Source organism: Pelodiscus sinensis, chromosome 2 (genome assembly GCF_052426305.1).
Source record: "Pelodiscus sinensis isolate ZL-2025 chromosome 2, ASM5242630v1, whole genome shotgun sequence".
Classification (NCBI taxonomy): Eukaryota; Metazoa; Chordata; order Testudines; family Trionychidae; genus Pelodiscus; species Pelodiscus sinensis.
The window spans coordinates 3,006,811-3,077,277 of NC_143053.1; the positions used below are offsets into that span (position 1 = coordinate 3,006,811).

At 51.5% G+C, this 70,467-nt stretch overlaps 2 protein-coding genes across 2 annotated transcripts; both read right to left on the reverse strand.

Moving 5' to 3' along the window:
• Positions 1–6,218: 6,218 nt before the first annotated feature.
• LOC112547121 (uncharacterized) lies at positions 6,219–51,735 on the reverse strand. Its single transcript, XM_089776122.1, has 14 exons — positions 51,410–51,735; positions 43,287–43,447; positions 42,526–42,820; positions 38,258–38,418; positions 37,492–37,786; positions 30,918–31,078; positions 30,159–30,456; positions 26,383–26,543; positions 25,756–26,050; positions 18,562–18,722; positions 17,820–18,117; positions 14,654–14,814; positions 13,158–13,237; positions 6,219–6,457 (listed from the first exon to the last, which is right to left on the reverse strand). The coding sequence occupies exons 1-13, from the start codon at positions 51,664–51,666 to the stop codon at positions 13,173–13,175; spliced, it is 2,769 nt and encodes a 922-aa protein (XP_089632248.1). The 5' UTR covers positions 51,667–51,735; the 3' UTR covers positions 6,219–6,457; positions 13,158–13,172.
• Positions 51,736–51,772: 37 nt separating this feature from the next.
• Positions 51,773–57,850, reverse strand: LOC149525219 (fucolectin-6-like). Its single transcript, XM_089776123.1, has 3 exons — positions 57,652–57,850; positions 57,166–57,460; positions 51,773–52,266 (listed from the first exon to the last, which is right to left on the reverse strand). The coding sequence occupies exons 1-3, from the start codon at positions 57,734–57,736 to the stop codon at positions 52,035–52,037; spliced, it is 612 nt and encodes a 203-aa protein (XP_089632249.1). The 5' UTR covers positions 57,737–57,850; the 3' UTR covers positions 51,773–52,034.
• Positions 57,851–70,467: the final 12,617 nt, after the last annotated feature.

Sequence of the window (70,467 nt, forward strand, 5' to 3'; positions counted from 1 at the left end):
AGCCTGGCAGCTACGGGGTGGAGATGAAAGGTCATCGAGGCCCAGCATGGCCCAACAGCCTCTGGATAGGGGCCGGGGGGCAACGGGACAGTGATGTGGGAGCAGAAATCACCAGAGCCGAGGTGAACGTCAAAGTCAAACAGCGTCCTGGGACGCTAACTCGGGCCTGCACCATCCCCGTCCGAGAACACGGCAGGACCTGGCACGTGACCTGCAGCCCACTACCAAGGATTTCTGATGACTCTGTCACATCCTAGATCAGAGAATTGCAAATATAGGACCTGTTTGAAGGGAGGGAAGAAAAATGATCCAGGAAACCGCATCCCCGTTAGTCTGCCCTCAGTTGTATGCCAGGTCTTGGACTACATTTTGAAAGGAAAGTAGTTAAGGAGACAGGTAAATGGCAGTTGGACTCAAACACGGCGCGGCGTCACCATAGGTCGATCATGCCAGGCCAAGCTGAGCTGCCTGGTTGAGAAGATAACGGATTTCTTAGACAAAGGAAAAGCAGTGGCCCTGATCTTTCTGGATTGCCACAAGGAATTTGATACAATTCATGGGAAATTATTAGTTGCATTGGAGAAGATGGGGAAGATTTGTGAATTGAAAAGAGAGACGACCGAGGGCCATGCTGATCGATGAACGGTCAGGCAGGAGGGAGGCTACAAATGGAGTTCGGAGATTGGGCTGGGGATCAGTCTGATTTAATGATCTCGGCACAGATGTGGGGGTTTGCTAGTAAAGTCTGTGAGTGGCACAGAGTCGGGTAGCACTGCCCAGATGAAGGAGGACCAGGGTGTCATATGATGTTGGAAGCTGGAATACGAGCAGGCGGGTGAGTTAATAGTGTGACGTGCAAAGTCAGGGACGTCGGTACTAAGAGCAAGAACGGTTACTGTACGCGTATCAGCTGGAAGTGAGAGGAGAAGGAGCTGGGTGTACCGGTCGATCACAGGAAGACGATGGGCCGCCAGCTGTCCTAGGGTGTATCAGGTGAAGTGTTTCCACACAAGACAGGAAGGTGTTCAGACAAGGCAGCGGTGAGACGTCAGCTGGAACCCTGCACAGTTGTGGTCTCTCCTGGTTCAGAGAGATGAATGCCGCCTGGGACTCAGAGCGGGACTTGTTCAGCCTGACCAAAAGAAGGCTGAGGAGAGCTGGGGGGGGCTCTGTAAATGCATCCGGTGGGTCCATGCCGGGGCGGGAGAGGAGTGACGAAGGTAAGTGCCCACGTGGACACAGGAACAGATGGTAGAACCGGCCATCAACAAGGGTACGTCTAGACTACATGCCTCCGTTGACGGAGGCATGTAGATTAGCCAGATCGGCAGAGGGAAATGAAGCTGCGATTAAAATAATCGCGGCTTCATTTAAATTTAAATGGCTGCCCCGATCTGCCGATCAGCTGTTTGTTGTGAAACCAGGTTTACCTGTGCCGATCAAGAAAGGCTTCTTTGTCAGCGCGGCGCGTCCAGACTGCCCCGATCTGCCGACAAACAGCTGATCGGCAGAGCGGGGCAGCCATTTAAATTTAAATGAAGCCGCGATTATTTTAATCGCGGCTTCATTTCCCTCTGCCGATCTGTCTAATCTACATGCCTCTGCCGACAGAGGCATGTAGTCTAGACACAGCCCCAGTGTAGGCTGGAAATGAGGGGAGGGTTTCTAACCATCAGAGGAGTGAAATTCCAAACTGCCTCGTAGGGTAGCAGTGGGGACAAAAGACCTTCCTGGCTTCAACACTGAGCTGGATACATTCGTGCAGAGTGTCCCCCGCGATGGCGAGCAGCCGATCTGGGAATGCGAACAGCGAATGTTTCCTTTGGCCATTTGCCCACAGCGGACCCCGGCGTGGTGTCTGCTCAGGGAACACGGCTCCAAAGAAGAGCGGGCGGTGGCGGGGCAGGGTCTCATAGACTCATAGACTCATAGACTTTAAGGTCAGAAGGGACCATTATGATCATCTAGTCTGACCCCCTGCACAGTGCAGGCCACAGAATCTCGCCCACCCCTCTTAGAATAATCCTCTCACCTATGTCTCAGATATTGAAGCCTTCAAATACTTTGAAGACCCCAACATGCAGAGAATCCTCCAGCTGTGATCTGTGCCCCATGCTACAGAGGAAGGCGAAAAACCTCCAGGGCCTCTGCCAATCTACCCTGGAGGAAAATTCCTTCCTGACCCCAAATATGGCGATCAGCTAAACCCTGAGCATGTGGGTAAGACTCACCAGCCAGACACCCAGAAAGTTCCCTATAATGAATGGTCAATTAGTTACCAAGATCATGTTATTTCATCCAACCATCCCCTTATCATAGAATCATAGAACTGGAAGAGACCTCAGAAGGTCGTCAAGTCCAGCCCTCCGCTCTAGGCAGGACCAATCCCATCTAAATCAACCCGGCCAGGGCTTTGTCAAGCCGAGACTTAAACACCTCTAGGGATGGAGACTCCACTACTTCCCTAGGTAACCCATTCCAATGCTTCACTACCCTCCTAGTGAAATAGTTTTTCCTAATATCCAATCTGGACCTCTCCCACCACAACTTGAGCCCATTGCTCCTTGTTCTGCCATCTGTCACTACTGAGAACAGCCTCTCTCCATCCTCTTTGGAACCTCCCTTCAGGAAGTTGAAGGCTGCTATCAAGTCCCCCCTTACTCTTCGCTTCTGCAGACTAAACAGACCCAAGTCCCTCAGCCTCTCCTCGTAGGTCATATGCTCCAGACCCCTAATCATTTTGGTTGCCCTCCGCTGGACCCTCTCCAATGCTTCTGCATCCTTTTTGTAGTGGGGGGCCCAGAACTGGACACAGTACTCCAGATGTGGCCTCACCAAAGCCGAATAAAGGGGAATAATGACATCTCTGGATCTGCTGGCAATGCTCCTCTTAATGCACCTAATATGCCATTAGCCTTCTTGGCTACAAGGACACACTGTTGACTGATATCCAGCTTCTCATCCACTGGAACCCCCAGGTCCTTTTCTGCAGAACTACTACTTAACTGGTTGGTCCCCAGCCTGTAACTATGCTTGGGATTCTTCCGTCCCAAGTGCAGGACTCTACACTTGTCTTTGTTGAATCTCATGAGATTTCTAGTGGCCCAATCCTCCAATTTGTCTAAGTCACTCTGGACCCTATCTCTGCCCTTAAGCGTATCTACCTCTCCCCCTAGCTTAGTGTCATCTGCAAACTTGCTGAGGGTGCAATCTATCCCCTCATCCAGGTCATTAATAAAGATATTGAACAAAACTGGTCCTAGAACCGAACCTTGGGGCACTCCACTAGAAACCGACCGCCATCCTGACATCGAGCCATTGATCACTACCCGCTGGGCCTGGCCTTCTAGCCATCTTTCTATCCATCTTACCGTCCATTTATCCAATCCGCATTCCCTTAACTTGCTGGCAAGAATATTGTGGGAGACCGTATCAAAAGCCTTGCTAAAGTCAAGGTATATAACATCCACTGACTTTCCCATGTCCACAGAGCCAGTTACCTCATCATAGAAACTAATCAGATTGGTCAAGCACGACTTGCCCTTTGTGAATCCATGCTGACTATTCCTGATCACTTTCCTCTCATCCAAGTGTCTCAAAATGGATTCCTTTAGGATCCCTTCCATGATTTTTCCAGGAACCGAGGTAAGACTGACCGGCCTATAGTTCCCTGGATCGTCCTTCTTCCCTTTTTTGAAGATGGGCACTACATTTGCCTTTTTCCAATCATCCGGGATTTCGCCCGATCTCCATGACTTTTCAAAGATAATGGCCAAAGGCTCCTCAATGACATTTGCCAACTCCTTCAGTACCCTTGGGTGCATTAAGTCTGGACCCATGGATTTGTGTACATTTAGTTTTTCTAAATAGTTCCTAACCTGTTCTTTACCCACCAAGGGCTGTCCATCTTCTTCCCATCTTGCGTCGCTTAGCACAGAAGTCCAGGAGCCGACCTTGTCCGTGAATACAGAGGCAAAGAAAGCATTGAGTACTTCAGCTTTCCCCACATCCTCTGTCACTAGGTTACCTCCTTCATCCATTAGGGACTGCACACCCTCTCTGATCACCTTCTTCTTGTTGACATGCCTGTAGAAACCTTTCTTGTTATCCTTCACATCCTTAGCCAGTCGCAATTCCATTTGCGCTTTCGCCTTCCTGATAACCCCCCGGCATTCTTGAACTATACATTTAAACTCCTCCCTAGTCATTTGTCCAAGTTTCCACTTTCTGTAAGCTTCCTTTTTGTGCTTAAGTACACCAAGGATTTCCCCTGTAAGCCAGTCCGGTCTCCTACCAGGTGTGCCTCTCTTGCTACGCGTCGGGATGGTTTCTTTCTGTGCCTTCAATAAGGCTTCTTTAAAATACTGCCAGCTGTCCTGGACTCCTTTCCCCTTCATGTTAACATCCCAGGGGATTCTTTCCATCAGATCTCTGAGGGAGTCAAAATCTGCTTTTTTGAAGTCCAAGGTGTGTATTTTACTACTCTCTTTCCTTCCTTTGGTCAGGATCCTGAAATCTACCATCTCATGATCACTGCTTCCCAGGTTGTCACCCACCTCTACGTCCCCTATTAGTTCCTCCCTGTTTGTGAGCAGACGGTCAAGCTGTGCACAGCCCCTGGTTGGATCCTTCAGCACTTGTACCAAGAAGTTATCCCCAACATTCTCCAAAAACTTCCTGGATTGCCTGTGTACTGCCGTATTGGTTTCCCAACAGATGTCAGGGTGATTAAAGTCCCCCATGAGAACCAGGGCCTGCGATCTGGAAGCTTCGCTCAGTTGTCCGAAGAAAGCCTCATCTACCTCATCCACCTGGTTCGGTGGCCTGTAGCAGACACCAACCACAACATCACTGCTGTTTGCTCCTTTAAACCTGACCCATAGACTTTCAACAAGTTTTTCTCCTTTATACTGGAGTTCAGAGCAATCATAGTGCTCTCTTACATACAGTGCAACTCCTCCTCCTTTTCTCCCCTGCCTGTTCTTCCTGAACAATCTATACCCTTCCATGACAGCGCTCCAGTCATGCGAGTCATCCCACCAAGTCTCTGTTATCCCAATTAAATCATATTTCTTGGTCTGGGCCAGGGCCTCCAGTTCTTCCTGCTTGTTGCCCAGGCTTCTCGCATTAGTGTACAAACACTTCAGGTAACCAGTTGATTGCACTATCTTCTCCATTCGAAACAGGGGTCCTCCTTTCTCGCTCCTTGCTCTATGCATTTCTTCCCGGTATCTGACTTTCCCACTCCCCTCAGGGTTTTGGTCACCGTCCCCCGACGAACCTAGTTTAAAGCCCTCCTCACTAGGTTTGCAAGCCTGCCCGCGAAGATGCTCCTTCCTCTCTTCGTTAGGTGGATCCCATCTCTTCCTAACAATCCTTGCGCCCGGAACAGAGTTCCATGGTCGAAGAAACCAAAGCCCTCTCTGCGACACCACCTGCGCAACCACGCATTTACGTCCTCAGTTCGACGATCCCTGCCCAGTCCTTTCCCTTCAACAGGGAGGATGGACGAGAACACCACTTGCGCTCCAAAGTCTTGGAGGGGTCGAGGGTCATCGGCAGAGCAGGGGCAGGATACCAGGGTGGTGACAGCAGACACACATCAGCCTGTTACTGCTGGAACGTGGCCATTCTCCTCCACACATGAAGAGCCACCTCGTGGCCCAGGCTCAGGTCACGCTGCCCGGCCCGTGTTCACTGCGCGCAGGACAGCGGTGAAATTCACGAGCATCTGCAATCCCAGTGCCACTGTGAGGGGGGCACACCAGCCTGGAATCTGGCCCCATCTCAGCAGTCAGCTGTGCTCTTCCAGCCTCAGGGCCAGGCAGCCGCAGAGTTCATGGACGGACTGCCCAAAGCCAGCCCCATCCTGCTGAGGGCCCAGGGCTGGCAGCCACTGCAGGACCACCAGCAAGCTGGGGTTTGGGGGAAGGCTGTTAAGGATCCTTGCATTGAGGGGGGAATAGAGAATGGGAGAGTTGCCCAGGTTGGGAGGAGGGGCAGGGGATGCAGGGATGACTTGTACTCAGGCAGGGAAGCAGGCTGGGGCCGGGGCAGTGGGCGTGGGAAGGGCTGGAAGCAGAAGAGCTGGATTAACTCAAAGCCATCTGGGGTTTGGAGCCGCGGCCTCTCTGGCTCCGTGGGATCAGAACCGTGTTACCCATGGGGGCAGGAAGGGGAGGGGAGACCCGGGAAACAGAGACAATGGACCAGAGAGATGCAGGAAGGGACCAGAGAAGTTTATTAAGGGACACGTGCTCATTCCACGCCCCCCTGCCCCTGCCCCCAGCGCAAGGAGAGGTGCTTCCCCTCCGCATGGACTGTCACTCCCGCTTCTGAGCGCTCACCTCCAGCTGGTGCCACAGGGTGAGGTGCTCCACCCTGCAGGGGCTGGTGATGCTGACGTAACGGCCATTCAGCTAAGGATCCCGGAACGGTGTCAGTGATAGTCCCGCAGCTGCAAAGAGCAGAAGACAAGAGGGAGAGGCTGAGATTAGGGAGCCCAGGCGAGTTGGCAGCAGGACTGACGGCCCTTTAACTCTGAGCCTGCAGAGGGCAAAGCACGGAGTGATAACGGACCCAGACGGCGTGTCCCTATTCCCGTCACCACCCGATGCAGACGAGGAATAAGACGTGCATTTTATCGGGTCATTAACTGCTGGAGCAGATCACTGAGGGCCACAGTGGATTCTCTTTCCTTTGCAGGCTTTAGATCAAGGCTGGACATCCACCTAACGGAGACACTGCAGCTCACATGGAAATTATGGGCTCAGGGTAGAAAAAACCGATTACCTACCTCTCACAATGCCTGTTCTTCGAGATGTGTTACACATGTCTGCGGCAATGTAGGTGTGCAAGTGCTCCAATCCAGGTACTGGGGATTTTCCCCTGGGGGTATCCCTGGGTTCAACTCCTATGCTCCCTGAGAGCGGGGCTGGTGGGGGTTCTGGAATGGACGTGTGTGACACATCTCGAAGAGCAGCACTAACGAGAGGTGGGTAAGAGTTTTTAATTCTTCAAGTGCTTGCATGTGTCCATTCCCGCTTGGGTGACTTGCAAGCAGTGAGATCAGAGTGTGGAATTGCTCCTCCAAAGTGGGTGTCATCTCTGGCCTGCTGCATGACAGCCTAGTGTGTCTAGTATCTAGGTGAAAGTACAAAGGATGGATAGAAACAAGTAACACAAGTGTGAAGGAGCAAAGTTAGAAAGGTGAAGGCACAAAACGAGCTCAGTCTACTTAGAGACATAAAGGGTAACAAGAGAACATTCTACAATATACTAGAAGCAAGAGGAAGACCAAGGACAGGGTAGGCCCATTGCTCACTGAGGAGGGAAAAACAATCATAGAATCATAGAATAATAGGACTGGAAGGGACCTCAAGAGGTCATCGAGTCCAGCCCCCCGCCCTCAAGGCAGGACCAAGCTCCGTCTACACCATCCCTGACAGATGTCTATCCAACCTGTTCTTAAATATCTCCAGAGAGGGAGATTCCACCACCTCCCTTGGCAATTGATTCCAATATTTGACCACCCTGACAGTTAGGAATTTTTTCCTAATGTCCAATCTAAACCTCCCCTGCTGCACTTTAAGCCCATTACTCCTTGTCCTGTCCTCAGAAACCAAGAGGAACAAATTTTCTCCTTCCTCCTTGTGACACCCTTTTAGATATTTGAAAACCGCTATCATGTCCCCCCTTAATCTTCTTTTTTCCAAACTAAACAAGCCCAGTTCATGAAGCCTGGCTTCATAGGTCATGTTCTCTAAACCTTTAATCATTCTTCTCGCTCCTCTCTGTACCCTTTCCAATTTCTCCACATCTTTCTTGAAATGTGGCGCCCAGAACTGGACACAGTACTCCAGCTGAGGCCTAACTAGTGCAGAGTAGAGCGGCAGAATGACTTCACGAGTTTTGCTTACAACACACCTGTTGATACAACCTAGAATCATATTTGCTTTTTTTGCAACAGCATCACACTGTTGACTCATATTCAACTTGTGGTCCACTATGACCCCTAGATCCCTTTCCGCCATGCTCCTTCCTAGACAGTCGCTTCCCATCTTGTATGTATGGAACTGATTGTTCCTTCCTAAGTGGAGCACTTTGCATTTCTCTTGATTAAACCTCATCCTGTTTACCTCTGACCATTTCTCTAACTTGCTAAGGTCATTTTGAATTATGTCCCTATCCTCCAAAGAAGTTGCAACCCCACCCAGTTTGGTGTCATCTGCAAACTTAATAAGCGTACTCTCTATCCCAATATCTACATCATTGATGAAGATATTGAACAGTACGGGTCCCAAAACAGACCCTTGAGGAACTCCACTTGTTATCCCTTTCCAGCAGGATTTAGAACCGTTAACAACAACTCTCTGACTACGGTTATCCAGCCAATTATGCACCCACCTTATCGTGGCCCTATCTAAGTTATATTTGCCTAGTTTATCAATAAGAATATCATGCGAGACCGTATCAAATGCCTTACTAAAGTCTAGGTATATGACATCCACCGCTTCTCCCTTATCCACAAGGCTCGTTATCTTATCAAAGAAAGCTATCAGATAAGTTTGGCATGACTTGTTCTTCACAAACCCATGCTGGCTATTCCCTATCACTTTATTACATTCCAGGTGTTTGCATATGATTTCCTTAATTACCTGCTCCATTATCTTCCCTGGGACAGACGTTAAACTGACCGATCTGTAGTTTCCTGGGTTGTTCTTATTCCCCTTTTTATAGATGGGCACAATATTTGCCCTTTTCCAGTCTTCTGGAATCTCCCCTGTCTGCCATGATTTTTCAAAGATCATAGCTAAAGGCTCAGATACCTCCTCCATCAGCTCCTTGAGTATCCTGTCTTCCTACTGTCTTCCACTTTCAAGTTCTCAACTAGTTCCTCCCTATTTGTTAAAACCAAATCCAGAACAGCTTCTCCTCTGGTAGCTTTTTCAACCTTCTGAAACAGAAAGTTGTCTCCAATGCAGTCCAGAAACTTATTGGATAGCCTGTGCCCCGCTGTGTTAGTTTCCCAACATATGTCTGGATAGTTGAAGTCCCCCATCACCACCCAATGACAGTGTAAGTGTGGAAATGGCTGAGGTGCAGAATGATTTCTTTGTGTCAGTTTTCATGAAAAAGGTTGGCGGTGATTGGATGCCTACAATAGTGTACGCTGGAGAAAAGGAGGTAGATTCAGAAGTTAAAATAGGAAAAGAAGAAGTTAAAATTACTTAGGAAAGTTAGATGTATAGAAATTATTAGGGGCTGTTGAAATGCATCCTAGAATACTCAAGTAGCTGACAGAGGACGTATCTGAGCCTTTAGCTATCATCTTCAAAAAGTCATGGAAGACAGGAGAGACTCCAGAAGACTGGAAAAGGGCAAATCTAGTGCCCAGCTATAAAAAGGGAAATAAGAACAACCCAGGAAACGACAGACCAGCCTGTTTAACTTCTGTGCCAGAAAAGACAACGGAGCAAATAATTAAGGTATTCGTCAGCAAACATCTGGAAGATAACAAGGCAATAAGTAACAATCAGAATGGATTTGTAAAGAACAGATCATGTCCAACCAGCCTGCTAGCTTTCTTTGACATGGTAACAAGCCTTGTGGGTAAGGGGGAAGCAGTAGACATGGTATACCTCGTCTGTAGCAAACCATTTGAGACAACCTGGGAGGGTTCCACTATAAAGTGGGTGCATAGCTGGTTGGAGAACTATTCTGAGTGGCGTTATCAATGGTTCACAGTCATGCTGGAAGGGCATAAGCGGTGGGGTTGTGCAGGGATCAGTTTTGGCACCGATTCTGTTCAATATCTTCATCAACACTTTAGATAACGGCATAGAGAGGACGCTTATACAGTTTGTGGATGAGCCCAAAGCGGGAGGGGTTATAAGTGCTCTGGAGGATCAGATTACTATTCAAAACGGTCTGGACAACCTGGAACAATGGTGTGAGGTAAACAGGATGAAATTAAATAAGGAAACTGCTGAGGAAGGAACAATCAGTTGCACACACAAAAAATGGGAAGTGACTGTCCTGGAAGGAGTCCAGCAGAAAGGGATCTAGGGGTCCTATTGGACGACAAGTTCAATATGAGTCAACAGTGTGACATTGCTGCAAAAAACCATGATTCTGGGATGCATGAACAGGAGTGTCGTGAGCAAGACAGGAGAAGTCATTCTTCCGCTCTGCGCTGATTAGGTCTCAGTTGGAGCATTGTGTCCAGTTCTGGGCACCGCATTTCGAGAAAGATTCGGTGACAATGGAGACGGTCCAGAGAAGAGCAACAAAAATGATTGAAGGTCTAGTGAACATGACTTATGAGGGAAGGCTGAAGGAACTGGGCTTGTTTAGTTCAGAAAAAGAGACAACTGACACGAGACATGAGAGCGGTTTTCAAGTATCTAACAGGGTGTCACAAGAAAGAGGGAGACTTTTTTCCCTCCTTAACCTCTGATGAGAGAAGAAGCAGCAATGGGCTTAAATTGCAGCAAGGGAGGTTTAAGGTTGGACATTAGGAAAGTCTTCCTCGTTGTCAGGGTGGTTAAACACTGGAATAGATTAGCTGGAATAAATTAGCTAGCTTTTTTAAGAGCAGCTTAGATAAAAATCTTAATTGGGCAGGCAATGAATTTTTTGTATGTAAAAAGTACAAAAATAAGAAAACGCTGTAAATTTAAAACAAAAATTTAGTTTTCTCCAAATTTCAGTTGTGTTGACGTACCTCCCAGACTTCTCGGCTGTGTCTAGACTGCATCCCTTTTCCGTAAAAGGGATGCAAATTAGACACATTGCAATTGCAAATGAAGCGGGGATTTAAATCCCCCCCGCTTCATTTGCATAAACATGGCTGCCGCTTTTTTCCGGCTCGGAGCTTTGCCGGAAAAAAACGCCGGTCTAGACGCGGATCTTTCGGAAAATAAAGCCTTTTCCGAAAGATCCCTTATTCCTCTTAAAATAAGGAATAAGGGATCTTTCGGAAAAGGCTTTATTTTCCGAAAGATCCGCGTCTAGACTAGCGCTTTTTTCCGGCAAAGCTCCGAGCCGGAAAAAAGCGGCAGCCATGTTTATGCAAATGAAGCAGGGGGGATTTAAATCCCTGCTTCATTTGCAATTGCGATGTGTCTAATTTGCATCCCTTTTACGGAAAAGGGATGCAGTCTAGACACAGCCCTCTTGTGTACCCCTAAGGGTACTCACACCACTGGTTGAGAAACACTGATCTAGACGGTGGTTGGTCCTGCCATGAGAGCAGGAAGCTGGACTCAAGAATCTCTTGAGTCCCTTGCAGTTCGAGCGTTCTATGAGTCTAGGAGAAGGTGGGCCACGTGACCAAGTGACTGCATCTCCTGGATTGTAATCTGAGCTAAGAAGGCCGCCGAGGAGGCTTGGGCCCTTGTGGAGTGGACAGTACGTTTTGGAGAAGGTTGTGGCATGATCGTATGCAAGAAGTGATCCAGAATGAGATCCTTTGAGCAGGGACAGGAAGCCCTTTCAATCTCTCCTCTATTGCTACTAATCGCTGTGGTGACGTATGGAACGGTTTTGTCCTTTCAAAAGAAAATACCAGAGCCGACCGGCCGGCCGTTAGAATGATAGAACCATAGAGCTGGAAGAGACCTCAGAGGGTCATCAAGTCCAGCCCCCTGCTCTAGGCAGGACCAACACCAACTAAATCAACCCAGCCAGGGCTTTGTCAAGCCCAGACTTAAACACCTCTAGGGATGGAGAGTCCACTACTTCCCTAGGGAACCCATTCCAGTGCTTCACCACCCTCCTAGGGAAATAGTTGTTCCTAATATCCAACCTGGACTTCTCCCACCGCAACTTGAGCCCATTGCTCCTTGTTCTGCCACCTGTCACTACTGAGAACAGCCTCTCTCCATCCTCTTTGGAACCTCCCTTCAGGAAGTTGAAGGCTTCTCTCAAATCCCCCCTCACTCTTCTCTTCTGCAGACTAAACAAACCCAAATCTCTCAGTCTCTCCTCAGAGGTCATGTGCTCCAGTCCCCTAATCATTTTGGTCGCCCTCCGCTGGACCCTCTCCAATGCGTCCACATCCTTTTTGTAGTGGGGGGCCCAGAACTGGACACAATACTCCAGATGTGGCCTCACCAGAGCCGAATAAAGGGGAATAATCACTTCCCTAGATCTGCTGGCAATGCTCCTCCTAATGCACCTAATACGCCATTAGCCTTCTTGGCTACAAGGGCGCCCTGTTGACTCCTATCCAGCTTCTCATCCACTGTAACCCCCAGGTCCTTTTCTGCAGAACTGCTGCTTAGCCAGTCGGTCCCCAGCCTGTACCAATGCTTGGGATTCTTCCATCCCAAGCGCAGGACTCTGCACTTGTCCTTGTTGAACCTTATCAGATTTCTTTTGGCCCAATCCTCTAATCTGTCCAGGTCACTCTGGACCCGATACCTGCCCTCCAGCATATCTACCTCTCCCCTTAGCTTAGTGTTATCTGCGAACTTGCTGGGGGTGCGATCCATCCCTTGATCCAGGTCATTCATAAAGATGTTGAACAAAACCGGCCCTAGAACCGATCCTTGGGGCACTCCGCTAAAAACCGACCACGAACCTGACATGGAGCCATCGATCACAACCCGCTGGACCCGACAGTCTAGCCAGCTTTCTATCCATCTTACAGTCCATTTATCCAACCCATATTCCCTTAACTTGCTGGCAAGAATATTGTGGAAGACTGTATCAAAAGCGTTGCTAAAGTCAAGGTATATCACATCCACTGCCTTCCCCATGTCCACAGAGCCAGTTACCTCATCATAGAAGCTAATCAGGTTGGTCAGGTACGACTTGCCTTTTGTGAATCCATGTTGACTATTCCTGATCACTTTCCCCTCTTCCAAGTGCTTCAAAATGGATTATTTGAGGATCCCTTCCATGATTTTTCCAGGGACTGAGGTAAGCCTGACTGGTCTGTAGTTCCCTGGATCGTCCTTCTCTTTTTTAAGGATGGGCCCTACATTTGCCTTTTTCCAATCATCTGGGACCTCCCCCGATTTCCATGAATTTTCAAAGATAATGGCCAAAGGCTCTGCAATGACATTTGCCAACTCCCTCAGTCCCCTCGGATGCATTAAATCTGGACCCATGGATTTGAGTATGTTTAGCTTTTCCAAATAGTTCCTAACCTCTTGTTTTCCCAGCTAGGGATGTCCACCTCCTTGCCATATTGCGTTGCCTAGTTCAGTAGTCAGGGAGCTGAACGGGTCTGTGAAGACACAAGGAAAGAAAGCATTGAGTACTTCAGCTGTTCCCACATCATCTGTCACTAGGTTACCTCCCTCATCCAGTAAGGGCCCCACCCCTCCCTGATCACCCTCTTCTTGCAAACATGCCTGTAGAAACCTTTCTTGTTCCCCTTCCCATTCCTTGCCAGCTGTAATTCCAATTGCGCTTTTGCCTTCCTGATAAATCCCCTGCATTCTCGAGCAATATATTTATACTCCTCCCTAGTCATCCAAGTTTTCACTCCTTGTAAGCTTCCTTTTTGTGTTTAAGGTCACTAAGCATGTCCCCAGTAAGCCAATCTGGTTGCCTACTATATTTGCTTTTCTTACTGAGCATTGGGATGGTTTCTTTCTGTGCCTTTAATAAGGCTTCTTTAAAATACTGCCAGCTCTCCTGGACTCCTTTCTCCTCCATGTTAGCATCCCAGGGAATCCTTCTCATTAGTTGTTTGAGGGAATCGAAATCTGCTTTTCTGAAGTCCAAGGTGTGTATTTTGCTACGTTCCTTTTTTCCTTTGGACAGGATCCTGAAATCTACCATCTCATGATCACTGCTTCCCAGGTTGTCACCCACCTCCACGTCCCCTATTAGTTCCTCCCTGTTTGTGAGCAGAAGGTCAAGCTGCGCACGGCCCCTGGTCGGATCCTTCAGCACTTGTACCTAGAAGTTATCCCCAACATTCTCCCAGAACTTCCTGGATTGTCTGTGTCCTGCCGTATTGGCTTCCCAACAGATATCAGGGTGATTAAAGTCCCCCACGAGAACCAGGGCCTGCGATCCGGAAGCTTCTCTCAGTTGTCCGAAGAAAGCCTCATCTTCCTCATCCACCTGATCCGGTCTATAGCAGACACTGACCACAACAGCACCCCCGTTGGAAGCAACCACCTCTAAACTTAACCCAGAGACTCTCAACAGACTTTTCTCCCTCTATATACTGGAGCTCTGAGCAGTCCTACTGCTCTCTTACATACAGTGCAATTCCTCCTCCTTTTCTCCCCCGCCTGTTCTTCCTGAACAATTCATACCGTTCCATGACAGCGCTCCAGTCATGCGAGTCATCCCACCAAGTCTCCGTTATTCCAATCAAATCATAGTTCTTTGACCGGGCCAAGGCTTCGAATTCTTCCTGTTTGTTGCCCAGGCTTCTCGCATTAGAGTACAAACACCTCGGATAATCAGTTGTTCGCCCTGCCTTCCCCATATGAATCGGGATCCTCCTTTGTTGTTCACATGGAGCCTCCCTCACCTGCCCCTGCCAGCTGCAGCCCAAGCCCCCATCAGCATGGGAAGGAACGAGGCTCCCAGGGTTTCTACTGTCTCACTAGGTCGAGTTTGGCACACGAGGGACTGGGGTATAATTGGAAAGGGTCCCATTCGTGTTCTGCCAGCTCCCTACCTTCTGGTATTGGGTCACAGCCCTGAGATAGAACCTCGACCTCACACAGGGTCAGATACTCCTTTCTGCCCGGGATGACGATGGTGACGTAGCGGCCCTCCAGCCCGTTGCAGCAGATGATGCTGAGGGATCTGGGTTTGGTGTAGGTGATGGTCCCACAGCTATAGAAAAAAGCAGAAGTCAAGAAAATCAAACATGAGAATCATAGAATACTTAGGACTGGAAGGGACCTCGAGAGATCATCGAGTCCACTCCCCTGCCCTCATGTATTCAAATCTAAAGTGCCTGATGAAATTCACCCTTCAGAACTTAAGCAACTTGCTGAACCAATCTCAGAACTATTAATGCAGAAAGACGGGTGCAGTCCTAGAAGACTAGAGAAGAGCAAACATTGTACCTGTCTTTGAAAAACAGGGAAGAAAGACGTGGCGAATTCTAAGCTAATCAGTGCAATTTTGATACCTCAGAAGACACTGGAACACATTATGGAACAGTGTGAAAGCAGCAGGAGGAGGATGAAGTGATATGCCATAGCTAATGTGGATTTGCGAAGAACAGCTCATGCCATTCCAATCTAATGTTCTTCTTTTACAGATTAACCGGCCTAATGGACAGAGGGAAGTGGTAGATGTGATAGGAATTTATTTAATAAGGCTTTGGAGAGACTCGCATGTGACTCTTTCTTCTCATAAAGAAAATAAGGGAAGATTGTCTAGATTAAATTACTATCAGGTACAAGGCCGGCCCGACTATGTAGGTGATCTAGGCAGTCACGTAGGGCAACAGTTGTCAAGTAGCACTAAATTAGATGGATGTGAATTTTTTTCTCTGTTTGAAAATGTATATCAACTAGAAGATTTACCCGGTGTTGCTGGGGTTCTTAACTCAAGAGGTTTTTTTTTTCTTCATTTAAATCGTTGCTCTGGGCTGGGGATGAGGGATTCAGTATTCAGGCTACCCTGGGGAGAAAGGCCAACCCCAGCTCTCTCTCACTGCGGCAGCTTGGGTCAGGAGAGAAGTGTCCATGGCTGCTGTAGCTCCAGTGGGCACAACCAGGGGAGGGGTGCATGTCCCCCAGCTGGGGGACAGAGACACAGACAAACAGGCATACAAACAGGCTATGTCTACACTGCAGGCTTCTTGCGCAAGGAGCTTTTTGTGGAAGAGATCTTCCACAAAATCTTCTTGTGCAGGAGCATGTCCACACTGCAAAAGCACATCGAAAAAGCGATGCTCTTTTGCACAAGAGAACATCCAGACTGCAGGGACGCTCTCTTGAAAGAAAGCGCTGACCGCTATCCACAGAATGGGCACCAGGGCACCTGTGCTTCTTTCAATAGGGGTTTTTTGCGCAAAAAGAGGCAGCTCTCCATCCACACATACCGTTTGTGGAAGAGCGCTTTAGCCAAACGGAGTTATGCCTCATAGAAAGAGGAATAACTCTTGAGCAAAACTCCCTCTCTTCTTTTGAATTTTTGGCGCAAAAACACGCTTGAGGTGTAGCTGCTCCACAAGTTTTTCTGCAAAAACTCTGTAGTGTAGACATAGCCACAGAGTATATCTCGGAAATAAAGAGTAGGCACCCGTCCCTTTCTCACCTTTCTACATTACTACCATTGTTCTCTATTTTCAGGGCTTGACAAACTCGCCAGCCCAGTATCGCGCATGCGCCAGACCGGCACTGCTCATGTGCGCAGCACCGGTGAACGGGGCACATGGAGCGACCAGCTGAAATCTACTTGCCATGAGCGAGTAGAAACAGTGGTTTGTTGAGCCCTGTGTATTTTGATCATTTAGGTGAAACAGTTAATTTTTCAGAAAATTAACACCACAGCAGATAAAAAGATGCGGTCTGGAGCTCAGTGTTGGAAAAGGAAAGCAGAGCAGATAAAAGAACAAGCAATGCAAAAAAGGTTCCTTCCTCAGTTATCTTTGACTTGCCAAACACTGTGGCTACGTCTAGATGGCATCCCTTTTTTGTAAAAGAGATGCAAATTAGACGTATCGCAATTGCTAATGAAGCGGGGATTTAAATCTCCCCCCCTTCATTAGCATAAAAATGGCTGCCGCTTTTTTTCGGCACGGAGCTTTGTCGGGAAAAAGCGCCAGTCTAGACGCGGATCTATCGGAAAATAAAGCCTTTTCCGAAAGATCCCTTATCCCTTATTTTAAGAGGGAGGCAGCTCATAGCATCAAACTAACACTGAAGGTGAGCAAATGTATTCATCTCCAGACATGGGCACCAAGGTTGGGATGAAGAAAAGATAACGAGGGAGCAGGAGGGAAATAGACGTGGAAGATCATAGAATACTAGGACTGGAAGGGACCTCGAGAGGTCATTGAGCCCAGTCCCCTGCCCTCATGTCTAGACCATCCCTGATAGACATTTATCTAACCTGCTCTTAAATCTCTCCAGTGATGGAGATTCCACAACCTCCCTGGGCAATTTATTCCAGTGTTTGACCACCCGGACAGTTAGGAACTTTTTCCTAAGGTCCAACCTAAACCTCCCTCGCTGCAGTTTAAGCCCCTTGCTTCTTGTCCTATCCCCAGAGGCCAAGATGAACAAGTTTTCTCCCTCCTCCTTGTGACACCCTTTTAAATACCTGAAAGCCGCTCTCATGTCCCCCCTCAATCTTCTCTTTTCCAAACTAAACAAGCCCAATTCTTTCAGCCTTCCCTCATAGCTCATGTTCTCTAAACCTTTCATCATCCTTGTTTCTCTTCTCTGGACCCTCCCCAATTTCTGGACCCTCTCCCCCTACAGCCAGTTCACCTGCTGCCCACGAGAGGAAGCGGAGGCAGAAAGAGGTGGAGGGGGGAAGGACACATCCAGGGAACGGGGTGGAACGGGGCAGGAAGCAGCAGGGCAGGAGTAGGAAGAGGGCAGAGGGGGTGGGGGTAGAGTGGGGATGAACCTTGGGGCAGATCGGGTGTCATGTACCCCCAGTGACTTATGTTGCAGCGCAGGTTTGGGAGGGCCTGCAGGCCAAACGGATGGGCCACACCCACCCAGGCCCACTTGTGGCGAGGCCTCTGCACCACCGGCAAAGCACTCGTGGCCCCAGGCAGCTCGGAGGGGAAGCCCTGGCTGGCTATGAGACCCAGCCCCTGTGCCCGCGCCGGGAGGACTCATCTCGTTGCAGACAAGGGGGAAGCAACTCACAGGGGGTTGTTCTTGCCGTGGTTCACCAGGGAGTCTCCCACGTGGATCTCGGCCCCCTTCAGTCTCTCCCCGCAGCACTCGTCTTCCAAGTGCTTCACGATCACCACGGAGATGTAATGCCGGCCGCCCAAGTCCACGTTCCACCAGGGCTCCATGTCGCGATGAGTTTGGCTGCAGGAGTCTTGTTCCCACAGCCCATCACGTTTTCCATCCACGGCCCTACCAGCCACGGCTTGTCCAGTCGTGTTCGCCAACGTGGACGACTGCGTGGCCGGACGTCCCAGCGCCAAGTTAAAAGCTGGACTCCGAGGGAGAGAAGAGGGGAGGTGGGACCTGCCCTGTGCCACTGGACAGGGGTTCTAGAAGCCCTGTCGCCCACACGGAGCCAGAGCTGCTTCCCAGAGGTGACACGCAAGCCAGGCGCGGCCTGAGAGCCAGGTTCACCGGGGGAGCCAGGGACCCGGGGGAGGGGAGTGACAACGCTTGGTGCTGGGGTCTCTTGGGGCTTGGTGCCTCTCTCAGGCCACCATGTCTCATACCCAGCTGGAGCTGCTCCCCTAGCAGGGATGGGGCACGATGTTCACATGGATCCCCCACTCCCGCCTGCCGCTGCCAGCTGCAGCCCACGGCCAGGTGAGCAGTGCGAAGGGAAGCGTCTCCCAGGGCTTCTGCTGCCTCAAGAGACTGGGGTATATACCGGGAAAGGGAACAGGGTCCCGTTCACATTGTGCCGGCTCCTTACCTTCTAGTGGTGGGACACAGCCCTGAGATAGAACCTCGACCTCACACAGGTTGAGATACTCCACCCTGCCTGGGACGACGATGGTGACGTAGCGGCCCTCCAGCCCACTGCAGCAGATGGTGCTGAGGGATCCGGGTCTGGGTTCGGTGATGGTCCCGCAGCTAAAGGAAAGGGCAGAAGCCAAGGAGACCGAACAAGTTAGATGAGTTCAAATGCACAGAGCCTGGTGAAATCCACCCCCAGATCTTAGGGAAGTAGCCAAGCCAATCTCAGAACTACTCATGGTTTCAAAGAGCTCACAAAGGACGGGGGAGGTCCCCGGGGACTCGAGAAGGGCAAACTTTGGTCTAGAATTTCCCATATTCCCCATATTCAAAGACAGGAACAGCCAGCCCGTATTAGATACCTCTGAAGACACTGGAACCATTTGTGGAAGAGTCTGAAAGCAGCAGGAGGATGATAAAGTGATGTCATAGCTAATGTGGATTTGTGAAGAACATAAGAACGGCCAGACTGGGTCAGACCAAAGGTCCATCCAACCTAGTGTCCTGTCTGCCAGCAGTGGCCAATGCTAGGTGCTCCGGAGAGAGGGAACACAACAGGGGATCAGACAAACAGAGGCTGGGGGCACCATTCCTACCCACCCTGACTAATAGCCATTGATGGACTTAACCTCATGAATGTATCTAGGTCTTTTTTGAACCCTAGTCTTTTCATCATCCTCTGGCAAGGAGTTCCACAGGTTGACTGTGCACTGCGTGAAGCAAAACTTCCTTTTGTTTGTTTTACATCTGCTACCTATTCATTTCATTTAGTGACCCCTAGTTCTTATATTGTGGGAGCCAGTTAATTTATCCTCATTCTCTTTTTCCACCCCAGGCATGATTTTATACACCTCGGGCTCATCTACACTGGACCCTTTTCCGGAAGGGGCATGTTAATTTCAGCCATCGTAGTAGGGAAATGCGTGGGGGATTTAAATATCCCCCGCGGCATTTAAATAAAAATGTCCGCCGCTTTTTTCCGGCTTTTAGAAAAGCCGGAAAAGAGCGTCTACACTGGCCCCGATCCTCCGGAAAAAGCGCCCTTTTCCGGAGGATCTTATTCCTACTTCGAAGTAGGCTTCCTATTCCGAACGAGGTGGACCAATAGTTCGGAATAGGAAGCCTAGTTCGAACTACCTAGTTCGAGCCCCGTGTAGCCGCGCTGCACGGGGTTCGAACCAGCGGGGTTTTAAAAATGGCGGCTCCCCACTTATGCAAATGAAGCCCGGGAAATTCAAATCCCGGGCTTCATTTGCAAGTGCGGTATGCCTACATTACCCTCCTAGTTCGAACTAGGAGGGTAGTGTAGACATACCCTTAGAGAATAACCAAAAATATATAGATACTATCATGAGCAGGGCTTGACAAATTATACAATCTACTTGTCCGTGGCGAGTAGATTGTAACCCGGAAGAGCTGGGTTCTGGCCATCTGCGCATGTGCAGAACGATCTGCACATGTGCATATCACCGGACAGCGAGGCTGGTGAGTGGGGGTTGCCGCGGTTTGGCGAGCTCTAATCACGAGTTTTCGTGGGCACAACCCAGTTCTTCAGATGACAGATATGGAACAAGAAGCACAGCGCTTCAAATAAAGAGCAGAAAAAGAGGGGAGAGGAGGAGGAAAAAACCCCATGTCAATTAAAGTGTCTGTTCTAAATGAGGCTAATAGAGTGGGGTGTAGGTGTCTGATATTTAGCTTTTGATATCAGTTGGGTGTTGAATATGAACTGAATGGGCCATTATGTCTTTTTTTTCAAGCCATGAGAGACAGTGGCACATTTACATATGAAGGCCTGTTCCGCAGACTGTCTGGTTGATTTCTGAAATTACTTTGTAAGAGAATGGCCACTTTTAAATCCATTAATGAGCGTGGGGCAAGTTACAATGTTCTCTTACAGGTTTCTGTGAGTTACCATTTCGAATATCTGAGTTGTGTGCATTAAGTCCCCGTCCAGTTTGGCCAACATCCATGGCAGGGGGGCGTTGCTGGTACTTGATGGCATAGATCACATTAGCAAATGTGCACTTGTACAAGCCCCTGATGTGGTGGCTTATGTGGTTGAGTCTTGTGATGATGTCGCTTGTATAGATGTGTGGACAGTTGGCACCAGCTGGCTCTTGTGTGAGTATGTTTGAGGTGTGCTATGTGGTTGCTGCAAATAATCTGTTTCAGGTTGGTAGGGCGAGGTTGTCTGTAGGCGAGGATTGGCCTGTCCCCCAAGGCCTGTGAGAGTGAGGGGTTGTTTTCCAGAATAGGTTGTAGATTGTTAATGATGCCCTGGAGGGTGGTTAAGTTGGGGCTGTAGGTGATGACTAGGCTGCAGGTGATGAGTAGTGGTGTTCTGTTTTCTTTGTTTGTTAGGCCGATTTTCAAGAAGCTGATGTCTGGCTCTGTCAATCTGTTCTTTTCACTTCCCTGGGTGGGTATTTCAGTTTTAAGAATGCCTGATAGAGACCCTGTAGGTGTTTGTCTCTGTCTGTGGGATTGGAGCAAATCCGGTTGTATCTTAGGGCCTGGCTGGAAACAATCGATCGGATAATATGCCCAGGATGGAAGCTAGAGGCATGTAGGTAAGTATGATGGTCGGTAGGTTTCCGGTATAAGGTTGTGCAAATGTGGCCGTCGTATACAGTAATTCCTCATTTAACACTATAGACGCGTTTCTGAAAATATTTGTGCTAAGCGAAAATGTGCTATGGGGTGTGTAGCAATTTTCCTATTAAAATAATAGAAAAGTTGGGGGCTGTGTTTCAGGTGGTGGTGGTGGCAAAGTCCATTTTTTATTGGTGCTGGGTTGTCAACATCAACATTAGATATCTAGTAACACAAGTCTCCGCGGTTTTTTAAAACACAAAGATAAACATGTGAGTGAGCAGAGAAGCACGGTGACCACGTGTATTCATCCGCTCGTGCATATTACTGCTGTTTTCACCAACTTATACTGCCGCGCAAAGTAGTCCGCCACGTGATTATTTTCGTGTTATTTCGGGGACCGTCGTGTTATTTGAAAAACATTCCCTAAAAAAAAGTGCTATTGCGAAAACGTGTTAAGTGGGCACATGTTAAACGAGTAATTACTGCAGTTGTACTGTAGTGTCAAGATGTGGATCTCTTGTGTGGACTGGTTCAAGCTGAGGTTGATGGTGAGGTGGAAGTTGTTGAAATCCCTGTGGAACTCTTCCAGGGTCTCCTTTCTGTGGGTCCGTGTGATGACAATGTCATCAATGTAGTGTAAGTAGAATAAGGGTGCCAGGGGGGCAAGAGCTGAGACGAGCCAGAAAGACGTTGACATATTGTGGGGCCATGCGGGTGCCCATGGCAGTGCTGCTAACTTGAAGATACAAATTGTCCCCAAATTGGAAATAGTTGTGGGTGAGAACAAAACCACAAAGCTTAGTCACCAGGTGTGCAGTGGCATCATCATGAGGAATATTGGTGCAAAGAGCTTCTGCATCCAGGGTGGCCAGGCTGGTATTTTCAGGAAGATCACTGATACTCTGGAGTTTCTTCACGAAGTCGGTGGTTTCCGGAAGGTAGCTATCGTGCTCCATATTTGTCATCTGAAGAAGTGGGTTGTGCCCATGAAAGCTCATGATACCGTCTATATATTTTTGGTTAGTCTCTAAAGGTGCTACAGGACCATTGTTGTTGTTTACATTTTCCTAGTTCTTGTGTTATCTGAAGAAGTAAATAACACGTCCTTATTCAATTTTTCCACATCACTTGTGATTTTATAGACCTCCATTATATCTCCTCCTTAGTGCTCTCTTGCAAACTAAAAAGTTCCAGTCTGTTTGATCTCTTCTCATGTGGCATGTATTCAGTAATCCTCATCCGAAATTTCTGTTGCCCTTCTCTGTACTTTTTCCAAATCCAATGTATTTTTCTCCTGGGGTGATCAAATTCGCACACAGTATTTAATGTATGGGCGTACCATGGATTTATACAGAGGCAATACAATATTTTTCTGTCTATTCCCTTCCGAATGAGTTACAATCTTCTGCTTTGGTTTTTTTTATTGTTACTGGACATAGAGAAGATATTTTCAGACAACTATCCAAAATGCCTATAAGATCTCTTTATTAATGGCGTCAGCTAATTTAGAAGCCATCATTTCATACATATAGTTGGGCATTACTTTGCATTTATCAACATTGAATTTATTCGCTATTTCGTTGCCCAGTCATCTCATTTTGAAGCTCTTCACAGTCTCCTTTGACTTAGCTACCTTCAGCAGTTTGATTTCATCTGCAAATGTTTCCATCTCACTGCTTACCCCTTTCTCCAGATTATTTATAAATAAGTTGAATAGGATGGGTCCCAGGACAGACCCCTGGGGGCACCACTAGTTACCTCTCCCCATTCTGAAAACTGACCATTTAGTCCTGCCCTTTGAATCAATTACCAATCCATGGGAGGACCTCCTCTCTTACTCCATGAGAGCTTCCTTTGCTTAAGAGCCTTTGGCAAGAGTGTGAAGGCGCATTGGGGTTTTCCCGTCTCCTGCACCCCCGTAATGGCACGGACAGACTCCACCAGCCAGTAGAATAGAGGGAGTTTATTGCTTCTCCAGGATACAGCACAGCACAGATGGAATCTGGTTCCAGGGCAGGCCTAGGAAGCCTCAGCCCCCCTTGAGATGGGGGAGCCTGGGCCCCTAAATCCCAGCCCGTTGCCTAGGCTGCTTCCTCCATGATACCAGCCAGAATCCTAACTCCCTCACTTCCAGCCCTGCCCCCAGCCAGGGCTCCACTCCCCTTCTTCCCATTGTTCTGCTCCCTGGGAGATCACTGGTCAGACAGGTTCTTAGCCCCCTTGCATAATGACTCATCCCCTGCCCTGCTGGGCCGTGCTGCAGCCAGCAGCCAGTGGAGGTCACTCACAACCCACTGCCCAGCATAGCAACCAGCAAGGTATCCCCCACTACGCCACAAAGGGACTTTGTCAAAGGCTTTGTGATGGTTTCACCCCTCCCCCATGCTATATGAAATGGACTCATGGACACAAATATGCATCACTCGAAGATGCTTTGGACAAAATACCTTATGTAACCTATCAAACATGATGTCACAGTCTGCTGGATCAGTGTACCTTATTTTGTCAAGTATCAGAGGGGTAGCCGTGTTAGTCTGAATCTGCAAAAGCGACGAGGAGTCCTGTGGCACCTTATAGACTAACATGCATCTGACGAAGTGGGTCTTTGCCCACGAAAGCTTATGCTCCTACACTTCAGTTAGTCTATAAGGTGCCACAGGATTCCTCGTCGCTTATTTTGTCGTAAGTATCATTTTTGTGTGTAAAGTTAGAAATATGGGATATAAAATCATTCATGGTTTTAAATGTGCAAGTGAAAGCCGCCAAGCATGTTTCACTCAGGCTACGTCTACACCGTTATTTATATCGTTACCAGGCACTTCTCCTGGTCATCACACACCCAGCTGTCTATGTTTCTAATGTCGAATCTCCCATTACAAATACCATCATCAGGAAGGGAGGTCCCAGCTATGGTTTCATTTCCCTCTGCTCCTTCCTTGAGACTTTCAGCCTCTTCAACAGCACACAGGCTGCCTGTCCAGAAGCGGGACTGCTCTACGGCGTCTTGGAAAGTCTCATCTATGTGCCTCTCTGCCTCCCATAGCTCCTTCAGTCCAGCTATTCTGGTCTCCAAAGCTCACACCCGGACCCTGAGGCCTGGAGCACCTTGCGCTGAAATCACACATAGGCCACCTGACCTGTCCCTAGGTAACCCTAAATGCTACATTGTGTGCAATAGCTGTGATAGTCTGCACTCGGCTGCTGGGCTTCTACCTGCATCCTCTTTTCACTCCCAGAGCTAACTCTGGGTATGTCTACACTAGCCCCCTAGTTCGAACTAGGGAGGCTAATGTAGGCATTCGATATTTAAATATCCCGGGCTTCATTTGCATCTTCCCGGGCGCCGCCATTTTTAGAAGTCCCTTAGTCCGAACTCCATGCCCGCGGCTACACGCGGCACGGAGTACGTAGTTCGAATTAGGATCTCTAATTTGAACTACCGTTACTCCTCGAACTAGGGGGCTAGTGTAGACATACCCTCTGTTCTTGATTGTGTTTTAAGCAAGTGGTTTTGCTGTTAGTTTGCAGAATATTAAGCATATCTAGCCCCCTCCCCCCCACACACTTTGCCTCTAAATTCCCTCGCAAAACTCCCGTTTGCCCACCCTTTGTTTCCCATCTTGGAACGGTTGTGCCTGGCAATGCTTTAGGGATCAGCTCATGAGCCTTAGTTCACCTTCCTGACAAGCCTTTTGTGACCTTAATCGCCCTGCCTCTGTTTGGATACAACCCCCCCACCCCGGCCCCAAGGGCTCTGCTGCTCCCAGCCCCAACTTCATCGCAGTCACACTCTGGCTTGTGGCTGTTAAGGGCTCTGTCTGGGCCAAGGGAGAGCAGAAAACTGCTTCAGAATTCGGGAAGGGGGGAGGTACTGCAGCTCCCCCCAAGGCCCACTCAGTGGTGCTCTAGGGCTGTGTGGTGGCCAGTTAGTTACTTGGCTCCGGGCACTAGGGCAGGGCTGTGGGGCTCAGTCGGACGCACAGATCACAGAGGAAGCTCCTAGCACTGCAGGGCTCAGGGCAGCTGCTCAGGGAGCGCCCCAGGAAATTCAACCTAGGAGAGGGATCCGGGAGGGAAGAGGCTCCAAAGGGGGAGCTACGAGTCCCAAGCCCCTAAGGGGGAGCTGCTCCCCACAGAAATCCCTCCCCAGACAGCGGCAGGTGCTCCCGATCACACGGTAACGCCATGCGGCTCTGGAGAGCAGCTGCCGTGCTTTGTGCTCTGGTCTAGGGTGACTTGGTCCTGCCTCGGCATGGGGGGAAGGAAGGGATGGCCCCTGGGGGTGGATTCCTGCCCCGCCTTTCTGTGTCTGTGCATGGGGGAATGTAGCCCTACAGCTCAGATTTGGATGGGGCTGGATGGTAAGTGGATGGGCCGCACTCCAGCCAGACCCACCCCTGGCTATGCCCTTGCACCACTGGGAAACACTCCCAGCATCCAGCTGCTCAGAGCGGAAGGCACCAGGCTGAGGCTCCCTCCAGCAAATGAGACCCAAGCCCAGTGCTGAGCTGGAAGGACCCATCTCACCGCAGACAAGGGGGAAGCAACTCACAGGGGGTTGTCCTTGCCGTGGTTGGCCAGGGAGTCTCCCACGCGGATCTGGGCCCCCTGCAGCCTCTTCCAACAGCACTCGTCTTCCCTGTTCTTCACCATCACCATGGAGACGGAATGCCGGCGGCCCAAGTCCACGGTCCACCAGGGCTCCGTGTCACGCTGAGTGTGGCTGCAGGAGCCGTGATTAAAATCCCCATCACGATTTCCATCCACGACATTTCCAATCGCGTCTACTTTAATCCCCAAATACCTGGACGACTGAGCGACCGGACGTCGGAGCGCCAAGTTCTGAGCTGGAATCAGAAGGTGAGAAGAGGGGAGGTGGGACGTGCCCGTTGCCGGAACGGGTGGGGCTCGACAAAACCTTTCTGCAGCAGAGCCAGAGCCACTTCCCGGTGGTGACACACGAACCAGGGACTCTGTGAGGGCCAGGTTCACCGTGGGAGCCAGTGACTCGAGGAACGGGAGCGACATGAGCTTGGTGCTGGGCCAGGAGCAGCCCATGCCCAGGTGAGCAGTGGGAAGGGAAGTCTCCCAGGGCTTCTGTTGCCTGGTTGGTGCAGAAGGGACTGGGGTGTAACATGAAAGGGAACAGGTTTCCATTCACATTGTACCAGCTCCTTACCCCCTGGTGGTGGGGCACAGCTCTGAGAGAAAACCTCGACCTCACACAGCATGAATATCCTCGGCGTGTCTGGGATGACGATGGTGACGTAGCGACCCTCCAAGCCTCTGCAGCAGATGGTGCTGAGAGATCCGGGTCTGGTGTCATCGATGGTCCCGCAGCTAAAGGAAAGAGCAGAAGCCAAGGAGACAAATCAAGTTAGATGCTTTCAAATGCGCAGTGCCTGGTGAAATTCACCTGACAGAACCTAGGGAAGTAGCAGAGCCAATCTCAGAACTATTAATGCTTTCACAGAGAATTCACGGAGCACGGGTGAGGTCCCAGAGCACGAGAGAAGGGTGAATACAACTCCTTGCTTTGAAAATCGGGAACAAAGAGGAAGTGGCAAAGATCTTTTCATGGGAGGAAATGGGTGTTGCTCACGAAAGTTCATGATAACATACATACATATATTAGACTCTAAGGCACCATTGGTTTTAAAAGCTGTTTCTAGAATAAACAGTGTAACTTCCATAACTCATAAGACACTGAAATAAACTATCAGACAATGGGAAAGCAGCTAATGCACAAATTTTGCCACACCTCTCTAATTTTCTTCTTGACATCCTTACTGACCTAATGGGGGGAGGGGAGAGTGGTAGATGTGCTACGTCTTGATTTTAGGAAGGCTTTCGAGAGACACTCCTGTCATAGCAAATGAGGGAAAGACGGTCTAGATAAAACCACTATCAGGTGGGTGCACAGGTGTTTGAAAACACACATGCTGAGAGTAGTTAACAACAGCTGATGCTGTCTCTAGAAGGAAGTTTCAGGGATGTGCCCTGCGTTGGGCACTGGTCTCTATGTTCATTAATGACGTTGACATTGGCGCACCGAGTAGGGTTATAAAATGTGCAGGTGAAACCAAGCCGGGAGGGGTTGTAAGAGCATTGGGGGTAAGGAAGAAAATGCAAAATCATCTTGATAATGTGGGGAACTGGCGTGAAAACTAGCAGAAGCAATTTAATAAAGGGACGTGCTGTTCCACGGAAGGAAAATGTCTAACTCCTATATAAGGGAAAGACACATTAGACCCACTCAGCTCTGGCACATGTTCTGAGGGCTTGTGGAAAGTCACTTATGGGATACTGTCGGGTTTCAAATGTTCAGATAGACACTTCCTTTTTTTTTTACTAACTCTTTAGAGGGAGAGGGACCCCATTAGAAGTCCTGGGCTCTATCTCAGTTCAGGAAGGGCAGTGAGGTCTAGTGGGCTGCACCAGGGGCAGATGCATTTGGGTTCTAGGTAAGAACCTCAAAACGGACAGACCAAAGGTCCATCTAGCCCAGTGGCCAATACCGGGTGCCCCAGAGGGAATGCACCCAACAGGCAATCATTGCGTGATTCACCCCATGACCCTTTCCCAGGCTCTGGCAAACACAGGTGAGGGACATAGACTCATAGACTTTAAAGTCAGAAGGGACCATTATGATCATCTAGTCTGACCCCCTGCACAGTGCAGGCCACAAAATCTCATCTACCCCTCCTAGAATAATCCTCTCACCTAGATCTCAGGGTATGTCTACACTACCCCGCTAGTTCGAACTAGGAGGGTAATGTAGGCATACCGCACTTGCAAATGAAGCCCGGGATTTGAATTTCCCGGGCTTCATTTGCATAAAGGGGAGCCGCCATTTTTAAAACCCCGCTGGTTCGAACCCCGTGCAGCGCGGCTACACGGGGCACGAACTAGGTAGTTCGAACTAGGCTTCCTATTCCGAACTACCGGTACACCTCGTGGAACGAGGCCTAGTTCGAACTACCTAGTTCGTGCCCTGTGTAGCCGCGCTGCACGGGGTTCAAACCAGCGGGGTTTTAAAAATGGCGGCTCCCTGCTTATGCAAATGAAGCCTGGGAAATTCAAATCCCGGGCTTCATTTGCAATTGCGGTATGCCTACATTACCCTCCTAGTTCGAATTAGGAGGGTAGTGTAGACATACCCCAAGATCATGTTATCTCATCAAACCATCCCGTTCATAAATCCATCTAGTTTAATTTTGAAATCAAATAGATCTTTTGCCCCCACTGCTTCCCTTGGAAGGCCGTTCCAGAACCTCACTCCTCTAATAGTTAGAAACCTTCGTCTAATCTCAAGTCTAAACTTCCTACTAGCCAGCTTATTTCCATTTGTTCTTGTGTCCACATTGGTATTAAGCTTAAATAATTCCTCTCCCTCCCTGGTATTTATCCCTCTAATATATTTAAAAAGTGCAATCATGTCCCCCCTCAGCCTTCTTTTGGTTAAAGTAAACAAGCCAAGCTCCCTGAGTCTCCTTTCATAAGACAGGATTTCCATTCGTCGGATCATCCTAGTGGCCCTTCTTTGTACCTGTTCCAGTTTGAATTCCTCCTTCTTAAACATGGGAGACCAGAACTGCACACAGTATTCCAACTGGGGTCTCACCAATGCCTTGTATAATGGCACTAACACCTCCTTATCCCTACTGGAAATACCTCGCCTAATACATTCCAAGACCATAGTAGCCTTTTTCACAGCCATGTCACAATGGCGGCTCATAGTCATTCTATAATCAACCAGGACTCCGAGGTCCTTCTCCTCCTCCGTTACTTCCAACTGATGTGTCCCCAGCTTATAACTAAAATTCTTGTTATTAATCCCTAAGTGCATAACCTTACACTTCTCACTATGAAATTTCATCCTATTGCTATCACTCCAATTTACAAGGTCATCTAGATCTTCCTGTATGATATCCTGATCCTTTTCTGAATTGGCAATACCTCCCAACTTTGTGTCATCTGCAAATTTTATCAGGGCACTTCCACTTTTGGTGCCAAGGTCAGCAATAAAAAGATTAAATAAAATTGGCCCCAAAACTGATCTCTGACATTCAGAAAAGGATGCTGCATCTCTGGCCACATGGGCTAATAGCCACTGAGGGACTTATTTTCTGTGAACTGATGTAGTTCTTTTTTGAACCCTGTTATAGGTTTGGCCTTCACAGAATCCTCTGGCAAGGAGTTCCAAAGGTTGACAGTGAAGAAATAGTTCCTTTTATTTCTTTGGCTCAGGGAGCGACTCAGGAAAGGCAACCTAGGAGAGGTGTCAGGGAGGGAAGAGGTTCCAAAAGGGGGAGCTACGAGTGCCAAGCCCTGTGGTGGAGCTGCTCCCTGCAGGAATCCCTCGCCAGGCAATGGCAGGTGCTCCAGATCACACAGTAACGACGTGGGGCTCTGGAGAGCAGCTCCCGTGCTTTGCGCTCTGGTCTAGGGTGACTTGGTCCTGCCTCGGCATGGGGGGAAGGAAGGGATGGCCCCTGGGGGTGGATTCCCGCCCCGCCTTTCTGTGTCTCTGCATGGGGGAACGTAGCCCTACAGCTCAGATTTGGATGGGGCGGGATGGTAAGTGGATGGGCCGCACTCCAGCCACGGCTATGCCCTTGCACCACTGGGAACCTCTCTGATCTCGGGTTAGTTAGTCCTGCCCCAGCATGGGGTAGGGTGGAAAACATGGCCTTTTGGGGTGGCTTTCCCTTTCTGGTTAGCTGTACGGGCTGAACGGAGCCCTCCAGGTCAGACTTGAGTGGGCCAAGTGGGAGGGCCATGCCCAGCCGGGCCTACCTGTGTTTATGCCCCTGCACCACCCGTAAAGCATTCAGCCACAGGACGTTCAGAGGTGAAAAGGCCGTGCCCTGACCCCGGCTGGCAATGAGACCCCAGGCCTGTGCCCACGCTGGGAGGTCTCAGCTCACCGCAGACAAGGGGGAAGCAACTCACAGGGGGTTGTCCTTGCCGTGGTTGGCCAGGATGTCTCCCACGTGGATCTGGGCCCCTTTCAGATTCCCCCCGCAGCACTCGTCTTCCCTGTGCTTCACGATCACCACGGAGATGGACTGCCGGCTGCCCAAGTCCACGGTCCACCAGGGCTCCACTTCGAAATGGGTGTGGCTGCAGGAGCCTTCTTCCCACTTCCCATTGCGTTTCCCATCCACGGCTCTTCCAGCCACGGCTCTTCCAAGCTTATCCACGAATGTGGACGACTGAGTGGCCGGACGTCCCAGCGCCAGGTTCTGAGCTGGAATCAGAGGGCGAGAAGAGGGGAGGTGGGACGTGCCCGTTGCCGGAAAGGGTGGGGCTCTACAAGACCTTTGTCCAACCTGGAGCCAGAGCCGCCTCCTGGCAGGGACACACAAACCAGGGACCACGAGGGAGTCAGATTCTCAGTGGGAGCCAGAGACCCAGGGAACGGGAGTGAGAAAAGGCTGGTGCTGGGGTCTCAGCCCAGAGAGAGCGTCTCTCAGCCACCATGTCCCATACCCCGCAGGAACTGCTCCTCAGGCAGGAATGGGCCACGACGTTCACACATGAAACCTCCCCCACCTGTCTTGCCAGCTGCAGACTACGCCCAGGGGAGCAGTCGGAAGGGAAAAGTCTCCCAGGGCTTCTGCTGCCTCGCTAGGCAGAGCTCGGCACACAAGGGACTGGGGGTAACATGAAAGGGAACAGGTCTCCATTCACACAGTGCCAGCTCCTTACCCCCTGGTGGTGCGGCACAGCCCTGAGAGAGAACCTCGACCTCACACAGGGACAGATACTCCTCCCTGCCCGGGATGACGATGGTGACGTAGCGGCCCTCCAGCCCGTCGCAGCAGATGGTGCTGAGGGATCCGGGTCTGGTGTCGTTAATGGTCCCGCAGCTAAAGGAAAGAGCAGGAGCCAAGGGAACAAAAGAAGATGAGGGTGTTCAAGTGGCAGCACCTGCTGAAATTCACCGCACAGCGCTTCATGAACTAGCTGAGCCAGGCTCAGGACTATTCATGCTTGTGCAGAGACTCACGAAGGAGGGTGCAGTCCCAGAGCACGGGACAAGGGCAAACCTGGGCCCTGTCTTTGCTGTTCCTCTTTCTTCCCTGTTTCCAGATTGTGGACCAATGAGCCCAACTTCAGTGCCCCATGAGACATGGAAACAAACGATTGAACAGTCTGAAAGCAGCGGGAGGAGAATCATTGAATCATAGAGCTGGAAGAGATCTCAGGAGTCATCAAGTCCAGCCCCCTGCCTAAGGCAGGATCAATCCGAACTGAAGCAACCCAGCCAGGGCTTGGTCAAGCCAGGACTTAAACATCTCTAGGGATGGAGACTCCACCCGCTCCCTAGGGAACCCAGCCCAGCGCTTCCCCACCCGCCTAGGGAAAGAGTTTTTCCTAATATTCAACCTAGACCTCCCCCATTGCAACTTGAGCCCATTGCTCCTTGTTCTGGCACCTGCCCCCACTGAGAACAGCCTCTCGCTAGTCTCTTTGGAACCCCCCTTAAGGGAGTTGCAGGCTGCTCTCAAATCCCCCCTCACTCTTCTCTTCTGCAGACTAAACAGACCCAAGTCCCTCAGCCTCTCCTCGTAGGTCGTGTGCTCCAACCCCCGAATCATACGGTGATATGCCACAACTGATGTGGATTTGCAAAGAACAGCTCATGCCATGTCTCGTGCATGCTCTTCTTGATCAGACTAATCGGCCTTATGGGTGAGGGAGGGGAGCATTAGGGGTACGTCTAGACTGCATGGCTCCATCAATGTTTACTCCACAAAGGGAAACGAAGCAGCGATTTAAATAATCGCCACGTCATTTAAATCAAAATGGCCGCCATGCTGTGCCGATCAGTGATTTGTTGGCACAGCGCGGCAGTCTAGACAGGGATCTGCCGACCCCAAAACTCTTTGTCGGCAGATCCTGCTTCACGAGGTGTCACATTACTGGATATGGAGGGGAGCAGCCAGATCGCTGCTGCACCCATAGGTGGAGGTGTTGGCCCCAGAAAATGGTATAGAAGGGGGCCATGTGAGGTGTTGAATAGAAGCTCACTGTCTGCTAATCCTATGTACGCTATTTATGTGGTTGTATAATGTCTGTGTGTATAGTTAGGAATCTCTAATCTGTGTGGATACTGAATATTTCTCTGCATGTGGTTGAGCATTGGGCAGAGCCCGGCCTGTGGACATGCTAATTAGCGAGGCCCTGTGGGACAATGGCACTCAATGGGCCAAGGACACACCTAAAGCATGAGGGTGGAGACCTAAGAGCGGCCAGTAGAGAGAGGCTGAGGACCAGGTGATCTCCTGCAGCCAAGAAGAGGCCAGGAAGGAGGTATAAAGAGGCCATGTGGTCGACGCCATCTTGGTTCTCAGCTCAGCACTTCATCCCAGAGGCAGCATTGCAGGGATCAAAGAGCCAGGAAGACCTGTGAACCCATCCTGATCCTAGGATGTGCAACAAGGACTTTTAAACCAGCAGCTGTAACATCCCTGCTAGAGCCTGCATCGAGGACTGGGAGATTCGGTGCATGTAATGTACTATCCTTTAGCAACCTTACTCTCATGCTTTTCTTTCTTGTAATAATAAACCTTTAGTTGTTAGATGCTAAAGGATTGGCCCAGCATGATTTGTGGGTAAGGTCCAGAGGGTAAATTGACCAGGGATCTGTGGCTGGTTTCTTGGAACCGGACAGGACTTGTTCGGGGTAGGTGGGATTGGGTGCTAGGACCCCCCACCTGTGTATAGGCCCGGGGCCATCTGGGGCACGGATATTGCTGGGGTGTCGGAGGGGTTTTGCTCGGGAGGCTTCAGGCAGGCAGCTGAAGTGCTCTGTGGGACTTGTTTGTGGCCTGTTTGGAGAGGTCACCAGTCTGGGGGCTGTAAGGAGCCCCGGATTTGAGCAATTCGCCCTGAGCGGGCGCCCTCAGCAGTGCCCAGACACGGCCCGGTCTGTCACACGAGGCATAAAGGATCTGCCGACAAAGGGTTCTGGGGTCGGCAGAGACCCGTCTAGACTGCCGTGCTGTGCCGACAAACCGCTGATCAGCACAGCGCGGCGGCCATTTTGATTTAAATGAAGCGGCGATTATTTAAATAGCCACTTCATTTCCGTTTGTCGTCCTGCCTCATCTACATGGCTCCATCGATGGAGCCGTGTAGTCTAGACACACCTAGATGTGATCTCACTAGAGTTTAGGAAGGCTTTTGAGAGAACCCCATGTCACACTCCTGTCTGCAAATGAGGGAAAGACGATCTAGATAAAATCACCATCAGGTGGGTGCACAGGTGTTTGAAACGCACGCCAAGAGGCATTAACAATAGTGAATGTCACATTGAGGGCCTTTATGTAGAAGGAAGTTTCAGGGATGTGCCCTGCGTTGGGCCCTGGTCTCTATTGGTATGTCTACACTACCCCGCTAGTTCGAACTAGGAGGGTAATGTATGCATACCGCACTTGCTAATGAAGCCCGGGATTTGAATTTCCCGGGCTTCATTAGCATAAGCGGGGAGCCGCCATTTTTAAATCCCCGCTGCTTTGAACCCCGTGTAGCGCGGCTACACGGGGCTCGAACTAGGTAGTTCGGACTAGGGTGCCTATTCCGAACTACCGGTACACCTCGTTTCACGAGGAGTAACGGTAGTTCGGAATAGGACCCTAGTCCAAACTACCTAGTTCGAGCCCCGTGTAGCCGCGCTACACGGGGTTCGAAGCAGCGGGGATTTAAAAATGGCGGCTCCCTGCTTATGCTAATGAAGCCCGGGAAATTCAAATCCCGGGCTTCATTAGCAAGTGCGGTATGCATACATTACCCCACTAGTTCGAACTAGCGGGGTAGTGTAGACATACCCTTGGTTCATTAATGACGTTGACATTGGCGCACCGAGTAGGGCTATAAAATTTGCAGGTGAAACCAAGCCGGGAGGGGTTGTAAGAGCATTGGGGGTACGGATGGAAATTCAAAATCATCTTGATAATGTGGGGAACTGGCGTGAAAACTAGCAGGAGCAATTCAATAAAGGGAAGGAAAATGTCTAACTCCCATATAAGGGAAAGACACATTAGACCCACTCAGCTCTGGCACATGTTCTGAGGGCTTGTGGCGAGTCATTTACGGGATACTGTCGGGTTTCAAATTTTACTACAGACCCTTCCTTTTTTTACTACCTCTGTGGAGGGAAGAGGCCCCGTGAGAGCTCAGAGAGGGCAGTGGGGTCTAGTGGGTTTCTCTAGGGCAGCGGTTCCCAACCTTTTCCAGATGGGGACCCATTTTGACAACTCAGGAAGACTTGGTTGACGCAAGGCAATTCAAAATCGGGGGGAGCAGGGAGGACAGAGTCACCCGGGGAGACACTTGGTGACCCTTTTGAAATGTAACGGCGACCCATATTTGGGTCCCAAGCCATAGGTTGGGACACTACACTCTAGGGGCAGATACATCTGGCTTTTATGTAAGAACCTCAGCCTAGGTCCAACCAAAGTGTCCAGCTCAGAGTCCTGTCTGCCAACAGTGGCCAATGCCAGGTGAGGGACATACAGAACATAGTGCTGGATCTCTGGCCACACACGGGCTAATAGCCACTGAGAGACCTATTCTCCTTATCTAGTTCTTTTCAGAATCCTGTATAGTTTTGGCCTTCACAGCATCCTCTGGCAAGGAGTTCCACAGGTTTTTTTTGAAGAAATATACTTTCTTTTGCTTCGTTTCTTTCAGGGGCAGCTCAGGAAAGTCAACCCAGGAGATGGGTCCGGGAGGGAAGAGGCTCCAAAGGGGGAGCTACGAGTGTCAAGCCCCTAAGGGGGAGCTGCTCCCAGCAGAAATCCCTCCCCAGACAGTGGCAGGTGCTCCCGATCACACAGTAACGCCATGTGGCTCTGGAGAGCAGCTGCCATGGTTTGTGCTCTGGTCTAGGGTTCCTTGGTTCTGTCTCAGCATGGGGGGAAGAAAGGGATGGCCCCTGGGGGTGGATTCCTGCCCCGCCCTTCTGTTTATTTGCGAGGGGAGAATGGTCACAGACGGCCCAGCAGTCCCCCCCTACAGCCCCGTTCAGACAGGAACTACCCGGGCTCACATTGCTATCAGCAAGGGCTGTTCCCCTAACACTAATTGCTGGGGGACATGGTGGATTCTCCTCCCCTGGAGCCCTTCGGTCAAGGCCGGACACCTGTCGAACAGACACGCTGGAGCTCACAGAGATTGCGGGCTCAGCACAGAATCACTGCGTGAGGGTCCCTGGCCCGTGTCACACGGCAGCTCACACCAGGGGCTGGGGAAGGTCCCTCCAGGCCTCAGGAGTCTCTGGAGCCAGGAACATCAGTTCCCGGGGGCCCGGGTGCGAGGATTCAGGAGAACGGCGGTGAGGGCAGAGACAGAACACGCAGGGGCTGCAGAGCGACGGCTCCACCCTGCATGGCCCAGCAGGGGGCGCTGTGCTCAGTGCCATGCAATTCCCTTCCCGCCCAGAGCTCAGATCACCACTGCCGGGGCGCAGCTAGGAGGGGAAATCTGGGCGGGGCCTGACCTTCAGGTGGGGGGGCCAAGCTGGGAGGCGCGGGAAGGGGACAGGAGGGAGGAGGGCGGCTCCCTCCCCACTTCCACCTGCCCCTTGCTGCTCAGCAGGCACAAGAGGAGTGAAAATACAGTGAGTGCTCAGCACCCCCAGACGCCTCCCCGACCATCTGCATCCCCCCCGCCCTCTGCTCTCAGCTCTTCTGCAGCATGCAGGGGGCGCTGGAGGGGAGGGGCAGGAGGATGAGGGGGACTAGAACAGTGTTGGAGGGTGGGACGAGCATCCCCACGCAGCCTGGTGTGGCCATGCCCACGCTGCACTCCCATGTGGGCCTCAGCTCCCCGTCCCTTCCCACTGTTTGTGGCCCAGGCTGGGGCTGGTGCGACCAGACGACCTGCCACATGGGACTTGGGCAGGCTGGGGCTGGGGCCTGCTCAGGATTCCTGGACTGGAGGCGCTGAGGCCGCTGGGGCGGGCATACAAGGATGGGATGCTCTGGGCTGTGGCAAGAGAGGAGATGGGGGGGGGGACTGTAGTGGGAAGGGGAGGAGCCTGGGGGTAGCCTCCCCCAACAGCCAGATCACCTGCTGCCCATGAGGCGCGGGGGCAGAAAGAGTCGGGGCTGGAGGGAGGGGTTACCTGTCCAGGGAAAGGAGCACACGGGGCGGGAAGCGGAGTGGCAGGAAGGGCAGGCAGCAGGTGGGGCGAAGTCCAAGAGGGGATGAGCCGTGGATGAAAGAGGCGTCATGCACCCCGGGCAACTCAGGAAGACGGTGTCCCCCCTCCACTGGCGCTACAGCTGAGTTGGGGTTTGTCTGGAGGCCAAGGGGGGGCTGCACCCCACCCAGCTCACCCATGGCCATGCCCCTGCACCCCCGCTAAGCACTCCTAGCCCCAGGCAGCTCCAAAGAACCACAGAGCTGGAAGAGACCTCAGAAAGTCATCGAGTCCAGCCCCCTGCTCTAGGCAGGACCAATCCCAACTAGATCAACCCGGCCAGGGCTTTGTCAAGCCGAGACTTAGGGTACGAGCCATGTAGATTTGTTTGTTCGGCAAAGGGATATGAAGCCGCGATTTAAATAATCGTGGCTTCATTTAAATTTAAATGGCTGCCCCGCTCTGCCGATCAGCTGTTTGTCGGCCGATCGGGGCAGTCTGGACGCTCCCGTCGCCGTGAAAGCCCTTTATCGACCTCCCCGGTAAACCTCATCCTACGAGGCATAACGGGGAGGTCGATAAAGGGCTTTCAGGCCGGCACGGGAGCTTCCAGACTAGCGCTGAGCTGACAAACAGCTGATCAGCAGTTTGTCGGCTCAGCGCGGCAGCCATTTAAATTTAAATGAAGCCGCGATTATTTAAATCGCCGTTTCATTTCCCTTTGCCGATCTGTCTAATCTACATGGCTCCATTCACGGAGCCATGTAGTTTAGACACACCCTTAAACACCTCTAGGGATGGAGACTCCACTACTTCCCTAGGGAACCCAGCCCCGTGCTTCACCACTCTCCTAGGGAAATCGTTTTTCCTAATATCCAACCTGGACCTCTCCCACCACAACTTGAGCCCATTGCTCCTTGTTCTGCCGCCTGTCACTACTGAGAACAGCCTCTCTCCATCCTCTTTGGAACCCCCTTCAGGAAGCTGAAGGCCGCTATTAAATCCTCCCTCACTCTTTGCTTCTGCAGCTCAGTAGAGGCCGCACCAAGGCCCCGACTGGCAATGAGACCCCACCCCTGTGCCTGAGCTGGCAGGACCCATCTCGCTCTAGACAATGGAGAAGCAACTCACATGGGGTTGTCCTTGCCTTGGTTGGCCAGGGAGTCTCCCACGTGGATCTGGGCCCCCTTCAGCCTCTCCCAACAGCAGTCTTCCCTGTTCTTCACGATCACCATGGAGACGGAATGCCGGCTGCCCAAGTCCACGCTCCACCAGGGCTCTGTGTCGAACCTGGTGTGGCTGCAGGAGCCGTGATTGTACGTCCCGTTACGGTTTCCATCCACGGCCTTGCTAGGCCCAGAGAATTCATTATTGGGATCGTACGTGGACGACTGAGTGACCGGACGTCGCAGCGCCAAGTTCTCAGCTGGAATCAGAGGGCGAGAAGAAGGGAGCAGAGAGATGCCCGTCACTGGGGACATAAGGGGGCGGGGGTCCCAAAGCCCTCTCCTGCAACGGAGCCAGAGCTGCTTCCCGGCAGTGACACACAAACCGGGCACCATGTGAGAGGCGTGGAGCAGGTGGGGTGAAGTCCCAGAGGTAGCTGGGACCCTGGAAATAGGAGTGAGGGGAGCAGGATGATGCTGGCAGCGGGTTGGTGCCTGTTTCTCAGCCCAGAGAGTCTCTGTCAGCCCACCACATCCCCTCCCTCACAGGAGACACTCCCCAAGGCAGGGATGGGGCTGTCCTGCCAGCTGCAGCCCACGCCCAGGAGCAGTGGGAAGGGAAGAGTCTCCCAGGGTTTCTGCTGCCTCACTAGGCAGAGGCTGGTGCAGAAGAGACTGGGGCGTGACATGAAAGGGAACAAGTTTCTATTCCCATTGTGCCAGCTCCTTACCCCATTGTGGTGGGATACAGCTCTGAGATAGAACCTCGACCTCACACAGGGAGAGATACTCCTCCCTGCCCGGGATGGTGATGGTCACATAGCGGCCCTCCAGCCCACTGCAGCAGATGGTGTTGAGGGATCCGAGTCTGGTGTCATCAATGGTCCCGCAGCTAAAGGGAAGAGCAGAAGCCGAGGAGACACAACGAGGTCGATGTGTTAGACCCACAGCGCCTGGTGAGATTCACCCGACAGAACCTAAGGAACTGGTGAGCCAAGCTCAGAACTATTCATGATGTGACGAAGCGGGCCAGGTGATTAGATGAAGGTTTCTAACCATTCGAGGAGTGAGGTTCTGGAACGGCCTTCCAAGGGAAGTAGTGGGGGCAAAAGATCTATCTGGCTTCAAGATTAAGCTAGATGGGTTTATGAAGGGGATGGTTTGATGAGATAACATGATCTTGGTAACTAATTGACCATTCATTATCAGTGGGAAATAGGTCAAGGGAGGGATGATAGGAGTTACTATAGAGAACTTTCTGGGTGTCTGGCTGGTGAGTCTTGCCCACATACTCAGGGTTTAGCTGATCGCCATATTTGAGGTCGGGAAGGAATTTTCCTCCAGGGTAGATTGGCAGAGACCCTGGAGGTTTTTCACCTTCCTCTGTAGCATGGGGCACAGATCACAGCTGGAGGATTCTCTGCATCTTGGGGTCTTCAAAGTATTTGAAGGCTTCAGTATCTGAGATCTAGGTGAGAGGATTATTCTAGGAGGGGTGGGTGAGATTTTGTGGCCTGCACTGTGCAGGGGGTCAGACTAGATGATCATAATGGTCCCTTCTGACCTTAAAGTCTAGGGGTGTGTCTAGACTACAGGGTTTTGTCGACAAAAGTTGACTTTTGTCGACAAAACTATACTTGCGTCCACACTGCCTTTGAGTTATGTCGACATAACGTCGACAAAACTCAGCAGTTTTGTCGACGTATGTAAACCTCATTCTACGAGGAATAACGCCTTTTGTCGACAGAGTTCTGTCAATAGAAGGCATTATTGCATCTACACTGTCCTTTGCGTCCACACTGTTATGTCAACAAAGCGGCTTGCTTTGTCGACAGAACTGGATGTAGTCTAGACGCTCTATGTCGACATACGTTTTGTCAACAGATTCTGTCGACAAAACTTATGTCGACGTAAAGCCTGTAGTCTAGACATACCCTATGAGTCTATGAGGTCTGGGCACCACTGAGGGTGTCCGCTCAGGGCAAATCACTCAAACCCAGGGCTGCTTACAGCCCCTGACTGGAGCCCTTCCCAAAGCAGGTCACAAACCAGTCACACACAGGAGGTCCAGCTGCAAATCCAGCCAGCAGGAAGCCTCACGAGCAAAACCCCTCAGGTACCCAGCTCTCTCTGTGCCACAGTCAGCCCCGGGCCGAACACAGATGAGTAGGGTTGCCAGGTGGTTTCAACAGAAATCGCAGACACACTTGACGTTCCATCTCAATCTGCATTCCATCTTCGTTAGAAAATACCAGACAGTCCTAGTTTCTCATTTCTAGTTTCTCAATTTGTTTCCTGATCAGAAAGCTCAAACACTGGACTGTCCGGTTCAAAACTGGACACCTGGCAACCCTACTGATGAGGGGTTATAGACCCCAATCTCATCTACCCCAAACAGGTTCTCTACCCCCTGCCCTGCTTCTGCTTCCAGCCTCACCTCCGAGGCATCAGACAGGAGCCTAGAACCCTCACTCACAGGCTACTGCTTGCTCCCCTGCATAGACACACGGCCATCTGCCTTAGGCAAACATTGAGAGATACTCTCCCCTCGGTTACAGTAGGACCCACTAGCCCCAGACCAGAGCTGAATTAAGGGGGGGGGGGGCTAGCCGGGCAGCTGCCCGGGGCGCCAACCTATGGGGGGTGCCTGATGGCAGCTGTAAGGGGTGCTGCGTGCCCGGCCACATGGTGCCCCTTAGCGCTGCAATCAGGTGCCATCTGCCCGGGGCTGGGGGCCATGCGGTGCCCCTTAGAGCTGCCATCAGGTGCTGTGTGCCTGATTGCAGCTGTAAGGTACGCAGCATGCCGGGGGGCGGGGCTGCGCATGCACCCTGCGCCCGGGGGTGGAGAACGGCTTGAGCCGGCCCTGCCCCAGACAACTGCCCAGAGTCACACGCACCCCCCTGCTAGCCGCCCTCACGGCACCCCTAACAGACTGAACTAGGAGTGCCCAACCACTAAGCAATGCAAATGGACGTTTCAAGCACAGACGCGCCGGTTGACACACGCCACCAGTCCTATCTCAGCCCGACTTTACAAAGACATTCATCGTACAAACTGATTCCCCAGACACTGGGGCAGGGGCAGTCTTGTCCCAGGAGTGGGAAGGGGCCGACCACCCCATCCTCTATTTAAGCCGAAAGTTGCTACCTCGAGAACAAGAATATGCCACCGTAGAGAAAGAAGCACTAGACGCCAAATGGGCAGTGGAAGAGCTGTGCTATTATTTGCTAGGGAACACCTTCCCATTAGTAACTGACCATGCGCCACTGCGGTGGATACATACTGTCATGATTATGAAGGTTAGCCAGCAGCCTGGGGATTAAGGGGTTAACTACACCTAGCCAGGTGGAGTGACCAATAGGAATGTAGGTGGGACTTTCAAACTGGGACAAAGGAATTTGGGTTTTTTTCCTTTCTCCCTTTTGTCTCTGGGTGTGGGCTCTGCAGCTACAGAGAGGGCCAAGCATCTCTCTCTCTCCAAGACCCCGTTCTCCATTTTCTGTAAGCAGGGTAAAGTTTAGGTAGTTTCGTTAGGCTTTATTGTTTTAAGGGTTGGGGATGGGATCTGAGATCTGGCACTGCTTAAGAGATGTTTGGTTTTTCTTTTTAACTAAGTTTTAGCCCATGGTGTAATTCCTCCATGAGTATCTTTTGTTACCTTTCCGTCTGATCCTTACGCTTGAAACAGGAATATTGTTGTAATAATAAAAGTTTTCTCTTTTCTGTTTATTAACCTGGCATTGGTTACTTGTGTGTCCTGATTTTTATAATAGGGGTGAGATTTCCCAACTGATCTTTCCCCTAATCTCGTTATTAATATTTGGGTGGTGGCAGCGGAAGATTTATTCCCAAGATCTAGGTTTTTAAGATTTTGGGGGAAGTTTTATACCAAAGCCTAGTAGATAAGGCTTTGGGGTACACTTGCTGGCCCCCACTTCTGCATTTATCATGCCAGAGTGGGGAAGGAGCCATGACACATACTATGAAGGACAGTAATTCCCGTATTATGCGGTGGTATTTAGCATTACGACCCTATAAATTTGAGGTATTGCATAGTCCGGAAAAAGCCCACAGTAATGCTGATTTCTTCTCCGGGTGTTTGTCCACAGGGAGGAACTCAGAATGAGGACAGGTTCTAGAAGGGTGTGTGTGTGATGGGGTGTCGCTCACCCGCACTGACGGCTGCTAGGACTCTGGGGAGGCTCGCGCCATAGCCTTAGCATGGCGGTGCGTCAGCGGCGGGGCACCCGGGATGCTGGAGGCCCCGGCGCATAAGGAGGGGAGAAGGAGGCCAGAAATTGGGGGAGACTTGTGGGAGAGGGCTGGGTTTGCTCTTGCAGCTGGCCGGATGGACGGACCAGAGCAACACCGGCGCGGACCAGGGCCTTCACCCCAGGTGCGGAGGAGGTATCACGGAACCCTGTGCGGAGCGAGTTCCCCGGGGACCAACAGACGCCGTGGGCCCCCGGGTTGGAGTGGACATCCGATTCACAATTATAAAGGAGAGTGAACCCGGACTCCGGGTGGGGAGCTGGGTTCAGGTGGGAAATATTAGGACAGAATTAGGATGAGACTCACCCCCATGGCTGTTTCAGAGACCTAAGGTGGAAACCAGCAACAAAAAAAGAGAACCTGATTGCATCTAACTGCACATTCCCTATCTACTCACATTTCTTGTTCTCAGGTTCTGTCCTTTGTAGACATGAAAATGGCTGGACATTCCATGTCCATCTCCCAAGGTTTACTTCATCTTTCCTTAGCTTTGTAACGCTCCACAGTCCTACAACTCAGAGTTGGGTGGCCCAGGAGGCCAAGTGGATGGTCTGTGTCTTACCCAGGCCCACCCGTGTCCCTGCACCATTGACAAAAGAGTCAAAGCCTCGCGATGCTCGGAGGCGAAAAGGCCATGTGCTAGCCCCAGCTGCCAGTGAGACCCAACCCCTGTGTCTGAGCTGGGAGAAGTCATCTTGCTGCAGGCAAGGGGGAAGCAACTCACATGGGGTTGTCCTTGCCATTGTTCGCTAGGGAGTCTCCCACGTGGATCTGGGCTCCTTGCAGTCTCTTCGCACAACAGTCTTCCCTGTTCTTCACAATCACCATGGAGACGGAATGCCGTCTGCCCAAGTCCACGGTCCACCAGGGCCCCAAATCGAAAGAGGTATGGCTGCAGGAGCCGTGTTCATAATTCCCATCACGGCTACCATCCACAGCCCTGCCAGGCTTGTTCACTAAATTAGCATCCTCGACCGTGAACGACTGAGTGGCTGGACGTCCCAGCGCCAGGTTCTGAGCTGGAATCAGAGGGCGAGAAGAGGGGAGGTGGGACGTGCCCGTTGCCGGAAAGGGCGGGGCTCTACAAGACCTTTGTCCAACACGGAGCCAGAGCCGCCTCCTGGCAGGGACACACAAACCAGGCACCATGACAGAGCCAGATTCTCAGTGGGAGCTAGAGACCTAGGGAATGGGAGTGAGAAAAGGCTGGTGCTGGGGTCCCAGCCCACAAAGAGCCTCCCTCAGCCACCATGTTCTATACCCGGCTGAAACTGCTCCCCAGGCAGGGATGGGGCACAATGTTCACACGTGGAGCCTGCACCCCTGACTGCCTCTGCCGGCTGCAGCCCACGCCCAGGGGAGCAGTGGGAAGGGGAGAGTCTCCCACGGTTTCTGCTGCCTCACTAGGAAGAGATTGGCACAGAAGGGACTGGGGTAGATCATGAAAGGGAACCGGTTTCCAGTCACATTGTGCCAGCTCCTTACCTTCCGGCGGTGGGGCACACCCCTGAGATAGAACCTCGACCTCACACACGGAGAGATACTCCGTCTTGCCCGGGTGGACGATGGTGACATAACGACCCTCCAGCCCACTGCAGCAGATGGTGCTGAGGGATCCGAGTCTGTTCTCAGTGATGGTCCCGCAGCTAAAGGAAAAAGCAGAGGCCAAGAAGACAAAACAAGTTAGATGTGTTCAAATGCCAACACCTGCTGAAATTCACCCCCCAGCACGTAGGGAAATAACGGAGTCAATCTCAGAACTAGTCAGGCTTTTATAGAGAAGTCACAAAGACTCATAGACTTTAAGGTCAGAAGGGACCATTCTGATCATCTAGTCTGACCCCCTGCACAGTGCAGGCCACAGAATCTCAACCACCCCTCCTAGAATAATCCTCTCACCTATATCAAAGATATTGAAGCCTTCAAATACTTTGAAGGCCCCAACATGCAGAGAGTCCTTCAGCTGTGATCTGTGCCCAATGCTACAGAGGAAGGCGAAAAACCTCCAGGGCCTCTGCCAATCTACCCTGGAGGAAAATTCCTTCCCGACCCCAAATATGGCGATCAGATAAACCCTGAGCATTTGGGCAAGACTCACCAGCCAGACACCCAGAAAGTTCCCTATAGCAACTCCTATCATCCCTCCATTGACCTATTTCCAACTGATAATGAATGGTCAATTAGTTACCAAGATCATGTTATTTCATCCAACCATCCCCTTATCATAGAATCCTAGAACTGGAAGAGACCTCAGAAGGTCGTCAAGTCCAGCCCTCCGCTCTAGGCAGGACCAATCCCATCTAAATCAACCCGGCCAGGGTTTTGTCAAGCCGAGACTTAAACACCTCTAGGGATGGAGACTCCACTACTTCCCTAGGGAACCCATTCCAATGCTTCACTACCCTCCTAGTAAAATAGTTTTTCCTAATATCCAATCTGGACCTCTCCCACCACAACTTGAGCCCATTGCTCCTTGTTCTGCCATCTGTCACTACTGAGAACAGCCTCTCTCCATCCTCTTTGGAACCTCCCTTCAGGAAGTTGCAGGCTGCTATCAAGTCCCCCCTCACTCTTCGCTTCTGCAGACTAAACAGACCCAAGTCCCTCAGCCTCTCCTCGTAGGTCATATGCTCCAGACCCCTAATCATTTTGGTTGCCCTCCGCTGGACCCTCTCCAATGCGTCCGCATCCTTTTTGTAGTGGGGGGCCCAGAACTGGACACAATACTCCAGATGTGGCCTCACCAAAGCCGAATAAAGGGGAATAATGACATCTCTGGATCTGCTGGCAATGCTCCTCTTAATGCATCCTAATATGCCATTAGCCTTCTTGGCTACAAGGGCACACTGTTGGCTCATATCCAGCTTCCCATCCACTGTAACCCCCAGGTCCTTTTCTGCAGAACTACTACTTAACTGGTTGGTCCCCAGCCTGTAACTATGCTTGGGATTCTTTCGTCCCAAGTGCAGGACTCTACACTTGTCTTTGTTGAATCTCATGAGATTTCTAGTGGCCCAATCCTCCAATTTATCTAAGTCACTCTGGACCCTATCTCTGCCCTTAAGCGTATCTACCTCTCCCCCTAGCTTAGTGTCATCTGCAAACTTGCTGAGGGTGCAATCTATCCCCTCATCCAGATCATTAATAAAGATATTGAACAAAACCGGTCCTAGAACCGAACCTTGGGGCACTCCACTAGAAACCGACCACCATCCTGACATCGAACCATTGATCACTACCTGCTGGGCCCGGCCTTCTAGCCATCTTTCTATCCATCTTACCGTCCATTTATCCAATCCGCATTCCCTTAACTTGCTGGCAAGAATATTGTGGGAGACCGTATCAAAAGCCTTGCTAAAGTCAAGGTATATAACATCCACTGACTTTCCCATGTCCACTGAGCCAGTTACCTCATCATAGAAGCTAATCAGATTGGTCAAGCACGACTTGCCCTTTGTGAATCCATGCTGACTATTCCTGATCACTTTCCTCTCATTCAAGTGTCTCAAAATGGATTCCTTTAGGATCCCTTCCATGATTTTTCCAGGAACCGAGGTAAGACTGACCGGCCTATAGTTCCCTGGATCGTCCTTCTTCCCTTTTTTGAAGATGGGCACTACATTTGCCTTTTTCCAATCATCCGGGATTTCGCCCGATCTCCACGACTTTTCAAAGATAATGGCCAAAGGCTCCTCAATGACATTTGCCAACTCCTTCAGTACCCTTGGGTGCATTAAGTCTGGACCCATGGATTTGTGTACGTTTAGTTTTTCTAAATAGTTCCTAACCTGTTCTTTACCCACCAAGGGCTGTCCATCTTCTTCCCATCTTGCGTCGCTTAGCACAGAAGTCCAGGAGCCGACCTTGTCCGTGAATACAGAGGCAAAGAAAGCATTGAGTACTTCAGCTTTCCCCACATCCTCTGTCACTAGGTTACCTCCTTCATCCATTAGGGACTGTACACCCTCTCTGATCACCTTCTTCTTGTTGACATGCCTGTAGAAACCTTTCTTGTTATCCTTCACATCCTTAGCCAGTCGCAACTCCATTTGCGCTTTCGCCTTCCTGATAACCCCCCGGCATTCTCGAACTATACATTTAAACTCCTCCCTAGTCATTTGTCCAAGTTTCCACTTTCTGTAAGCTTCCTTTTTGTGCTTAAGTACACCAAGGATTTCCCCTGTAAGCCAATCCGGTCTCCTACCAGGTTTGCCTCTCTTGCTACGCGTCGGGATGGTTTCTTTCTATGCCTTCAATAAGGCTTCTTTAAAATACTGCCAGCTGTCCTGGACTCCTTTCCCCTTGATGTTAACATCCCAGGGGATTCTTTCCATCAGATCTCTGAGGGAGTCAAAATCTGCTTTTTTGAAGTCCAAGGTGTGTATTTTACTACTCTCTTTCCTTCCTTTGGTCAGGATCCTGAAATCTACCATCTCATGATCACTGCTTCCCAGGTTGTCACCCACCTCTACGTCCCCTATTAGTTCCTCCCTGTTTGTGAGGAGAAGGTCAAGTTGTGCACGGCCCCTGGTCGGATCCTTCAGCACTTGTACCAAGAAGTTATCCCCAACATTCTCCAAAAACTTCCTGGATTGCCTGTGTACTGCCGTATTGGTTTCCCAACAGATGTCAGGGTGATTAAAGTCCCCCATGAGAACCAGGGCCTGCGATCTGGAAGCTTCGCTCAGTTGTCCGAAGAAAGCCTCATCTACCTCATCCACCTGGTTCGGTGGCCTGTAGCAGACACCAACCACAACATCACTGCTGTTTGCTCCTTTAAACCTGACCCATAGACTTTCAACAAGTTTTTCTCCCTCTTTATACTGGAGTTCAGAGCAATCATAGTGCTCTCTTACATATAGTGCAACTCCTCCTCCTTTTCTCCCCTGCCTGTTCTTCCTGAACAATCTATACCCTTCCATGACAGCGCTCCAGTCATGCGAGTCATCCCACCAAGTCTCAGTTATCACAATTAAATCATATTTCTTGGTCTGGGCCAGGGCCTCCAGTTCTTCCTGCTTGTTGCCCAGGCTTCTCGCATTAGTGTACAAACACTTCAGGTAACCAGTTGATTGCACTATCTTCTCCATTCGAAACTGGGGTCCTCCTTTCTCGCTCCTTGCTCTATGCATTTCTTCCCGGTATCGGACTTTCCCACTCCCCTCAGGGTTTTGGTCACCGTCCCCCGACGAACCTAGTTTAAAGCCCTCCTCACTAGGTTCGCAAGCCTGCCTGCGAAGATGCTCCTTCCTCTCTTCGTTAGGTGGATCCCATCTCTTCCTAACAATCCTTGCGCCCGGAACAGAGTCCCATGGTCGAAGAAACCAAAGCCCTCTCTGCGACACCACCTGCGCAACCACGCATTTACGTCCTCAGTTCGACGATCCCTGCCCAGTCCTTTCCCTTCAACAGGGAGGATGGACGAGAACACCACTTGCGCTCCAAAGTCTTGGATCCTTCTTCCCAGCGCTACATAATCCGCAGCAACCCGCTCAAGGTCATTCTTGGCCGTATCATTCGTTCCTACATGGAGAAGCAGGAAGGGGCAGCGATCCGAAGGTTTGATCAGCTTGCTAAGCCTCTCAGTGACATCCCGAATGCGAGCTCCCGGTAAGCAGCACACCTCTCGAGATTCCTGGTCCGGACGGCAGAGGGATGGCTCAGTCCCTCTTAGGAGGGAGTTCCCGACCACCACCACCCGTCGTTTCCTTTTGGGGGTGGTGGCCGTGGAACCCCCATCCCTAGGACTACGCATCCCATGCCTTTCAGTAGATGGTACTCCCTTCTGGTTTCTACCTTGTGAGGTCCCTTCCAGAGCTTTCAGCACTGCAGAGCCTGTGGAGAGAGCTTGAAAGCGATTGCTTACCTCTATAGCATCGGGGGAATCCCGTGCTGGCCTTTTTCCCCTTCTAGAAGTTACATGCTGCCAGTTCTCTTCTTGGTCGCGTACTGTCCTCACTGGCTCCTCTGCCTGCCGAGTTTGAAGGATCAATTGCTGCCTTCTATCGAGGAAGTCTTCATCCTCTCTGATCAAGCGTAAGGTCGACACTTGGGCCTCCAGTCCTCTAATTTTTTCTTCCAAAATCTCGACCAGCTTGCACTTGGTGCAGATGAAATCCGTTCTTTCTTCCGGGAGGAAGACAAACATGGCACACGCCGTGCAGGTAACAACAGCAGCAGACGCATCATCAACCATCGCTGCTGTCCAGGAGAAGGGATTTAAAAAGAAAGAAAGACAAGAGAACCTCCCGCCCTTCCCTCTCCCCTTCCAAACTCCCTCTTAAAACTCCCTGTTAGCAATCACCTGTTCGCAAGCTCCTTGGTCGCTTGCCCACTGCCTTATAAAGCCCCTCCCCCAAAGGATGGGTGAGGTCCCGGGGACTAGAGAAGGGCAAACCTTGCACCTATCTTTGAAAACAGAGAACAAAGAGGAAGTGGCAAATTCTGTAGCAATGAGCCCAACTTCAATACCTCACCAGACACTGAAATAAATGATCGGACAGTCTGAAAGCAGCGGGGGAAGAATACAGTGAAATGCCACAATGGACGTGGATTTGCAAAGAACAGCCCATGCCGTGCCTCTCGCATGCTCTTTAACACGCTAGCCAGCCTAATGGATGAGGGAGGAGAGTATTAGATGTGATTTGTCCAGGTCAGGTGTGGCCATCCCGCAGCTCGCGAGCTGCACGCAGCTCTTCCCCCGGTCAGTGCGACTCGTGAACTTGCCCCCAAGGCTCGCAAAGCCGCCCCCGTTTCCCAGCTCCTCTGTGCTCACCGGGGTAGGGGAACCGTCTGGATCCAAAAGGGTGGCTGCAGATGGGAGCCTACTGAGGCCAAAAAGCCTTCTTAAAGGGCCAGTATTTCTTTCTTTCTTTCTTTCTTTCTTTCTTTCTTTCTTTCTTTCTTTCTTTCTTTCTTTCTTTCTTTCTTTCTTTCTTTCTTTCTTTCTTTCTTTCTTTCTTTCTTTCTCCCTCCCTCCCTCCCTCCCTCCCTCCCTCCCTCCCTCCCTCCCTCCCTCCCATTTTTGGGGGGACTCTTTTTTTTTCTCTACCCTTTTTTTTGCCACGGCTTTTCACGCTGGATATTAGCTCTTCATCCAGAATGGGTTGGCTACCCCTGGTCAGGATCAGGGCTACTCAACACACTGCCCGTGGGCAGAGATCAACACATGGCTTGGGGGTGGGAGCCAAAACAAAATTAGTCAATATAATGGTCTTCTGTTGATATGCGTTTTATTAGTTAAATTCTAGGGCTTTAATTGCTCATTGAAAGTACTGTCATATAGGTGGCAATCAGGGGAAATGTTGCATTTTATTGCAATGAGCAGAACTGGCTTAAATGGGGCCTGCGTGTAGTGTAGTCTTGCCTTAATATTTGTATTTATGACCATCAGTGTGAAAGAAGCTATTTGCATATATTTGCATATATATTCACATGTATATGCAACCACACATAAGCGGTGGCCCCCAGGCCTTCCAAAGTTGAGTAGTCCAGCTCTATATTTTAGGAAAGCTTTTGAGAGAATCCAATGCAACACTCTTGTCATATGCAAACGAGGGAAAGACGGTCTAGGTAAAATCACTATCAGGTGGGTGCACAGGTGTTTGAAACGCACGCCAAGAGGAGTTAACAATAGTGAATGGTCACATTGAGGGGCTTTATGTAGAAGGAAGTTTCAGGGATGTGCCCTGAGTTGAGCACTGGTCTCTATGTTCATTAATGACGTTGACATTGGCGCACCGAGTAGGGTTATAAAATGTGCAGGTGAAACCAAGCCGGGAGGGGTTGTAAGAGCATTGGGGGTAAGGAAGAAAATGCAAAATCATCTTGATAATGTGGGGAACTGGCGTGAAAACTAGCAGGAGCAATTCAATAAAGGGAAGTGCTGTTCCGCGGAAGGAAAATGTCTAACTCCCATATAAGGGAAAGACACATTAGACCCACTCAGCTCTGGCACATGTTCTGAGGGCTTGTGGCGAGCCATTTCTGGGATACTGTGAAGAAGTGGGCTGTGCCCACAAATCTCATGATCCCAGCTACATGTTTCGTTCGTCTTTCAGGTGCTACTAGACTATTCGTTGTTTTTAAATTGTTTCCAGGTTTTGAATTGAATTGTAATATACCCACTTCCTGTTCTACTAACGCTGTGGAGGGGAGAGACCCCACTGGAGCTCACGGAGGGCAGTGGACTCTCGTAGATTACAGCACGGGCAGATACATCTGGGTTCTATGTAAGAACATTGGCCAGACTAGGTCAGACCAAAGGTCTATGTACCCCAGTGGCCAATGCCAGGTGCCCCATAGGGAATGCACACAACAGGCAATCATTGCCTAATTCATCCCGCCACCCTTTTCGAGCCCCTGACAAAACATGGTGCTGGATCTCCGGCTACAGGGGCTAATAGCCACTGAGGGACCTATTCTCCATGAACTGTTCTTGTTCTTTTCAGAACCCTATTATAGTTTTGGCCTTCACAGCATCCTCTGGCAAGGAGTTCCACAGGTTGACAGTGAAGAAATACTTTGAGTCTTTTGTTCCCTTTACTTAGGGAGATCCCAGGAAGGCAACCTAGGAGAGGTGCCCAGGAGGGAAGAAGCTCCAAAGGGGAGAGCTATGTGTGCCAAGCCCCTAAGGGCTGTTTCCCCTGAAGCTAATTGCTGACGGACACAGTGGATTCTCCTTCCCCTGGAGACCTGGGGATGGGAAAGGTCCCTCCAGGCCTCAGGAGTCTCTGGAGTCAGGAACCCCAGTTCCTGTTGGCTCAGGTGTGATGATTCTGCAGGAGGAACAGCTGTGAGGGCAGAGACAGAACAGGCGGGGCTGGAGAGCTCTCAGCTGTTCTGCATCATGCAGGGAGCTGGAGGGGAGGAGAAGGGTGCAGAGCAAGTATCATAGTGGGGGGGAGGGGCTGAGCCTCGCCAAGCAGCCTGGCATGGCCCTGCCCATGCTGGGCTCCTGAGCTCCCCGTCCCTTCCCACTGTTTGTGGCCCAGGCTGGGGCTGGTGCCGGTGCCATCAGATCACCTGCCACATGTGACCTGGGGAGGCTGGGGCTGCTGGCTGCCCAGGACCCTGGAATTGGAGGCACTGAGGCTGGCAGATGAGGTTGGGGTGCCCTGGGCATCTGGGGAAGGGACGGAGAGAAGGGGGACCACAGGGGGAAGGAAGACGCTTGGAGCACAACAGCGAATTCACCTGCTGCCCATGAGGAGGGGCGCAAAGAGTCGGGGGGGTTTACCTGTCCAGGGAAAGGAGCACACGGGGCGGGAAGCGGAGTGGCAGGAAGGGCAGGCAGCAGGTGGGGCGAAGTCCAAGAGGGGATGAGCCGTGGATGAAAGAGGCGTCATGCACCCCTGGCAACTCAGGAAGACGGTGTCCCCCCTCCACTGGCGCTACAGCTGAGTTGGGGTTTGTCTGGAGGCCAAGGGGGGGCTGCACCCCACCCAGCTCACCCATGGCCATGCCCCTGCACCCCTGCAAAGCACTCCCAGCCCCAGGCAGCTCGGAGGGGAAGAGGCTGCACTGTGGCCCTGGCTGGCAATGAGGCCCCACCCCGTGTCTGGCCTGGGAGGTCTCATCTCACCGCAGACAAGGGGGAAGCGACTCACATGGGGTTGTCCTTGCCGTTGTTGGCCAGGGAGTCTCCCAAGTGGATCTGGGCCCCCAGCAGCGTCTCCCAACAGCACTCGTCTTCCCTGTTCTTCACGATCACCACGGAGACGGAATGCCGGCTGCCCAAGTCCACGGTCCACCAGGGATCTGTGTCGCGCTGAGTGTGGCTGCAGGAGCCTCGCTCCCAAATCCCTTCACGGTTTCCATCCACGGCCTTGCTAGCCAGGCCTTCTCCAAAGCTGTCCTCGTACATGGACGACTGCGTGGCCGGACGTCCCAGCGCCAAGTTCTGAGCTGGAATCAGAGGGTGAGAGGAGGGGAGGTGGGACGTGCCCGTTGCCGGGGGCGGGGCCTCTAGAAGCCCTTTCTCCCACACAGACCAAAGCCATTTCCTGATGGTGACACACAAACCAGCCACCACGTGCGAGCCAGGTTCACAATAGGAACTTGGGCAGGAACGACAGCAGGGTGGTGCTGGGCGCTCAGCCCACCTGTCCCATAGCTCACTGGCATGGGGCATGATGTTCACATGCAGCCCCTCCCACCTACCCCTGCCAGCTGCAGCCCACGCCCAGGGGAGCAGTGGGAAGGGGCGATGTTCCCAGGGTTTCTGCTGTCTCGCTAGGCAGAGGCTGACGCACAGGGGACATGAAAGGGAACAGGTCTCCAGTCACATTGTGCCAGCTCCTTACCCCCTAGTGGTGGGGTACAGCCCTGAGAGAGAACCTCGACCTCACACAGGGAGAGAAACTCCCGCCTGCCCGGGATGACGATGGTGACGTAGCGGCCCTCCAGCCTGTTGCAGCAGATGGTGCTGAGGGATCCGGCAGTGGGGTCGGTGATGGTCCCGCAGCTAAAGGAAAGTGCAGACGCCAAGAAGCCAAAACAAGATGGAAACATCCAAACCCACAACGCCTGGTTAAATGACCCTGCGGCACTTAAGGGAGTATCTGGGCCAGTCTCATGGTACCACAGCAGTGACAGCGATGGACCAACCCTTTTCTATCGCTAGGCCCTGGGGCAGTTGCCTTCCTGGGCCCCGCCCATCAGCAGGTCGGGGCGAGTGTCACTCGGGGATGTCGTCCGGGCAGGGTTGTGTGTAAGACGTGGGCAGTGACTGACCCACTAGAGGGCTCAGCTGGAGCACCGTGTCCTGCTTCCCACCCCGCACTTTAAATGTGGAAAATGGAATAGGCTCTAATGGGCAGCAGCCGAAACGACAAGCTGCCTCAGGCACAGGCGGAAGGACCTGGGCGGGTGTAGTCAGGAGGAGAAGGATGATGAAAACTGTCTTCAGACAGGCCTGTGGTGGGGAGCTCCTGCCCTGCACCGGCGGGGCTTAGTGCGGGCTGGCCGGCGAGGCGTGGTCCCTTCCAGTGACACAGTCGCCTGCACGGGGCGGCGCAGGTCAGCTCCCCCCTGGCGCTCAGGAGGTCGGGCACCCAGCCTCCCCGCGACCGGCTCGCCTAAGGAAAAGGGGCCAACCCAGCTCCACTGTGCGCCATGAATTCTCTGGGTGGCGGGGGGCTGCCAATTAGCTAGGTGGCTCCTGGCACTAGGGCAGGGCTGTGGGGGCTCAGTGGGACGCACAGATCACAGGGGAGCAGGGGTCAGGGCAGCCGCTCAGGGAGCGCCCCAGGAAAGGCTGGAGTCAGCCTCCCCGTGGCAGTTGCTGCTCCTGGAAGTGGCTGGCCTGTCCCTGCAGCCCCTGAGAGAGGCGGAGCAGGGGGTCTCCACGTGCTGTCCTTGCCTGCAGACACCGCTCCCGCAGCTCCCATTGATCAGTAACGGGGAACCGTGGCCGGTAGACTCTGTGGCTCAGCGCCTGTGGGTGGGGGGCAGCACATGGAGCCCCGGCTGTACTTTCTAGCTGCTTTCAGGAGTGGTGCAGGGCCAAGGGAAGGGGTAAGTTACCATAACCCTGCTGCTCCCCCGCCCGGAAGGCCTCTCAGTTACACGGTGCCCAGCCAGCGCCTGAACCCCTGTCCCAGCCCTGAACCTCTTCCTGCACCCAACGTCCGGCCCCAGAAGTGACTCCCCCTGCGCCCAAACTCCTTCCCCATGAAATGCCTCCTGGACCCCAATCCTGCCCCCGGGCTCAGCCCAGAGCACCCCTCACACTCCAAATCCCTTTGCCCCAAACGAGAGACGCCACCCCAACCCCCTACCTCCGCCTGGGGAAAGCGAGTGAGGAGGAGGGAGAAGGGAAGGAAGTGGGGCCAGGTTATCTGGGTTGGAGATAGATCTTACATTGCACTTACATTGAAAAAGTGATCTTGTGGTTAAAAAGGTTGGGGACCACTGGGTTAGAGGGCTGGGGCACATGGCCTACGAGGAGAGGCTGAGGGAGTTGGGTTTGTTGAGTCTGCAGAAGGGAAGAGTGAGGGGGGATTTGAGAGCAGCCTTCAACTTCCTGCAGGGGGGTTCCAGAGAGGCTGGAGAGAGGCTGTTCTCAGTGGGGGCCGATGGCAGAACAAGGAGCAATGGGCTCAAGTTGCAGTGGGGAAGGTCTAGGTTGGAGATTAGGACAAACTATTTCCCTAGGCGGGTGGGGAAGCCCTGGGATGGGTCCCTAGGGAGGGGGTGGAGTCTCCATCACTAGAGGTGTTTAAGTCTCGGCTTGACAAAGCCCTGGCTGGGCTGATTTACTTGGGGTTGGTCCTGCTCTGGGCAGGGGGCTGGACTCGATGTCTCCTGAGGGCTCTGCCCGCCCTGGAATTCTACGTCTCCTTTCAGTCTTCTCCTGTCCAGACTAAAGAAGCCCAATTCTTTCAGTCTTCCCTCATAGCTCATGTTCTCTAGACCCTTCATCATTCTCATAGCTCTTCCCTGGACCTCCTCCAATTTCTCCATTTCTTTCTTGAAATGTGGTGCCCAGAACTGGACCCACTACTCCACTTGAGGCCTAATCAGCACAGAGTAGAGCGGAAGAATGACTCCTCGGGTCTCGCTCACAATGCTCCTGTTAATGCCTCCCAGAATCGGGTTTGCTTTTTTTTGCAAGTGTCACACTGTTGACTCATCAATTTGTGGTCCACTCTGACCCCTAGGTCCCTTTCTGCCGGACTCCTTCCTAGACAGTCGCTTCCCGTTCTCTATGTGTGACACGGATCGGTCCTTCCTAAGTGGAGCACTTTGCATTGGTCCTTATTAAACTTTATCCTGTTTCCCTCAGACCATTTCTCCAGTTTGTCCAGATCATTTTGAATTCTGACCCTTCCTCCAAAGCACCTGCCACCCCTCCCAGCTTGGGATCATTTGCAAACTTAATAAGCGTCCTCTCTGTGCCAATATCTAAATTATTGATGGAGACATTGAATAGAACCAACAGCTCTGCACTGACATCTGACAACTCCCTCCGCACCCTGGGACCTTGAAGTCCTGGGACCTTGACCTGCCCTGGGCCCCAAAAAGAACATGGGCTGGAAGGGGAAATCCCCTTCACCTCCAGCTGCTAACCCCCCCCCCCCCCCCCAAGTGAACAACTATTAATCTAACCGGACAGCCAGCACAGAGCTGGTTGCGCGAGGGATACGAGGGACTTGCAAAGCAAGAGAGCCACGAGCTCCAACAGCCATCGATGGCGGTAGGAAGGAACTGAGGGGTGCTTGGGTCGGCAGGGTCACACAATGGCTGTGTCTACACTGGCATGAATTTCCGGAAATGCTTAAAATGGAATACTATTCCGTTTTCAGTTTCTCCAGAAAAGGAGCGTCTACATTGGCAGGCTGCTTTTCCGGAAAAGCCCTTTTTCCGGAAAAGCGTCTGTGGCCAATGTAGACGTGCTTTTCCGGAAAAGAGCCCCGATCAGCATTTTCGCGATCGGGGCTTTTTTCCGGAAAAGACTACTGGGCTGTCTACACTGGCCCTTTTCCGGAACAGTGTTCCGGAATAAGGACTTATGCCCAAGTGGGAGCAGAATAGTTTTTCCGGAATAGCGGCTGACTTTGTACAGTAGAGCATCGTTGCTTTTCCGGAAATTCAAGGGCCAGTGTAGACAGCTCGCAGCTTATTTCGGAAAAGCGGCTGATTTTCCGGAATAAGTGGCCCAATGTAGACACAGCCACAGTGTGCAGCACCGGCACCGTTCCTGGGAGCTCCACAGCCAGCCCAAGGGGTCACAACTGAGGGAAAGCATCCGGCAGCCGTGTGCACGGTGCGTACACAACTCAACTGGAACACGCATGAGCAGGCACTCCAAGAACTACCCAGGCTCACATTGCTATCAGGCTGTTTCCCCCAACACTAATTACCGGGGGAGATGATGGATTTTCCAGCCCCTGGAGCCCTTCGGTCAAGGCCGGACACCTGTCGAACAGACACGCTGGAGCTTGCAGAGATTGCGGGCTCAGCACAGAATCACTGCGCGAGGTTCCCATGCTCACACCAGGGGCTGGAGAGCAACGGCTCCACCGTGCATGGCCTGGCAGAAGTTGCTGTGCTCACTGCCATGCAATTCCCTTCTGGCCCAGGCCACCACTGCCATGGTGTAGTTAGGAAGGGAAATATGGGTGAAGCCTGACCTTTAGGTAGGCAGGAACTGCTGGGAGGCACGGGAAGGAGACAGGAGGGAGGGGCCCAGCTGCCCTACCCACCTCCACCTGCCCCTTGTCGCTCAGCAGGCACAAGAGGATGAAAATACAGTGGGTGCTCAGCACCCCCAGCCGCCTCCCCAGGCAGCTGTATCCCACCCACCCGCCTCGCCCTCCACTCTCAGCTCTTCTGCAGTATGCAGGGGGTGCTGGAGGGCAGCGGGAGGACGGTGGGGAGTGAGTATTAACGGGGGGGGGGGGACTCTGAGCCTCCCCAGTCAGCCTGGCGTTGCCCTGTCCGTGCAATGTCCCCAGGAGGGCCTGAGCTCCCAACCCTTCCCGCCCTTCATGGCTCAGGCTGGGGCTGGTGCCCCCAGATGACCTGCCATATGGGACTTGGCGAGGCTGGAGGAGATGCCTGTCCAGGGCTCTCGGAGCGGGGGCGCTCAGGCCGCTGGGACCAGCAGACGCAGTGGGGGTGCGCCAGTCTCCTCACTGCAGGAGGAATAATGGCAGTTCGAATTAGGAGCTTTCATTTGAACTACCTAGGCTGTGCCGCGTGTAGCCACGGGCAGGGAGTTCGAACAATGGGGCATTTAAAAATGGCGGCGCCTGGGAACATACAAATAAAGCCTGGGATATTTCAATCCCGGGCTTCTTTTTCAAGTTCAAATGCCTACATTAGCCACCCTCGTTCGAACTAGGGGGCTAGTGCAGACATACCCTAGGAGGGAATGGAAGAGGAGGACTAGGTCCTGGGGCAGAAGTGGAGGAACCAGTGGCTAACCTCCCCTATAGCCAGTCACCTGCTCCCTATGAGGAGCAGCGGGGGCAGAAAGAGGTGGGGGGAAGGGCACATCTAGCGAAAGAGGCAAAACTGGGCAGGAAGCAGGGGGCCAGGAATGGAAAGTGGCCGTGGAGGTGGGGCAAAGAGGGATGAGCCCTGGGACAGAACGGGAGTCCTGCACCTCCAGCAACTCGGGAAAGACAGTGCCACTCTGTTTACCCTACAGCTGAGAGTTGCCTCGGCCGGGAAGCCAAGCGGGTGGGGCTGCACCCACCCTGGCCCAGCTGTGGCTAGGCCTCTGCCCCACCTGCAAAGCACTCTCCTCCTAAGGCAGCTTAGAGGTATCAGGCCGCCTGGCTGCCTAAGAGACCCGACCCCCCGTGCCTGAGCTTGGAGGACTCAGCTCACTGCAGACAATGGAGAAGAAACTCACATGGTGTTGTTGAGTTCATGGTAATTCTGGGAGTCTCCCACGTAGATCTGGGCCCCCTTCAGTCTCTCCCAACAGCAGTCTTCCCTGTTCTTCACAATCACCATGGAGACAAAATGCCGGCTGCCCAAGTCCACGCTCCACCACGGATCTCTTTCGAGCCCGGTGTGGGTGCAGGAGCCCTGATCATGATACCCATTACGTTTTCCGTCCACAGCCCTTGCAGGCACGGCTTCCCCAAAGTCGTCCCAGTACGTGGACGACTGAGTGGCCGTATGTTGCAGCGCCAGGTTCTGAGCTGGAATCAGAGGGCGAGAAGAGGGGAGGTGGGATGAGCCCATCGCCAGGGCCTCAGGATGGTTTTCGTCCTAAATGGCATTAGAACCAGGCACTGTGTGAGAGCCAGGTTCACAGTGGGTCTCAGGGCCATGCGGGCAGCAGGGACTGGGGTGTAACGTAACAGGGCACGTCACTGTGCCAGCTCCTTACCCCCTGGCGTTGGGGTGCAGTCCTGAGAGACCCCAGGCTCTGCGAGGATCCCAATCGCCATCCACAGGCACCAGAGAAGCGCCATCCTCGCACTGCCAACACAGGAGAGCAGAATCAGCTACGGTCATGGCGCAGTTCAGGTGGCACCTCCCACCCACAGCTGGGCCTGATTTTTCCAAGAAGGAAACTGAGACACAGGGAGCAGCCAGTTGTCTAAGATCCTGAAGCGGGTGTGGGGCAAACCTGTGGCTGGAACCAGGGTGCCTGACAATCTATCCCCCTCCTCTGCCCACTGCTCCATCTCACTGTGTGTGACCATGTCTGCTGATGAGTTTCCACCAGGGAGGTTTGACGTAGATTAATTTAATCATTGTGTGACTGTATCAAAACGTAGTGATTCCACGATGATTCGATGGCTGCAGGCAGTGTGTTTCTGGCCCCACTCCCGGGGAGCCCCCGCCACCTGTGGGGAGCTGGCTCCCCCCGAGCACTGGCTCCTGCCTGCCCCCCTCTGCTTTTATGGGAGGCAGAGAGAGGAGGGGGGTGTAGACGGCTCTGCGGAGCAGGTCTGCCCGGAAAGTCTGCTTAAAAGCCAGCTCCCCCGGTGTATTGGCTCCCACCGGCTCCCCTCACCCTCCACGCTGCTCCCTGTCTACCAGAGGGACCAGTGCAGGGACAGCGGGAGGGGGCTCAGAGAACTCCAGGAGATCCAATGCTCATGGGGAGGCAGCTTAAAAGCCAGTTCCCCATGGACACCGGCTCCCGTCACCCCCCTTTGCCCTCTGAAACAGGGACAGCGGAACGTGAGTAGCCAATAGGATTAACCAATAAACCCAGTCTGATCGGTTCATCTACTTGACTACACGCTCACATTCCCCGTTTCCACGGGCCTAAGCGGCAGGGTTAAGCGGCACTGCCTGAGGCTTGATGAAATGGGGTTTCAGCCAGACCCTGACAGGGTCCACTCGGTGAACACCCAGCTGGAGAGAAGTGCTCACGCGGCCAACTTCTCCCTTGGCTTCTGCCGGGCCAAAGACCGGAGAGTCAGCAGCGCTGGATTCACAACCCTTCCTAGACAACAGGGGGAGCCGCCCAGCAAAGCTCATTTCCAGGGAAATTCCCTGGGGCGGATGCCCGATCACCCTTCCAGCCCCACTTCCACCCTCGTCTGAGGACTCCGCCGGAGTCTGGCTCTTTTGCCAATGGCACTGGGGTGAATCGCACCCTCGCTGTATCGAGGGAGTGTCTCTGGAAGGGCTTTAAGTCAGAGGGGCCATGGCCTCGCCTGGCAGGAGGCAAAGGCAGGTATAAAAGTCCACTGATCAGCTGGGGCAGAAGGGAAGAGGGACTCACCAGCTCACCTGGGCACCTGCCGTCACCGGCTTTGGGAGACAGGTAGAAACTCCAGTTCTCTTCCAGGAGCTTCAACCGCTACAGCCTTGTTATCCCGTCTTGGGCCGGTCTGTGGGTGTCCAGCCGCTTTTATCCAGTTCCCAGTGGGTGGCACGGTGACTGGTTACTGCTTTGCAAGCCGACGGACACGGACCAATGAGGATGTGACTAACGAAGTCAAGTTTGCCAACAGTGACTCGATGTCCCACTTTTAAAGGGACTGTCCTGCCTTTCAGCCTTCCCGGCTGTGTCCCTGCGCTAAAAAACGGGCCAGTTGTCAGATGTCTTTGTCTCTCCCCTCCAGTCAGTACTGGTGGGTCCTGCTGCTGGCCGGAGCTTTGCTCCCAGCTGCTCCCCCAAGTATTGCACAGGGTCGATCCCCCCCAGATATTAGTCCCAGACAGAACAAACGCAACCAACTTACTTAAGTACCAACTTTACACAGATCTTACGAGAAAGAAACATCAGAAATAACCGTAACAAGTCCAACTTACTCTCTGCAACGTCACTTGGCTACCTTAGGGTCCACATCCATTATCTGCACACGTCTACAGGGACACAAAGAGAGAATGAAATCAATCGAAACCGGTCAGTCCCCACAGTGTCAGAGTGAGAAGAAGCACATGGGAGGTTTTTTCGGGTAAGAAAGACAATACCCCCGTTTGAGAATACAACATAAAAAGCAGCATCTGAATGTATCCGCACAGCCATGTGCATGTCCTGCAGCCACCGTTATAGTTACCAGGGTGCTACTCGGACGACACTAATAGCTACGTAGATTGGGCCCAAGCAGAGGAGCCAGGTTCTGTCGGCCAAGTCCCGTACTGAGTTTTCTTATGCTGGTCTATACGTTTTGCTGAACTCTATTGTAATTAATTTCCTTGCAACAAAGGGTTATTTCAAGAGTCCCTTCATTGTCATGGAATCCTAGAACTGGACAGGACCTCGAGAGGCCATCGAGTCCAGTCCCCTGCCCTCATGGCAGGACCCAGCACTGTCTAGATCATCCCTGATAGATGCCTGTCTAACCTGCTGTTGGATATCTGCAGTGATGGAGAGTCTGCAACCTCCCCAGGCAATTTATTCCAGTGTTTCACCACCCTGACAGGGAGGAAGTTTTACCTAATGTCCAACCTAAACCTCTGCTGCTGCAATTTAAGCCCATTGCTTCTTGTCCTGTCCTCAGAGGCCAAGGAGAACAATTTTCCCTCCTCCTCCTTGAAACACCCTTTTAGATACTTGAAAACTGCTCTCATGTCCCCTCTCAGTTGTCTCTTTTCAAAATTAAACCAGCCCAATTCCTTTAGCTCCTGTTTTCTAGACCTTTCATTGTTTTTGTTGCTCTGCTCTGGATCTTCTCCAGAGCGTTCCTGAAATGTGGGGCCCAGAACTCGACACAATACTCCTGACTGAGGCGTAATCAGCGCAGAGTAGAGCGGAAGAACGACGTCTCGGCTCTTGTTTACAACACTCCTGCTCATGCATCCCAGAATCATGGCTGCATTAGCATTTTGATGACCTTTTCTGGGTGTTGGCACATTCTGGTCTCTAAGCGATTTTGTTATTTTAAAACTCCGGGGGCGCTTCAGGGTCATCAATCTGCCCCTTGTTACTCATTAGGTACAGCGGGTGCATTTGATAGTCTCTTGGTGGCCCTGAGTTTCCGGCCCCTCCTTTGCCATCTGGACGCTGTAATGGCCTCTGCTCTTATCTTTCCCCATGCGTGCATTCCTCACTCGCACAAACGAGGATTACATCGTTTCTTTCATAAAGTCCGCACAGAACATTCTAGGACTAGGAGCTAATTATTACAGAATTTTTCCACCCTAAAAAGCTAATCCAAACATAATTAAATCTTATGTTCTAAGGACAAAAGGATGAGCACAGTGCGTACCACGGGCTCTTCTGGTCTGTTCCTGCCTTAACGTCAGTGACAGACACCGATAACACATCTGATGCGTCTCTACCAATCTCATTTTTGTGCTAGGTGGCCGGCAGGGTCCACGAAGGCATATTACATTATACAAAGCTAAAACGAATGATTAAAACTCCACATGACAATGCCACTCAAATACCACAGTTCTGTGGCTGCTACAGAAATACAGACAAGAGAAACTCCGAGTTCCCAAAGCCTTAGGCTGAGTTAACCGGAGCCTCAGAGTACGTCTACACTAGCACGTTAGTTCGAGCTAGGTAGGGTAATTAGGGCAAGCGGAGTTGCAAGCGGAGTTAAATATCCTGGGCTTCATTTGCATGTTCCTGGGCGCCACCATTTTAAAATTCCCCTTAGTCCGAACTCCGTGCTCGCGGCTACACGTGGCATGGAGTAGGTAGTTCGAATTAAAGATCCTAATTCAAACTACCGTTACTCCTCCATATTGTGGGGGTCGCAAACTGTGTTAACAGTAAATGCAGATATGACCACCATTGCTTACAGTTATTGTGAGAATGCACAATGCAGAAAAGTCAGACTGTTTTTAATTCAGTTAAAAGGAGAGACCCAATACACTTGGATGGACAGAAGCCGTTCCTTCAGGCTATGTCTACACGGCAGGCTTCTTGCACAAGAACTGCTTCGTGCAAGAGTTCTTGTGCAAAAATTCTTGTGCAAGAGCGTGTCCACACTGCCATGTGCTTTTGTGGAAGAGTGTCCATGGCAGTGTGGACACTCTCTTGCACAAGAAAGCTCTGATGGACATTTTAGCCATAGGTCTTCCTTGTGCAAGAAACCCATTGCCTGTCCGCACTGCCTTCTTGTGGAAGAGCTCTTGCACAAGAGGGCTTAGTCCTCATGGGGAGAGGAATAACTCTTGCACAAGAAACCCTGTTTTCCTACGCTTTACTGTAAATTTACTTGTGCAAGAACACACATGCAGTGTGGATGCTCTGCAAGTTTTTGCAGACGAACGGCCGTTCTTGTGCAAGAAGCCTGCAGGGTAGACGTAGCCATTGTGTATTTGACTTTGGGCCACACCTAACGATTTCTGTGATCTCAGCTCTTGGCCAGAACACAGACCAGGCACAAGACATTCCAGCATCCTCTGGAATACATTTACATACAGAAGAGACGCCTTATGGAGCCTTTCCTTAACTCTATCATTGCAACAGTGGGGAGAAATGGGTTGGACCAGTCTTATAACTCATACCTGGAGTACATGCAGCCTGCTGACTCACCTCCCGCCCCAGCTTAATCTATAGGTCTCTGAGGCTGTGTCTACACTGGAGGGGCTCTTGTGCAAGAACGCTTGTGCAAGAACACGTCCACACGGCCATGTGCTTTTGCACAAGAGCATCCATTGCAGTGTGGACGCTCTCTTGCGCAAGAAAGCTCTGATGGCCATGTTAGCCATAGGGGTTCTTACACAAGGAACCCCTGCCGCGTGTCCACACTGCCCTCTTGTGCGAGAGGGCTTACACTTGTTAGAAAAGAGCGTAGCTCTTGCGCAACAAGCCCTGTCTTCCGACACCGTACTGTAAATCTTCTTGCGCAAGAGCAGGCGGGCCATGTGGACGCTCTGCGGGTTCTCATGCAAGAACCTGCCAGTGTAGACAGAGCCAGACTGTGCTTGCGAGCAGGGAAGCGTTGCCTCCCAGAGGTGCCCAGGGGTGCTCTGTGAATTTCCCAGGTTACTGGGTGGGGGCTCTAGCCAGTTCTGTGATGGATGGAGACCCACCCCTAGATATCAAACCGGGCCCTGGTTGCTCCTGGTACTACCTGGCAGAAGGGTCACACAAGAAACCTCTTTCCTCCTGAGAAGCCTCTCGGAGGAGCTCACTGCCCTCCAAAATCCAAGTCCTTGGTACTTAGGGTGACCTCTACGAGCCACGAGAGGAATTGTGGGTAAGTTCCCTATGCAAATGTAGCTGTGTGAGGGACGAGAGCTCCCTCTCCTCAGCAGTTCCCGGGGAGATTTACACAGAGAAGAGATGGCGTCAGTTTCGTTCATTGTTCAGTGTCACATTATGGGTTTGATCGCAACAGGGATGTGAATGGGTAACTGGTTAACCTCAGGTTAAAGAGAGCACCTTGGCTTGCAGATAGAAGCAGCAGATGGAGGGACCCGGGTGTCGGGGGGAACCGGGTGTCGGGGGGAACTGGGTGGCAGGGGAAACCAGGGGATGGTGGGAAATGGGAGACTGGAAGAATCAGGGGACAGGAGGAACTGGGCAGTGGGGGGGATTATGGGATGGGGAAAGGGGAACAGGGAGAATTGGGGAACAAGGGGAACTGGGCAGCAGGGAAAACCTGGAGCAGGGGGAATCGAGGGGCAGGGGGAACTAAGCAACAGGGGGAATCAGGGGCCAATGAGAACTGGATGGGGGGGTGTCATGTTATTGGATTTTAAAGTGAGCAGACAGATCACTGTTGCACCCACGAGGGGTGTTTGCCCCGAAGTCTGTACAAAGGGGGCCATGTGAGGTGTCAAATGAAAGCTTATGCTCTACTGATTCTATGTGTGCTACTCAGGTACGTGTGTGATGTCTGTGTGTGGAGTTATGAATATGGGCCCTGTGCTCGTACTGGGAATGCGCTCTGTCGGGGAGGAGCAATGGGCCTCTTGTGAGGAAGGACTGTTCAGTGACTGGTCGTGCTAACTAGCCCTGCTCCAAGGACAATGGCTCTGTGGCCAGTACTCACCTGAGGGATGCGTCTGGGAACCTGCAGACTGACCAGTGCCTCTTGGCTGCTGGCATGTGGAACCCAGGCAGGTCACTGGACCATGTGACCAGCTCCAATTTAGGAGACACCGGAAACATAAAAATCCCAGGAGGGCGTCTCCATCTTGTCTTCAAGCTTGCTCCTGATTCCACATGCAGCCTTGCGAGGGATAGAGACCTGGGGAGGATTGCTGACCTGTCCTGACACAGGATGTACACCAGAGACGTCTAAGCTAGCAGCTTGTAACATCTCTGCTAAGAGCCTGCATCCAGAACTTGGTGATTGGTGCACGTAATGTATTCTCCTTAACAGTCTTACTCCCTACCAGAGGTGGAGAGTAACTAAATAGAAATACTTCATTATACTACTCAAGTACATTTTTTCAGTATTTGTACTTTACTCAAGTAATTTATTTTTTGATACCTTTACTTTTACTCAAGTAGTTTTTTTTAGAAAATATCGTAATTTTTACGCCACTACAATTTCCGGAAGCACATAGTTACTCACTACGTTCATCGTTCTGATTTGCCTAAGCGCAGCTTCTTGCGCAAGCACCCAATAATCCAAAAAAATAACCAATCAAGAAGCACAATGACCCTGCCAACAATGAAGCCATTTAGGGTAGGTCTAGATTACTTGCCTCTGCCAGCAGAGGCGTGTAAATTAGAATATCTGACATAAGGAATGAAGCGAGGATTTAAATATCCCCCGCTTCATTAAAATAAAAATGGCCGCTGCGTTGTGCTGGCTCAGCTGATCGTTGGCACAACGCGGCAGTCAAGACGCAGATCGGTTGGCAAGGAAGCCTTTGCCGACCGATCCTGTAAACCTCGTTTCACAAGGCATAAGGGAGCGGTCAGCAAAGGCTTTCCTCGCCAACCAATCCGCGAGCTGAGCCGGCACAATGCAGTGGCCATTTTTATTTTAATGAAGCGAGGGATATTTAAATCCCCGTTTCATTGCCTATGTCGGCATGTCTAATTTACATGCCTCTGCCGGTGTTGCATGTAGTCTAGACGTACCCTTAATAGTCCCATCAACACCTTTTCATTCAAAACCAGTATCTGTGCGGGCACTGCCAGCCTGAGCCCTGAGCAACCAGGGCGGCTGCCCAGGACCATGTGCGGAGGGGGAGCATTTGAATAGTCTCATGTGACCTTAGCTGGGGCCAGCCAGCTAAATAGGAGGGAAACCCAGCAGCCACCTCAGCCAAGGTCGGGGAGGACAAAGGCACTTACTTGTGTCAGGTAAATCATTGCTCTGGTAGGAGCAGCAGCAGGGTGGGTGCCCAGGGCCGGGGCTCCCTATTCTCCCTGGGACAGGGGGCCCCCCGAATGACAGACCGTGCCGAGTCTGGGCACAGCTGAGGGCGTCCGCTCAGGGTGATTTGCTCAAATCCGGGGCTCCTTACAGCCCCCAGACTGGTGACCTCTCCAAACAGGCCACAAACCAGTCCCACAGAGCACTTCAGCTGCCTGCCTGAAGCCTCCCGAGCAAAACCCCTCCGACACCCCAGCAATATCCGTGCCCCAGATGGCCCCGGGCCTCATACACAGGTGAGGGGTCCTAGCACCCAATCCCACCTACCCTGAACAAGTCCTATCTGGTTCCAAGAAACCAGCCACAGATCCCCAGTCAATTTACCCTTTGGACCTTACCCACAAATCACGCTGGCCAATCCTTTAGCATCTAACAACTAAAGGTTTATTATCACAAGAAAGAAAAGCATGAGAGTGAGGTTGTTAAAGGATAGCACATTACATGCACCGAATCGCCCAGTTCTCGATGCAGGCTCTAGCAGAGATGTTACAGCTGCTGGTTTAAAAGTCCCTAGGATCAGGATGGGTCCACAGGTCTTTCCGGCTCTTCAGTCCCTGCACTGCTGCCTCTGGGATGAAGTGCTGAGCTGAGAACAAAATGGAGACCACCACATGGCCTATTTATCCCTCCTTCCTGGTCCCTTCTTGGCTGTAGCAGGTCACCTGGCCAGAGGCCAATCTCTGTGTTCCCTGCTGGCAGCTCTCAGGTGACAGCCCCCATTCTTTAGGTATGTCCTTGGCCCATTGAGTGCCATTGTCCCACAGGGCCTCGCTAATCAGCATGTCCACAGGCCCGGCCCTGCCCAATGCTCAACTACATGCAGGGAAATCTTCAGTATCCATACAAGTACATGCTTATAATTGCCGGACATTATACAAACACATGAACAGCGTCCATAGGATTAGCAGACAGTGAGCTTCTATTCAACACCCCACATGGCCCCCCTTTATACCATTTTCTGGGGCCAACACCCTCACCTATGGGTGCAGCAGCGATCTGGCTGCTCCCCTCAAAATCCAGTAACGTGACACCCCGTAGAAGCCGTGGGGCAGGCTGTGCTGGAAGAGGCGTGGGGTGGGCAGCTGAGTTTGGTGGGGATTGAAGAACTGTGTCTGTGTGCCCAGCTTCCCGCAGTGTGTCGGCTGGCTGGGATTTGGAGCAACCCTGCTATCTGGGTGTGTGCTAGTGTGGAACAGGTGTGCCTCATTCCCCCTCCTTTCCCCCCCAAGAGCCCCATAGGGGAACTGAGGTGAGCTGGGCTACTGGCTCGGGAGGGGGGTATAACACTTTGAGTTGTTGGGGGAGACCTTTAAATTGCCCCTCCCCCCATGAGCAGTTGATCTTGTCCTCCGGCTTCCGTAGCTGGCTCAGAAGTTTTGCTCACTTTTTTGGGGTGGATGAGGGAAGGGGGGGAGCTGCTGTTTCCCCAACGTGAGGCAGGTGGGTGCAGAGGAGATGTGTGTTACTGAAATCAGCCCTCGCATGTGCCCCTCTAGGGAAATGAGTCCCAGTGGGTGATGGCTGGCTGGATGGTCGGAACACATTTATCAGGTGGAGTCTTGTGTCCAGTTCTGGGCACCGCATTGCAAGAAAGATGTGGAGAGTTTGGAGAGGGCCCAGAGAAGAGCAACGAGAATGATGAAAGGTCTAGAGAACATGAGCTATGAAGGAAGGCTGAAGGAATTGGATTTGTTTAGTTTAGAAAAGAGAAGACTGAGGGGGACATGAGAGCCGTTTTCAGGTAACTAAAAGGGTGTCACAAGGAGGAGGGAGAAAACTTGTTCATCTTGGCCTCTGAGGACAGGACAAGAAGCAATGGGCTTAAACTGCAGCAAGGGAGGTTTAGGTTGGACATTAGGAAAAAGTTCCTACCTGTCAGGGTGGTGAAACACTGGAATCAATTGCCCAGGGAGGTTGTGGAATCCCCATCTCTGGAGATATTTAAGAGCAGGTTAGATAAATGTCTATCAGGGATGGTCTAGACAGTGCTGGGTCCTGCCGTGAGGGCAGGGGACTGGACTCGATGACCTTTTGAGGTCCCTTCTAGTCCTAGTATCCTATGATTCTATGATCTTCCATTCAATTCTTAATGACCTATCCACACCCTCAGGTTTTGCTTATGTTTTCACTACAAGTTGTCGCTGAAATTTCTCAGGTCAGGGGCTTCGTTGAAGCTGTTTCTGAGCAGTGTTGTTCTTTCGTTAAGATTACCAAGCAGGAAATGTTCATTGCTCCTATCTTAACCCGCAAACCTTCTTCATGCTCTGGAAGTCACTGGGGTTCCCAGTGTGAGAATCGGAAGATAAGGTGTGATCGTTGTGACTTGCAGTTTCAGTGAAGCACTTGAACTCAGTGCTCAGTGGGAATATAGGCATCTCCTGTGGAATGCTTCACCCCTGCTGCTCTGGCTTATGAAAAGGCTTGGCGGAATGCACTCTTTATGGGTTATAACTTTGTGTCATGTTTTAAGCTTTTCATCTTTTTATAATTTTCACAGTTATTGGGAAATTATGGAGGGAGGTCTGATAATTGTTTAATGACGAAGTGGAGATGCAAAGAGTTCAAGCTTTAAAGCTGTTAAAACCCAAAGAGAGAGACAAGGTGGGGGAGGTAATATCTTTTTTTAAATTAGTTTGGAACAGTTTGAGTTGGTGAGAGATTAGATTAGCCCTTTTGCGCTTTACAGACCTGGAGAAGAGCTCTGAGAGGTTCCAAAGGGGCTACGTCTAGACTGGCATGATTTTCCGGAAATGATTTTAACGGAAAAGTTTTCCATTAAAAGCATTTTCGTAAAAGTGCGTCTAGATTGGCAGGATGCTTTTCGGCAAAAGCACTTTTTGCGGAAAAGCGTCCGTGGCCAATCTAGACGCGCTTTTCCGCAAAAGAGCCCCGATTGCCATTTTCGCCATCGGGGCTTTTCTGCGGAAAACAAATCTCTGCTGTCTACACTGGCCCTTTTGTGCAAAAGTTTTTCGGAAAAAGACTTTTGCCCGAACGGGAGCAGCATCGTATTTCCACAAAAAGCACTGATTTCTTACAGGAGATCGTCAGTGCTTTTGCGGAAATTCAAGCGGCCAGTGTAGATAGCTGGCTAGTTTTTCCGGAAAAGCGGCTGCTTTTCCAGAAAAAGTGGCCAGTCTAGACACAGCCAGGTTGTCTCTGTCACCAACCCTATTTGGTCCAATTAAAGATATTACTTCACTCATCTTATAACTCTCATCCAGGCACCAGTCTGACTACAACAAAACAGCAAAAACCACCATATCACATGTCAAGATACATGGCCAGTTATACAAAATAATTATCCTAACATGAGACATGAGTTGTTGATTTAGCTCTTCATTCACCCGTCCATTTGTGACATGCCCAGGTCAGAAGTTTCTATCATTGACTTATAACTCTAACAAGTGCTCAGGAAGCATTGTTCTCGCTTTCCCTATCTGTAAATAATGGAATTATTACGGATTGAAATAGTTCAGGATTTTGGGGTACCATGAAATCAGCTAATTTCTAAGTTATTTGCAAAGAAACAAAACAAAATAAGCACAAACCCCCAAATCCCTAGAGATTTCAGGTGCCTCTGGAATTGTTAAAGTTGCCTTCCCCAGCCCCCCTCCCCCCCCCGTGAGTGAGGAGTAACCAGAGGGCTGCAGGAGAGCCACATGCACCAGATGCCGCCCCCATCTGACAGCAGGGAGCCCACCGTGAGCTGCAGACCAAACACCAGGCCTAAAGGGCAAGGGCTGTGCAGCCAGGATTTTTGACCCATGTTTCATTTCACAGTCTGACGTGATTCCAAACCAGCAGCTGCTTTCTGCGTGTCAGATCTGAGGGGAAATATTGGATCCAGGGCTGTGGAACCGTTCTGGGGTCAGGGGCCACTGAGCCCCAGAAAAAGCAGTCGGGGCTGCACACGAATGAGAAGAAAAACAGACCCCAGGCCCATCACTGATGTGACCCCCAGCTGAGAAGACACATTCCCCTCGCACACTGGAGCCTTGGGGGGCCCGACCTGTAGATTTTGTGTGCTCCAGCCCCATGGGGGGATGGCAGGAGGTTGGAGCACTGGGTGAGGGGTGGGGAGGGGGAAGCCCTGAGCCTCAGGGGCCAGATCCAGGCAAGCCAGGGACCACATCCAGACCCCTTAGGTTCCCCACCCCTGACTTAAGCGACAATAATCCGTTCCCCACGTAGCTCTGAAAGGAAGGGCTTGGCCAAGGACTATGACAACCTCTGACAACTCCTTCTGCAAGGGGGAGAGACAATAGCCCTGCATGCGGGAGTGGGGGACCCTGAGCCTCACGGGCCGGATCCTGTGTGTGTGGGAGAAGCAGCACAGTGCTGTGTCCTGCCGCTCATCCCTCCCCCGGCTGGGGGAATGCGGTGCTGGAAACTGCTTGTGAGAGCGTTTCCCCGCTGCTCCTATTGGCCACATTTTGGGGCTACATCAGTGGGGGAGTTTTGTTTGTTTTTTGAGGGGGCGTTGCCTCTCACTTGTGTGACCCCACCTGATTCTTCCATAGGTCAGTGGCTCCCAACCCAAAAAGGTTTCTCCATCCTGATCTGGAGTTTTCCAGAAGGAGCATCTTCTTCTTCAACGGCTATTGTTGTTTCTCTCTCTCTCACACACATGCACGCATATATATAAATGCGCATTGTGTGTATGAAAAATAATGGAGCCTTATGATAACTCGGTTGGTTAACCATAGCGTTCCATAGGATACTTCTGGATACTTGAGTACGATTAAGATGCGATACTTTTGTACTTTTACTCAAGGGCTGTGTCTAGACTGGCCAGTTTTTCCAGAAAATCAGCCGCTTTTCCGGATAAACTTGCCAGCTGTCTACACTGGCCGCTTGAATTTCTGCGAAAGCACTGACAATCTACTATCTGAAATCAGTGCTTCTTGCGGAAATACTATACTGCTCCCATTCGGGCAAAAGTCCCTTTTGCACAAAAGGGCCAGTGTAGACAGCTCAGATTTGTTTTCCGCAAAAAAGCCCCGATTGCGAAAATGGCGATCGGGGCTTTTTTGTGGAAAAGCACGTCTAGATTGGCCACAGACGCTTTTCTGCAAAATGTGCTTTTGAGGAAAAGCATCTGTGCCAATCTAGACACTCTTTTCCGAAAATGCTTTTAACGGAAAACTTTTCTGTTAAAAGCATTTCCGGAAACTCATGCCAGTTTAGACATAGCCAAGTAGTTTTCCAGACGGATACTTTGACTTTTACTTGGTTACATTTTTTTCAAAGTAGCAGTACTTTTGCTCAAGTCACTTTTTGGGATGCTTTATCCACCATTTCTCTCAACCTTTTCTTTCATTTGTTAATAAACCTTTAGATTTTAGATTCTAAAAGATTGGCCCAGCATGCTCTTGTGGGTAAGATCTAAATTGCAAATTGGCTTGACACAGGTTCTTTGGGACTGGGAGGATCTGTGTAGA

Coding starts and splice junctions, on each gene's coding strand:
- LOC112547121 (XM_089776122.1), bottom strand. CDS start 51,666: ATGTACGAGGACAGCTTTGGAGAAGGCCTGGCTAGCAAGGCCGTGGAT. Junction 38,419..42,525: donor AATGGCAAGGACAACCCCAT/GTGAGTTGCTTC, acceptor TCTTCCCTTTAG/CTGCGGGACCATTGATGACA. Junction 18,723..25,755: donor CACGGCAAGGACAACCCCCT/GTGAGTTGCTTC, acceptor CCTTTCCTTTAG/CTGCGGGACCATCACCGAAC.
- LOC149525219 (XM_089776123.1), bottom strand. CDS start 57,736: ATGGCGCTTCTCTGGTGCCTGTGGATGGCGATTGGGATCCTCGCAGAG. Junction 57,461..57,651: donor CTGCACCCCAACGCCAGGGG/GTAAGGAGCTGG, acceptor CTCTGATTCCAG/CTCAGAACCTGGCGCTGCAA. Junction 52,267..57,165: donor CATGAACTCAACAACACCAT/GTGAGTTTCTTC, acceptor ACTTTCCTTTAG/CTGCGGGACCATCACCGACC.